Below are 72,089 nucleotides of genomic sequence, written 5' to 3'. Positions count from 1 at the left end.
AGAAAGTTATTGCTAGCAAGATTTTTCCTAATTGTGATGTGACTATAGAAGGTCGGCACTTTTCTGTTGACTTAATTCCCTTTAAGTTAGGAGAATTTGAGGTCATACTAGGAATGGATTGGTTGTCAAACCATGAAGCACAAATAGAATGTAAAAGTAAAAAGGTGAAGTTAAGAACCAAGGAGGGTGAAGAGGTTATATTTAAAGGAAAGAGGCAGGAGAAGAAATTTCTAACGGCTATTGAGGCAAGAAGATTAATACGTCAAGGATGCGAAGTTTATTTGGCTCATGTCGTGGATGTGGAGAAAGAATCTATAAGGATAGAGGATATTCCGGTAGTAAGCGATTTTCCAGATGTATTTCCTGATGAATTGCCTGGACTACCTCCAGACAGAGAGATCGAGTTTACGATTGATTTGGCTCCTGAAACGGAACCAGTGTCAAAAGCTCCCTATCGCATGGCGCCGGTCGAGATGAAAGAATTGGCAGCTCAGTTGCAAGAATTGTTGGACAAAGGAGTGATCCGACCGAGTGTATCCCCGTGGGGCGCACCGGTGTTATTTGTAAAGAAAAAGGATGGAAGTATAAGGTTGTGCATAGATACCGTGAACTGAATAAGTTGACAATCAAGAATAAATACCCTCTACCACGGATCAATGACTTGTTTGACCAGTTAAAAGGAGCTTCGTGTTTCTCCAAGATTGATTTAAGATCTGGGTATCATCAGTTAAAGATCAAAGCGGAAGATATAACCAAGACAGCGTTCCGAACGAGATACGGACACTATGAGTTTTGGTAATGGCATTTGGCTTGACGAATGCGCCAGCTGCATTTATGGATCTTATGAACAGAGTGTTCAAGTAGTATTTGGATAAGTTTATTATTGTGTTTATCGACGATATACTGATTTACTCCAAGACGGAAGAAGATCATAAGGAGCATTTGAGGATTTCCTTGGAAATTCTGCGAAAAGAGAAGCTGTATGCTGAGTTTTTAAAGTGCGAATTTTGGCTAAAGGAAGTGCAATTTCTTGGTCATGTAGTTAATAAAGAAGGAATCAAAGTGGACCCAGCCAAGATAGAAGCTGTAATGAATTGGGAAAGACCCAAGACTCCTACGGAAGTCAGAAGTTTTCTAGGATTAGTCGGATATTACAAGAGATTTGTGCAAGATTTCTCCAAGATTGTCGTTCCGTTAACAAAATTGACGAGAAAGAACGAGAAGTTTGTTTGGACAGAAAGGTGCGAGGAAAATTTTCAAGAATTAAAGAGGAGACTGGTAACCGCCCCAGTGTTGGTATTACCAGACGATAAAGAGGAATTCATGATATTCAGTGATGCTTCATATAAAGGACTTGGATGCGTGTTAATGAAACACGGGAAGGTAATAGCATACGCGTCTAGGTAACTCAAGACGCACGAGCAAAAGTATCCAACGCATGATTTGGAATTAGCAACAATTGTGTTTGCCCTTAAGATTTGGAGACATTATTTGTACGGGAAAAGTGCGAGATTTACACGGATCATAAAAGTTTAAAGTATATCTTTACTCAGAAAGAATTGAATATGCGACAAAGAAGGTGGTTGGAATTGATCAAAGATTATGATTGTGCGATAAACTATCATCCTGGAAAGGCAAATGTGGTAGCTGATGCTTTAAGTCGAAAAGGAAGGTTGAATATGTTAACGTCATCAGAAGGATTGATCAAGGACTTTGAAAAGATGGAAATAGAGGTGCAGACTCCAGAATATGGAGGTGAAGCTATATATGCAATGTTGTTTCAACCCGAGATTTTGGAAAAGATTCGATGCTGTCAAGAGCAAGTGATGAATCGCGAAAAGGATAAGTTGACGGGAGAAGAAATTAAAGCTCAAAAGGATGGAAAAGGGATATACCGTGTTAACTCACGTATTTGGATACCTAATGTCGTGGAACTAAAGCACGAGATTTTGCAAGAAGCGCATAACTCGAGATTTTCAATTCACCCTGGGAGTACGAAGATGTACCAGGATTTAAAATAAAGTTATTGGTGGCCAAACATGAAAAAGGAAATTGCGGAATGGATAAGTAAATGTTACATGTGCCAAAGAGTCAAAGCGGAACATCAAAGGCCAAACGGATTGCTTCAGCCACTGGACATACCCGAATGGAAATGGGAGCATATAGCGATGGATTTCGTGGTAGGATTACCTAAAACCAAGTCAAATCATGATGTGATTTGGGTGGTAATCGATCGGTTGACGAAGTCAGCACATTTCTTGCCAATAAATGAAAGGTTTTCATTGGAAAAGATGGTCAAATTGTATATAGATGAGATTGTGATGCGCCATGGAGTTCCTGTATCTATCATATCGATAGAGACCCAAGGTTTAATTCGAGATTTTGGCGATAATTCCATGATCATTTGGGAATGAAATTGAAAATGAGTACGGCATATCATCCGCAGACAGACGGACAAAGTGAAAGGACAATTTAGACAATTAAAGATATGTTGCGAACCTGTGCAATAGACTTCAAAGGAAATTGGGACGATCATTTGCCCTTAATTGAGTTTTCCTACAACAATAGTTATCACGCGAGTATTGGCATGCCGCCTTATGAAGCGTTGTATGGAAGAAAGTGTAGGTCCCCTACTTATTGGGACGAAGTTGGTGAGCGCAAATTAATTAGCCCAGAGCTAGTTCAACAAACGAAGGAAAAGGTCAAAATAATTCGAAAAAGATTAATTGCAGCTCAAGATCGACAAACAAAGTACGCAAATCAAGAACGTAAAGATGTGCAATTCGAATCTGAAGACAAAGTCTTGTTAAAGATATCTCCTTGGAAAGGTTTAACCCGATTCGGAAAGAAATGAAAGTTGAGTCCTAGGTATATAGGACTATTTGAAGTATTGCGTCAAGTTGGGAAAGTGGCATATGAATTGGCGCTACCTCCGCAAATGCAACATCTACACAATGTAATCCATGTATCTCTTCTGAAGAAGTATAATGCTGATGCGAGCCATGTGATCGAGTTGGAACCAGTTGAAATCCAACCAGATTTGTCCTATGTGGAACAACCAGTTCGAATTTTAGATCGAAAAGAAAGGACGCTTAGAAATAAAGTTATACCTCTAGTTAGAGTGTTATGGAGAAATCCATTAGTCGAAGAATCGACTTGGGAATTAGAAAGCGAAATGAAAGAAAGGTATCCCCATCTATTTGCTTAGATTAGATTCTGGGGACAGAATCCTTTTAAGGAGGGTAGATTGTGACGACTGAGAATTTTTTGACGTAATTAAGTCAATAAAGTATGTGTTATGTGATGTGATTATAATTATGTGACTAAGTGCTGATTAATTGTCTTTTCTGTATATTAGAGTATAGGAGCGTAGATAAAAACGTTCTGATTTAAAGAGTCAGCTTAGAAGTTAAGCTATGGTGTCGGGCCGTGAGGTAGAACGGAACCCGTCCTAATAAGGAGTTAAAGAATATAAAATGTGAATTATGTGTGACTGAATGAAATGAATGTTTAAATAAAGTATTTCATCCTAAGTGACGTGTTGTTTGATAATGATAATGAGAAGCGTAATCGAAACGCTGAGCGTCGGGCCGTCAGGTTGAACGTGACCCGGTATGCGGAGAAAAGAATAAAAGATTAAAGAGGGATAAATTCTATGATCAGACCTGAGTCATTATGTGATTATATATGTGAGATTGTTGTTTGTATGTATGACTATGTGTTCCGTGACATTTTTTATGAATTTAAAAGGGATTATGTGATTTAAATAAAGGTTTAATTAACCTTCGCGCATTTTTATAAAATCATCCGAGAAAGATAAAAACATGGGATTTGTTCTGATATCTTCTTAGTAGTCCCAGAGACTTTTTAAAAATGATGAGTGGATTTATTTGATAGTCTTTGCATTTTTAAATTGATTTTATGTCGAAAATGTTATAATTAAAGCAAGCTTGTGAAATTTATATAAAATTAACCGTCTACTCAAAAATCTATTATGAGTAATGGTTGAAAAGCTAATTTCGAGGCCTACGTATTAAAATTGTCATTTTCAATAATTCTCGACTTCCCGAGAGAGATATATTTTATATTTAAATTTTGTGGCATTTGAGTAAAAAGAAAAGGGACAATGAGCATAAAATTGAATTAGTAGAGTACAAGTTTGCCCTTGTTTTTAGTGGTATATAAACCCACTTCCCTCTTTTTTTCTTTTTCCTCCCGTGCACCCATTTTCCCCTTCTCTTTTTCTTTTCTTTCTCTCTTGAACACTCTCACTCTCTCTCTCGGCTCTCTCCATCTCTCATCTTTCTCACTTGCATGCAACCCTCAAAACTTACTCAAACTCAAAGATATTGCTACCTTTAGTCTTTATCTTTGGTACACTTCTCGATTCCCATTTGCATGTAAGTCTTTGTAAGAGTTTTGTTGATTAATCACTATGGTGGTGTTCAAGGAAAATGATTTCTTGAAACATAACTATAAGAAGTGATTTCAAGAGATTTTTGGGGTCATAAACTCGAGAGGAGACCCGTTATGGGATCTCTCAAGTTCGACCACCACCGGCTATGATCCAAAGGAGAGCCGGTGGAGTTTCTATGATATAATAATTTGATTTTTAAGCGTTGCATGTTATGGTTTCTTGAAAGCTTGAAAAAGGGTTTTGTTTCTTTTGTTGAAACTCGAATGTGTGATTGATAAAATGGTTGCATTGATTGTTTTAGGAAGTAAATGGATGTGTGTAAGTGATTGTTGTTTAGAAAATCAAAAATTAAGATTTGCATGTGAGTTTTAATTCGGCTTTATGCTAATTAGAAAGAGGAATTGGATTTGATGAGTTGATCTTAGTAAACACTAAGCTTATATAGCCTAAAAAGTGATTGCATGTTAGTTTTAAAGAAGATCAAGTTGTGCATGTCAATGTTTAGTCCTTGAGTTGTGAATTTGATTCTTGCCGAATGGAAAATGAGTTTAAAAAGGGATTAGTTTGATAATTAAGTGGATGCATGTTGATTGAATGGATTGATTAAGTTGAAGTCACTAGGTAATGCATGGTTTGGTGTTTAAATGAATGGAATGATCTAGTAAAGGATTAAAACAAGTGGGAAATGTGATATATAACCTTGCATGTCAAAATTGATTCTTGCATGTTTGATTTATGGAAAAAACCTGAATGGGTCTTAGGAGTAAAAAGGTGGAATTAAGTTGGTTTAATGGCTAGTGAGAACTTGATTGCATGATAAAGATTGAGTGGTTTTTATGTTCGAATTTTGATAATTAAAAGAAAGTGTTGATTTCGATTTTTAATGTGTTTATGATTTGGATTTTTGATAAAAAAAAAGGATGAGGTTAAGTGAGTAAATGACTCTTGTGATTTGCATTAGTTATGCATGATTATATGAGATTGAAATTGAATATATGTGGTTGTGTTTTGTATGTATGGTTCGAAGTAAGGAATAAAAGAAAAAGGAAATTAAATCGTTTGTTATTAAGAGCTATAAGTGATAGCTATGGTCGTAAAAGAGTTATACTAGTGTGATTTGAGGAAATAGCTAAGGTTAAGCAAGTACGCTTTGATTGTTAAGTGTATAAGGATATAAAAGTTGCGAGAAAAGGGTTATGCTATATGCTATGTGCTATGTACTTATGTGTATAAGCTATAATCGTATACTCGAGTCAAAGATATAATCGAGTTATCGTATAGAGTGATCGTTCCGGGAATGAGAGTTGAGAAACTTATTGAGATTTTGATTCTTATTGAAGATTCGGAGCGTGAGGGCATTCAGGCTAGGAAAGGAAAGGATATACTAGGTGGCAGTAGTTCAACCTTCAGGAAAGCAAATTCAGGCAAGTAACTCTAATTACTTGTGTAAATGGTTATAAAGAGAATGTTGTTCATACCATATATAGTATTGAACTGTTTAATTACGAAACCCTGATATTGATTTGAGATACCCTGCCTTTGTTCTTGATAAACTGTTATTGATAAGCTTAATGATTCAACCCTTTGATAATCTGTCCTTTCTGTTCAAGTTATCTATTATGCCATGGATTATATTGAACCCTCTGATTATCCTTGTTAACCCTGTTTAATGATACCCTGTTTTCCTGATCACCCTATTGATCCCTAAACAGATGTTGATCCTTCTAACTTAAGTGCCTTGTTATCCTTGATACAAAATCCTTATGAATTGTTCCTTGTTTATCTTTGAATCACTCCCTGAACTTTGTTTCCTCTAAATCTGACTTAAGAATGAGTTTCGACTTGAAAGAGTCCGAATGATTTCATATTCTTGGTAATGATAAAATGAGTTTTAGAAAACCTATTTGTTTTTCCAACTCAAGATTTTCCAAATGAATTCCTGATGGATTGGATTAGGACGTAAGAGGCTAGTGGGACTAGTCCATTCATGGTAAGAGGCTAGCGGGGCTAGTCCAAATTAAGGCTGAAATTATGCCGATTGGTACCTTAAAGACCGGAAGGGAGGTCGGTACGGGTTGATTACCTGTATATAAAGAAATGGAAAGATAAAGTGATCCAATCAAGGGTTCTAATTGGTTATTTAAAAGGGAACTGAAACTTTCTGTTCAGTAAATTGATTCTTGAAAATGAAAATGGTTTTGAAAAGAGTTGATTATGTTAATGTGTATCTTAAAGCTCAAGAACCCTGATTCTTGCATTTGTTGATCATATGATTGATTCCATATAATGAAATATTGTTGCTTTCCTCTATTGAAAGATCTATTCTGATCCTTTAATGATTTGTGATGAATGTCGGCTTTCGTCCTGCATTGACCCTTGTTCATGAAAAGCCCCACATTATCCTTCAAAACCTTTCCTTAACCCAAAAGCTGGAAATCTGCCACCTAGATCAAATAAAGTAGAATGCCCTGAGTTTGGTAAAGCATATTGTGAATTAATATTTTAGAACTGCTGTATAGTTACTTGCTGAGTTTTATACTCATTTGTTTTTGTTTTAATCTAACCATGGTAGTTAAGCAAGAGATGGTCAGGCTTAGGTGCACTGCTCATAACAGCGTACCTGGTGGTCCCTACCGTGTTGAGGGCTTCCGGTTGCCAGAGCAGGTAGTGGTAGTTATGAGTGAGCTCGCGCCTAGAAGGAAATATTTAAAGATACAATGGGTTATCTGTCGGTTCCCAGCCGGAATCGATATTGTTTATTTAATAATATTTTGGGTTTGTAAGTTATATTTTATGATTGATAGTTGTAATCTTGTCTCATACTTTATCATGTTGATCCTGTTAGTAGTTAATCGGGGTTTATGCATATTTAATTACTAGATTAGAGGTGTGTGAGTCCTCATTTCCTAACCCCGAGATTGAGGGCGTCATATATTTAGCAAATACATTTTATGAAATTCAAATTACATGCTGAAAAGTACAAGATTGTCCTGAGCTACAAATTCTAGCATCAACAGCTTTTGTCCTAAGCTAAGAAGCAAGACAAAGCTGGCGGTGAAGAGAAACAGGGAGCAGAAATTATGTCTTCTTCCTACTCTCAACAAAAAGAACAGTGAGACGAATTATTCGCTCCTGCTATCGGAGAGCTTCCAGCCGTTCCTCTTTCAGTCGCTCAAGATGGCGATGGTAGTCCATGTAGAAGGACAAGAAGTCTGTGAGGACCTCTTGGGGATCCGAGTCCCAAATTTCAACAGGAATGGCAGTAACATGCCATTCCTGCTGCCATTCTATCCACCTCATATTAACAGTGAAGGTGTCATAGTTCAGAACTAAGTTGTAATGAACCATGGTTGTGATGAGTGAAAAAGAAATGAGTTGGAGAGTTTGAGAGAAAATGAGAGATGTGTTGGCTGGAATGAGGTGTTGGTTTATATAGCCAATGAAATGCCAAGAGATGCAAGGAAAATTGAATGGGTATAAGTAGAAATAATTCTACCTCGTCTCCCTAGACTGAGGAGAATAATAATAGCCATTGGAAGTGTAAAACATGATTTAATGCGCACAAGAAACAAGTAAAAATTACTGTGCATAGATGTGTACCAGTAACCCAAATTATATTGACTGTTAATATCTCACCCAAACATATTCTGATTTTAAATAAGACTATTTCAGATTTTAACCACAAATAAGTCAAGTAAAGAATCGGAGTTTAATATCAGAACTTAGACTTATATCAGAACTTAACAGTCATCAGAACATGATTTCTTAACTCGAAAAATGAATGCCTATTTCTGTAATTCTTCACACAAATTCTGATTTCGTTTCTTCATAACTTAATCATCAGAACTTCCATCATAACTTGTCCTCAGAATTTATGTAACTGACACTTAAACGTTCATCTAAAACACCATTTATCACCACAGTAATTTTCATCATTCATATGGAGTGTATGTGTGTGCAGTAAGCTAAATATCAGATAAAGATTAAAGTCTAATTCACTTCAGTACATCTTATAAATAAGGCATAACTAAGAACTTTGCTCAAAATCTGTCATGATTCTGAAGTTTACTTTAGAGTGAGTTCATGCATAAGTCCACCTCAACTATTTTGTGCTTATTTTATGCATCTTTTGAAATTCTATTTTACAGTGGCTTCTCAGTGTAAGTGAGTCACGACTGCTTATCAGAATTTATGCAATTATCAGAGTATTTCTCCAGTAATCATAGAGTGTGAAAGGTCACCAAGAAAAATATTTATTTTTGCTTTTATGATGCATATTACCACTTGGGTCTTCCCTTCCACAGTTTTTACTCTAGATCTCAAAGGAGTACCTGATATTTATTCTTTTTCTTTTTATTTTATTTTGATAAGTGAGGCTTATCAGCACTTAGTACATTCATCAGATTTACTAAAATCAGAACTTAACAGATGAGAAGCATTATTATAGTGTTTGACTTAGTAATAAGATAGACAAAGTAAACTTAACTGAGCTCAATATCAGAATTTGCTTGTGTCAATAGATTTCCACATAAACAATTACTTGTAACATGGGATTTGTTAGTATATTAAAGACTACTAGGTTGGCATCTAGCATATTTATCCTCATTGGATTGAATAATCACAGAAACATTCATATCACTATCGGAGTTTAGAAATTCACATTAGACAACAATCAGTACTTAAGCAATTTTCAATTAGGCACAGAATACACAAAGATAGTAATATCTGTAAATACTGATCATAAAGTTTGATGCATCAGAACAAAAGATAAGTAGATTGAGAGAAAGAACCTGAAACCATTCCAAGTTCATTTACCAATCTTGTAAAAGTAGCTTCACACAGTGGTTTGGTGAAGATATCTGCTAGTTGTTGATCTGTTGGAACAAAGTGCAATTCCACTATACCTTCATCCACATGTTCCCTTATGAAGTGGTACCTTATGCTGATGTGCTTTGTCATTGAGTGTTGAACTGGATTACCTGTCATAGCAATAGCACTTTAATTATCACAGAAAATAGGGATTTTAAAATACGTTAACCCATAATCCAGTAACTGATTCTTCATCCAAAGAATCTGTGCACAACAGCTTCCTGCAGCAATGTACTATGCTTCTGCAGTTGATGTGGAAATTGACTTTTGTTTCTTGCTAAACCAAGAAACCAATCTGCCTCCAAGAAATTGGCAGCTTCCATTTGTGCTTTTCCTGTCAATTTTGCAACCTGCAAAATCTGCATCTGAGTAACCTATTAGCTTAAAGTCTGATTCTCTAGGATACCACAATCCCAGATCAGTTGTTCCCTTAAAATACTTGAAAATTCTTTTCACAACTGTTAAGTGAGGTTCTCTTGGATCTGCTTGAAATCTTGCACAAAGACAGGTAGCATACATGATATCAGGTCTACTAGCAGTTAGATAGAGTAGAGAGCTAATCATACCTCTGTAATCAGTAATATCTACTGATTTACCAGTATCCTTATCCAATTTTGTTGCAGTGGCCATGGGAGTGGATGCACTTGAACAATCTTGCATTCCAAATTTCTTCAGTAAATTTCTGGTGTACTTGGTTTGATAAATAAAAGTGCCTTCTTCATTCTGTTTGACTTAAAGGCCCAGAAAATAGCTAAGTTCCCCCATCATACTCATTTGATATCTTGACTGCATTAGTTTGGCAAACTTCTTGCAAAGTCTGTCATTTGTAGAACCAAAGATGATATCATCAACATATATCTGAACCAAAAGTAAGTCCTTTCCATGGTTGAGGTAGAACAGAGTTTTGTCAATAGTTCCTCTGTTAAATCCACTTTCCAGAAAAAACTGAGCTAAAGTCTCATACTATGCTCTTGGAGCTTGCTTAAGGCCATAAAGTGCTTTATCAAGCCTGTAGACATGATTTGGAAATTTGGAATCTACAAAGCCTGGAGGTTGTTCAACATATACTTCCTCTTCCAACTCTCCATTGAGAAAAGCACTTTTCACATCCATTTGAAAGACAGTAAACTTTTTGTGAGCAGCATAAGCTAAAAATATCCTTATGACTTCCAATCTAGCAACTGGTGCAAATGTTTCATCATAATCAATTTTGTTTCTGAACACCCACTTTGTACCAACAACAGATCTGTTCTTTGGTCTTGGCACTAGGGTCCAGACTTTGTTTCTTTCAAATTCATTTAACTCTTCCTGTATTGCTTGCACCCAATCAGCATCTTGAAGAGCTTCTTCCACTTTCTTTGGTTCAGTCTGAGAAAGAAAAGAATTATAGAGACATTCACTTGAAGTAGATGTTCTAGTTCTGACACCTGCATCAGGATTTCCAATAATTAAGTTAGGTGTATGTGATTTAGTCCACTTCCTTACAGATGGAAGGTTTTCTCTAGAACTGGATGCTCCCCCATGATCCATGCTATCTTCATTAACATTTTCTGATGCTCCCCCTGAAACTATGCTCTCTGAGTTGGATCCTTCAGAAATTGAGTTTTCAGAATTATCAGAACTTGGCTTATCAGAACTTGATGAATCAGAACTTGAAGAGCCAGTTGTATGTTCTGATGCTTCTTGAGATGTGGTTGTATCTTCAGTATGCTCCCCCCTGCACAGGTGCATCTTCCTTTGGCGTAGTCACTATAGTTTCAATAACATCAGAGATTAATCCATCATAGTTTGCAGTATCAGGATTTAAGTCTTCATTTTCAAATCTCAGCTGATCATGATCATTGAAATCTTCAAGTTTAGTAATCTTCTTATCATCAAATGAGACATTGATAGATTCCATGACAACCCTTGTTCTTAAATTGTAGACTCTGAAGGCTTTTGTGGAAAGTGGATACCCAATAAAAATTCCTTCATCAGCTTTTAAATCAAATTTGGATAGCTGTTCTGGGTGAGTCTTAAGAACAAAACACTTGCATCCAAATACATGAAAATACTTCAGATTTGGCTTCTTTTTCTTCACCATCTCATATGGTGTCTTTCCATGCTTGTTAATGAGTGTTGCATTCTGAGTAAAACAAGCAGTCTGCACAGCTTCAGCCCAAAAATAGGTTGGTAGCTTTGTTTTATCAAGCATAGTTCGTGCAACTTCAATAAGAGTTCTATTCTTTCTTTCAACAACTCCATTTTGCTGTGGAGTTCTAGGAGCAGAAAATTCCTGCTTGATTCCATGGTCTTTGCAGAACTCTTTCATTGTCAAATTCTTGAACTCAGTGCCATTATCACTTCTTATGATCTTCACAGAATCTTTGACCAATTTATCCAGTTGCTTGACATGATCAATCAAGATAGATGCAGTTTCATTTTTTGTGTGCAAGAAATACACCCATGTGTATCTGGTGAACTCATCCATTATGACCATAGCATATTTCTTCTTTGCTATAGACATGACATTCACTGGACCAAATAGATCTACATGAAGTAGGTGATAAGGCTCAAGAATTGATGATTCAGTCTTGCTCTTGAATGAAGATTTTCTTTGTTTAGCCTTCTGACATGAATCACAAAGGCCATCAGGAGCAAATACTGATTTTGGCAGTCCTCTCACAAGATCTTTCTTGACTAGTTCATTTATATTGTTGAAATTTAAATGAGAGAGTTTCTTGTGCCAATTCTAGCTTTCTTCAATTGATACTCTACTCATCAGACAGATTGCAGAACCATCAGTCCTTGTTGAAAGCTTGGCTTCATAAATGTTACCATGCATGTATCCTTTCAGAACAACTTTGCCTGTAGATTTGCTTACAACTTCACAGTGTTCTTCAAAGAAATCCATATGATAACCTCTGTCACAGATTTGACTAACACTCAGCAGATTGTGCTTAAGTCCTGAGACCAGAGCTACTTCTTTAATGATGACATTCCCAAGATTGATATTTCCATATCCCGGTGTTTTTCCAATGTTGCCATCTCCATAAGAAATATTTGGGTCAGCCTTCTCCACAAAGTCTGATAGCAGGGCTTTATTTCCAGTTATATATCTTGAGCATCCACTATCCAGAACTAGGATGTTTTTCATGTTGCCCTGCAATCACAAAGACCACTAATGATTAGTTTTAAGGACCCAGACTTGCTTGGATCCTTTGGCCTTATTAAGTTTGTTAACATTTGCAGCAGATTTAGCATCAGATTTTATGTTATCATTTTTCTTATCAGTAATTACACTATCAGAATTTGTATCAGAACTTACACTAGAAGGAATAATGTTAACTTTCTTTAAAGAAGGTTTTATTTGATAATAATCATAGTACAAACTATGATATTCCTTACAAGTATAAATGGAATGCCATAAACTACCACAATGAAAACAAGGATTTTGTGGCCTATATCTAACAGACTGACTCTTAACTCCTGACTTTGAAGGTAAGGAGTTTATGTTCTTATTCTTCCTGTAAAAAGAAGCCAGATGGTTAGAACTTCCACAGTTATGACATGTTTTTCTAGGAGCATTAGGAACAGGCTTATAATCATTGCATTTATTTACACCTTCCTTTCCATTCCTATTTTTCCTAGGTGACCTTACCTTGTTTACATTCTTAACTTCTTTCAGCTTATGCTTAAGCTGCTTCTTTGTCATTAAGCCTACGTTTACTTCAGTTGTCTTTTCCTGTTTTAGTTTGTCATAAGTTAATTCCTCTTTAACTTCTGATTTCTCAGTATCAGACTTTACAGCTACAAACTTAACAGGTTTTAGCTTTGGCTTTTGTTTAACAACTATAGGCTTAATTTCTACAGTTCCTTTATCATTCTTATCATCTCTATAACCTAAGCCCTCTTTCCAGTTTCCACTACTTAACAAATTCTGAGTTGTTCTGCCAGAGTTAGTCCAAGTCCTGATAATCTCTCTTTCCTTTTCTAACTCAGTTTTTAGAGATTCATTCATTTTAAGTACTTCATCCCTAACATAGAAAGCATCATCTCTATCTTTCTGAGTTTGATGGAACATGACTAACTCTTTTTCTAAATAATCATTCCTCTTTTTACAAGCAAGATTTTTAGAAATTAATCTTTCACATGTTAAAGTTTGATCTCTATAACTAATGAACATGGTTTTAAGATATCTTCTCAACTCATTAATATCATTAGTATGAAAGGCATAAGTAGTTTGAGGTACCTTTAACTCAGCAGCTTCAGAACTGCTATCAGCATTTGCCATATCAGCATTTGCCATCAAGGCATAGTTCTCCTCACTTTCAGAATCTGAAGTGTCTATCCAGCTTTTCTTCTTTGTGACAAGAGCCTTGCCTTTGTCACTCTTCACTTTCTTGAAATCAGGAGATATGTGGCCTTTCTCACCACAGTTGTAGCATTTGACATTTGTGTAATCTCCTCTGTCAGACTTCCCTCCTTTACCTTCATATTTTTTGAAACTCTTTTTATCAGAACTTGCACCTTTCCTGGAAAACCTCTTTCCCTTTCTGAATTTCCTGTATGCAATCCTTGTGATTCCTTTCACCATAAGAGCACACAACTTCATCATCTCTTCATCAGCATCCATCTCAGGCAAGCTTTCAGTTTTTGAGTCATCATCACTATAAGAACTTGATGACTCAGTATCAGACTTTGTGATGAGCGCTTTTCCCTTGCCTTTCCTTGAGGTAGCTGCCTTGGGGGATTCTTCTTCAGCCTTAAGAGCAACTGTCCTTGACTTTCCTCCTTTCCTCTTGCTTCTTTGTTCCATCTCAAGTTCATGAGTCTTGAGCATCCCATTAATTTCATCAAGATTATAGTTGTCTCTTATAATTGTTGCTTTCAAATTCCAACTTTCAGGAAGAGCTAACAGAAATTTAAGGTTTGAATCTTCAAGATCATACTCCTTATCAACTAGTGACAAACCATTCAAGAGTTTGACAAATCTATCATATAAATCAGTCAATGACTCATTAAGCTTTGACTCAAAGTGTTCATACTCTTGAGTGAGTATTGTCTTCATGTTCTTCTTAATCAAATCAGTTCCCTGGCACCTTATCTCCAAGGCATCCAATATCTCCTTTGCAGTCTTGCAGTTAATTACCCTGTTTGACATTACATTATCAATGGCACTATGTAGCAAGTGTCGTACCTTAGCATCCTTAGCAACTGATGCGATATCTTCAGCAGTGTAATCACTCTTCTCCTTTGGTACAGACTTTGTTGCTTCACCTGCAACTACAACATCGAGTTTTGTTGGCTTGTGAGGTCCTTCATTGATTCTGTAAAGATATTCTGGATCTGTAGTTTCCAGAAACATAGTCATCCTCACCTTCCATATGGGATATTTAGATGGCTTTAGTATGGGAACTCTAATAGCCTTATATCGACTATGGATTTGAGTCTTTGGGGGTTCTTCAGTTTTGGTGGACTTGGTTGGAGTTTCTGCTTCAGACATGATTGTTTTTGGATCTTAAACTGTTTGTGTGTTAACAGATAGGCTCTGATACCACTTGTTAGGTCACACACACTGTAGAAGGGGGTTGAATACAGTGTATAGCACAATCAAATCGAATTCAAAGAATACAAGTAACAGAAAACAAACTTTATTAAACTCTATTACAATGTAGAACTGTCATCTCTCAGTGATGAACAAATATCACGAGAGCTGCTAAGGTTACAATGAATAATGAAAGGCATATGTCATAGCCTATTTGTTTATTCGAGGATTTAACTCAACTCAAATAAGGATGTAACAAGTAAATAGTGGTTCTATCGTCAGAGAGATCTCTCAAAGTAACATATGTCAAAGGATTAAGTACCATTGTTCATCTACAGACTTGATGACTTAATTCACTGGAAGAAGCTCAAGCAATTGATCAAGCCTCAATGATATAAATCAAGATTGTGGATTTAATCAAGTGACAGAGATCTCGTCAGGGTATCAATTAATTACAAGGATTTAGTCTGAAGAAAATCAAGAGTATCAAGGTCAAGGCATGAAGAAATATCACGGAAGTTAGTCACTCATGAACCAGACAGTACATCGAGTGTCAACATTGAAGTGGTGGAATTGACTCGTAATTGACAGTGATTTTCAGAAGAATGGTTGCTGCTCAAGATTGGTATTAATTCTCTATTAATTAATTAAGTCATATAATTTAATTAAGAAAATAAATTAAATCTGCAAAGATTAATTTATTGATTAATTGAATTAATTGGTTAATTAATTCTGAATTAATATTATGCATTTTTCAGAAATGATTTTGGAATAATATTCAAAAAGAAAATCAGCAAAAACAAACTTGAACTGGTATGACAATTGGATTGTCATACCGAAAGTCTTTCCAAGTCTTTCTGGATTGTCCTACCGATAGTTCTACCAGTGAAAAGGATTGTCTTGCTAGTTCATTTTTGATTGTCTTGCCGAATGTCTTGCTGATTCAATTCAAGTGATTTGTTTACTTAAATAAACAAAAGCAGATCATTCCAAGAAGCAGAGCATTGAATATCATACAGAAGAACACAGAACAAAAAGAAAACCTGCAGAGAAATTATTGCAAATTTCACAGATCATTTATTTCTAGTATTTATTGTTAAATCCAATCCACTAGAAATACTTTTCTTGTTCTTGTGTAACTATCTAGCGGATCGAAATCCCTAGAACTTAATCTCAAATCGCTTTTAGCATTTGATCTTTTTATTACAAAAATAGAAAAAGTTCATGTCGAATTTATTCTAGATTTGTAATAATTGATTTGAGATTAATCCCTTGTAAATGATACCGTTGTTGTAACACCTTTCAAGTTTAATAATAGTTTTATTTAACTTGAATTTTGTATCACTTTTTTATTCCGCATTTTATTCGATTAAACGGTAATGTTTGTATTCAACCCCCCTTCTACAAACATATTGAGACCTAACAATTGGTATCAGAGCCTTCTGATTAACGTACATATCAAGATCCTAGACTTTTGTGTTTCTTTCACTCCTTGAATTTTTATTTACTCAAAAATTCATAATGACCACACAAAAAGTTGGAACCGTTAAAATTCCACTATTCGATAAAGAAAATTATGTTATGTGGAAGAAGAAGATGCTATTGTTTTTACAAGTTGCAAATTCCAAATATCTGGAAGTGTTAAAGAAGGGTCCTAAAATTCCGATGGTTATTGAACCAGAGGTAATAGAAAATGATGTGGTGATTACCAAAGCAAGAACTTATGTGAAAGATCCTGAGGATTTTTCTCCTGCTGAAAAAGAAGAAGCCTCCCTGGATGCTAGCCTTCAATTAATTTTAGTAGATTCCCTTGATCCCTTGATGAATAGACATGTGATGAACTGTAAAGATTCCAAACATATCTGGGAAACTATTGAGGTTATTAATGAAGGCACAGAGGAAGTTAGGGAGAACAAGTTAGAAATCCTAACCTCTGAGTATGAATACTTTAAATCCAATCCAGGAGAAGGAATCACTGAAGTGTTTGAGAGGTGCAATGCATTGATCAACAACCTGAACATTAATGGTAAATACTATTCCATCAGGGAGGTCAACAAAAAGTTCCTTTTAACACTGCCAACTCATCTCGAACATAGAATCACTGCCATAAGAGAAGCAAGAGATCTGAGTGAGATTTCTTTGGAAAGGCTCTATGGTGTGTTAAAGACTTATGAGTTGGAGCAGATTCAGCAGAAGGAAGTTTACGGGAAAGGAAGAGTGGTCAGCACGTCTACTGCTCTAGTAGCTGATGAACAACAACAACCACAATATCAACAACAATCTCAACAGTCAGAAAGAATGGTACAGTCTTCCAAGGTTGAAGAAAATGTGATAGTAGCAGAATTTGATCCTCCTACTACAAATCAATCAGGAGATGATTTTTATTCCTTGGAAGAACTGGAGCAATTGGAGGATGAGTCAATGGCCCTGATTATCAAGAGATTCTCAAATGTCAGATTCAAAAGGAATCCCAAGTTCAAGTACAAGTCCAACTACAATAGATTCCAGAAAGGTGGATCTTTATCCTCTAACACCAGCAGTAGTGGGTACAAAACATGGATGGTTGATCGAAGCACCATTCGATGCTTCAACTGCAATGAGTTGGGACACTTTGCCACAGAATGCAGGAAGCCAAAACAAGTTAGGAAGAACTCTTACGATTCTAATCAGATTAGTAAATCTGAAAGGGCTTACCTGGAAAAGGGAAGAAGCTAGGATGATACTGACAGTGAAGATGAAGAAGTTGGGAATCTTGCTCTCATGGCTAGTGATGCAAACACCTCATCGTCAAGAAAAGAGGTAAAATTTACTGATGCTGAATTAGTTTATCATCTAGGAGGTTCCTTAGATTGTGCTCGTCGTGATAATGAATTGTTAAATCAACAAATCAAAGACCTTGAGAAAGAGGTCAATGAATCAAGACTTGTGCACATTAATCAAGATAAATTAAAAGAACAAGTATCTTTTCTAGAGAATAGAGTTGACTGTTATAGACAACTCGAAACTATTCTCAAAGACAAGATCACCGGTCTTGAGGCTAAGGTTAAAGCTTACTTTAATTCTTGTTCGAAGTCCAAAGAGTTTTACAATAAGCAAGTCGTTAATCAAACATCTGGAATAGGTTATGATTACAATGTTGCTATTGGAAAATTAGGCATAAACTCCCCTCCTCATGTCTGTGCTAAAGGCAGGAAAGTACCACATGTGCTTAAGGGTGTTGATGAACCCCTCTATAAAGAATCAATTGCGGAACCATTTGATGAGACCTCATTTATTATTCAAGAAGAAATCCGTACTGAAGATCATGCTAATGAGAAAGCTGTCTCCAAGTCAAGTGTGTTAAAGGTTCCAGTCAAAGTTGTGAAAGCAACTGAGACTAACTCAGACACACATGAGTTGGATAACACAAATGCCATGTCTACCATGCATAAGTTGCCTATTGTTAATCCCTCTCATAAAGCATGTGGTGTTCCTGATTGTATGTCTTGTGCTTTTAATTTGATGTATGCTTATTTTAATGGTAAGCATGTTTCTAATGATAAGACTACTCCTCGTCAGCATGTGAATAATAGGAAGCATGATAGGTCTAAGACTGCTAGTCCTCCTAAAGCTAGAAAGGAGACATTTGTGCCTAAGCCTAAACAGAAATTTGTCAAGGCTGTTCACAAGGTCAAATGTCCAGTCATTGAGAAAGTTGAGAACATTAAAATTAAGAATGTTGTTTTGCCTGATAAAGGCCAATTTTACAAGTATGCCGGACCCAGCCAAGCTTGGGTTCCGAAGAAGGTCTAATCCATTTGTATTGCAGGGCATTAAACAGGTACAACCGGTAGTGTGGATTCTTGACATCGGATCGTCAAGACATATGACCGGAGATAGAGCCCTGCTATCAAATGTGGTTGAGAAAGCTGGCCCAGTGGTTACCTTTGGAGATAACAGCAAAGGTTTAACGGAGGGATATGGCTGTTTGCTAGCTGGAAATGTTATCATTGAAAATGTGTATGTTGTGCAAGGACTTGAACACAATCTGCTTAGCATTAGTCAGTTCTGTGACAACGGCTACAATGTTTTATTCGACAAGCTGAAGTGTCAGATTCTGCACAAGAAAAATGAAAAACCCTCCTTGATGGGAATCCGGAAAGGAAATCTGTTCGTAGCTGACATGAACTCTGGAAGCAATCCTGAAGTCAATTATTTCTATGCAAAGGCATCTTCAGATGAGAGTTGGCTATGACACAAGAGACTTTCTCATCTCAATTTCAAAACAATGAATTCTCTTGTCAAAAGAGAATTGGTCAGAGGTCTGCCTCAGCTGGAATTCTCCCCAGAAGGACTATGTGAGGCTTGCCAGAAAGGAAAGTCAAAGAAAGCAAGTCACAGAGGCACTGACACATCCTCCATAACTAGTGTTATGCAATTATTGCACATGGATTTATTTGGACCAGTTAATGTCCTTTCGATGTCAAAGAAGTGTTACTGTCTTGTGATAGTTGACGACTATTCCAAGTATACGTGGGTCTTATTCCTTCACTCTAAGGATGAAACACCACAAGTTGTGATTGATCATATCATGTTGATCGAGTTAGATTCTAATGTCCCTGTTAGAGCAATAAGGTCAGATAATGGAACAGAATTCAAGAATTCACTTCTCAATGGATTATGTACAGACAAAGAATTTACCAGACAATTTTCAGCTCCTAGAACCCCTCAACAAAATGGAGTGGTAGAAAGGAAGAATCGTACATTGATTGAAGCTGCAAGAACGATGTTAAGTGAATCAGGTCTTCCAATGTACTTTTGGGCTGAAGCTGTCAATACTGCATGTTATACTCAGAATCAAACTCTAATCAACAAAGACTTCATGAAAACTCCTTATGAGATTATGAATGAACAGAAACCTTCTATCAAATACTTTCATGTATTTGGTTCCAGATGCTTCGTGCTCAAGGATGGAGATGATCGTCGTGGTAAATTCGAGGCAAAGGCATATGAGGGTATTTTTGTTGGATATGGAAGAAGATCATACAGATTGTATATCATTGATCAACACAAAGTAACTGAAAGTGTCAATGTTACATTTGATGACACTAAACTCCCTAGTATCCAAACTGAAGATCCGTCTGAGAAACTGAAGTTTGATGATATGTCAGATTCAGAATCAGAACATGGTCCAGAACCTGAGGTTGTTGCTGGTGAAGAACCTGTTAATCATGATGATACTCAAGGTAATGGTGATGGAAACTTTGGCAACAATAGAGATACCACTGCTACTGATGGAGAATCTTCAAGTCAACATGGCAACAACTCAGGGGGAGATACTGAAGGATCAACTAGTAGGACACAACATCCCAATGAATTTCAAGGCGAATCATCAAGATCAAATCTTCCAAGACAGACTGTCTGGAATAAAGCTCATCCTTTTGAGTTGATTATTGGTGATCCAGATGTTAGAGTCAGAACTAGACGTGCTACTCAAAATGAGTGTCTGTTCTCAGAATTTCTTTCTGAGATGGAACCTAAGAAGATTGAGGAAGCACTGACTGATCCAGATTGGGTGATTGCTATGCAAGATGAACTCAATCAGTTTGAACATCAACAAGTCTGGAAATTGGTACCTAGACCTACACACAAGAAAGCTGTTGGTACTCGGTGGGTATTCAGAAATAAACTAGATGAAGATGGTGTGGTTACAAGAAACAAAGCAAAACTGGTAGCTAAAGGGTATTCTCAAGCTGAAGGCATTGATTATGATGAAACCTATGCTCCAGTGGCTAGACTAGAGGCCATCAGGATATTTCTGGCATTTGCAGCATTCTCTAACTTTAAAGTTTATCAAATGGATGTCAAGAGTGCCTTTCTGAATGGAAAGCTGGATGAAGAGGTATTTGTAGAGCAACCTCCTGGTTTTGAAGATCCAGATCATTTGGATTTTGTCTACTTTCTGTTCAAGGCTATCTATGGACTCAAACAGTCTCCGAGAAAATGGTATGACACTCTTTCTGAATTTCTTATTGAAAATAGCTTTATTAGAGGTGTCATAGAAAAAACTCTCTTTTCTAAAAAGCATAAGAATGATACTATATTAGTCCAAGTCTATGTGGATGATATAATATTTGGGTCTACTAATGATAATCTCTGTAAGAGATTTGCTAAGTTAATGCACATCAAATTTGAAATGAGCATGATGGGAGAGCTGAAGTTCTTTCTTGGATTACAAGTAAATCAAAGGTTAGATGGAACTTTTATTTGTAAATCCAAGTATCTCAAAGAACTCCTCAAAAAGTACAATCTAGAGGATTCTGCATCAGCAAGGACTCCGTCAACTACAGCTGTCAAGCTTGGACCATGTGAAAACTCCATTAAGGTAGATGTCATAAGCTACAGAGGTATGATTGGCTCGTTACTCTACCTTACTGCAAATAGACCAGATATTATGTATGCTACATGCTTATGTGCAAGGTTCCAAGCGGATCCTAGAGATATTCATCTCGTTGCTGTTAAACGAATCTTAAGATATCTTAAGGGAACACCAAATCTAGGTATTTGGTACCCTAAAGAATCTGGTTTTAACCTTGTTGGATATACAGATTCAGATTACGCAGGAAGTGTTGTTGATAGGAAAAGCACCTCGGGGAGTTGTCAATTCCTAGGTAGCAGACTAGTCTCATGGTACAGCAAGAAACAGCAAACAGTTTCAAATTCAACGGTCGAGGCTGAATATATTGCTGCTGGAAGCTGCTGTGCTCAGATCTTGTGGATTAGGAATCAGCTACGGGACTATGGCTCTGTATTGAACAAAATACCTATTCTATGTGATAATACAAGTGCAATAGCCATCACCAACAACCCTGTGCAGCATACAAGGACCAAGCACATTGACATCAAGTATCATTTTATTAGAGAGCACGTCATGAATGGTACTGTTGAACTATTTTTTGTTCCAACAGAAGAACAAATAGCAGATATTTTCACTAAACCTCTTGATGAATCCATATTTACCAAATTAGTTGGTAAATTGGGTATGTTGAATAGCTTTAGTGATTAAACGTGTGAATATCTGAAATCTGTTCTTGAGTGAATTTACAAATGAATTTTTCATAAATGAAAAATTCATTTGCAAATTTATTTTATCATTTTCCAAAATTTCTTGCTTATTTCTATGTAATTTTTATTATCTTATCTTATTTATTTACTCAACTTGTTAATTTTAATGTCTCAGAATATTTTATTTTCTCTAAAAATATTTTTCTATGAATTTTATTTGCTAAAATTCAAAAGAAATCTATTTTTGGACTGAAAATATTATTATCTCTGAAATATTTTATTTGTGTAAATATTTTCTGCCATATCTATATTAGTATTTATTGTACTATTCTGTAATTTTGTTTATATATATATGTTCTGTTTTTGTTAAAAACTGTTTGTGTTTGTTTTTGTTAAAAACAGTTTTTTATTTTAATTATTAAATATATATATATATATATTTGTTTGTTTGTGTTAAGTTTATACTTGAATGACAATCGGCAAGACAATTGAAATTGTCTTGCTGAAAGTCATTTCAGTATATTTATATAAATATGTAATTTAGTTTATACTAGAATGACAATCGGCAAGACAATTGAAATTATCTTGCTGAAAGTCATTTCAGTACAAATACATGTTTATTTTTAATTCAGGTTAATTTTATAACTGGCAAGACAATCAGTATGACTATTGATTGTCATGCCTGTAATAAAATTAATATCAGATTTTTTTATGTTTTATTTTGTACTGGTATGACAATCGGTATGACTATCAGATTGTCATACCAGTTATATATTATTACTTTTGTTTTTGTCTACTCATTTGCCCGGTATGACTATCGCTATGACAATCGGTAAGACTATCCCGAATTGTCATACCAATTGTCTACTTAATGTTTTTTCCTGCTTTGTTTTCTAATTCATTCAGTTTTTGTTAAAAATTCCAACAGTCTTTCAATTTTTCTCTCTTATTTCTCTCTCTCTATTCGATCAAACTCAAAACTGCTTCCTTGTCTTCCCTGCTCGAGTTTTTACTCAGCATACAAAAATCATCACTCCTGTGATATATACATACAAGTATATACATACAGAAGTGCTGTCGAATTTTTGTTAAAAAAATCAGTTTGTGTTTGTTTGATTTTGGGTTTTTTATTTTAATTTTGTTTGGTGTCTTGTGCGTTTTTCAAATCTGCTTTTGTGAGTTAAGAACTTTAACGAGATACATTTCTTTCTAAATTTTTTGAATATAATTGATTTAATTCGAATTGTTAAATTAATTTAATTAATTTGAATTTTCTTAATATTACTCTCAAAATTCTGAAAGTGTGTGTCTTATTATTATTTTTAAAATGGCTCTCAATTTCCAAATTGTTTCGCATAATCTTGTTGGTTATTTTAATCCAGATAAATGTGATGTAGAAAAATTTAAGCCGTGGATTAGATTTTTAAATGACCATTCGATTGTTAGCTCTGCTATTAAATCAAATGTGATTTTAAATTTTGATTTGCTCAGACTGATTTGCACAACCTCTACTGTGGCCGATGATTTTAAATCTTTTTCATTCACCGTGGCAAACACACAGTATGTGGTTGATGAAACAGTCGTCAATCGAGCGTTAAATTTTCCTATGGACAATTTCTGTAATTTGCCCTCTGAAAATGATATTTCAAACTTTTTCCATGCTATTCACTATCAGGGGGTGATTAATTTAACCAAGTTGTCTAAATCCAATTTGGTTTCTGAATGGGACATTTTCTTCGATACTCTTTCTAAAGTGTTTGCCAACTGCACTAAATCCAACTTTCACAACATCACTTCCACTCTGCAGTATATTGGTCTTGCGGTTGTTTTCAATCAAAGGATCAATTTTGGCAAACTACTTTTACCCATTCTGTTGAGACGTCTCACTACTGCTTTACGTGATCATTCTACAAATCATAGGGTCTCGTGTTACTATGCTCATTTTCTCATGCTCATAGCAGAACATATTCTCTCACCTGAGCATAAAGCCCTTTTTGCTAACTCCTCAGTAACCGAACCCCCTCCTGTAAGCAAAAAGATTTACACCCGCCAAGACACAACTTTCAAATTCATGCAAGTTCCAGTACTTGTATCTGCTTTCATGGCCACTTATATTCCCTTACCTATCTTCAATCTTCCCGGTCATGAACAGCAAGCTCAACCTCCAGTGGTTCAAACCACCCAGGCTCAAGCATCATATGCTCTTCCTCTACAGGTAATAGTTCCTCAAACTCAACCTATTCCTACTTATGTTGAAAGACCCCCAGTGGTTGATAGGACTGACCATGAAGTTGTAGAATCACAGCTTCAATCCCAGCTCATAGAGCCAAACACAGAGTCACAACCTATCTCAACCTCTCCCCCACTGTCTAAAATGTTGCTTAGAAGGTTAGTAGGAAGTAGTTTGTTAGTGGATGTGAATGAACCCTCAGCTCTGCCTCCACCCAAGAAAATGAGAATATTTATTGAGGCATCTGAAAGCCCATCCTTGTCCTCCCAACAGGACATGGACTTTGAAATGGCCACTGAACAGTTACTAGAAACATTCTCTCAACAGGATGAATCTATTGAAATTCGCCATAGGGCCATGGCATCCTGTACTGAGTCAAGCACAATTCCATTACTCACAATGGAAGCATACAGACCAGTAGATGATACTCAGGACACGGAGCGAGGAGTGCACATTGAGTCGGTCACAGTGCCTGCCATAGTTACGGCAGAAGAGCAGTCACATGCTTCTGAGGGAAAATCTGACTCTCAGCCACCTTTAATAGAGTCATTTTCTCCCCTCCCAAATCCAACACCTCTGGCTCCCTCATGGGATTCTCCACTCACAGATTTATCTGGAGAAAGTGGAGGGCAACTCGGTCAATCTATCCCTGAAGTAATTCAGGCATCTATTTCACATGAAATGATAGGTTTGACTGATGATCGGGACTCGCGAATTCCCATTGCACCACCATTGACCTCTCTTGAAGAGGCTAGGGTGATTTTAAATGCAGGTACAGAAGATCAGCATCAAGAAGACTCCTCACGAGCAATTATATTGAGAGATACACCTGCACGTGAGTTGAGTGAATCAAACAGGAGAGATATTCAGGTGACCGCACACACAGACACAAACACTGAAAATCTGTTAGCTCAAATTGCTGATCTCAAGGAACAACTTGCAAAAAGTCAGGCTGAAGCTCAATCATTCAAAGCACAAGTTGTTGAACGGTCTTCTTCTTCCACCTCTGTCAATAATCAGCTGGCTCTCATCAGGACTGAAATATCAGATTTGAAGACATCTGTTGTACCGAAGCTAAACTCAATCCAGGCATCTCCAACGTTATCAGCTGATGACATTTCAAACTTCTACTCTCTACATACAAGAATGACTTCTCTTGAAGACTTGGTTGAAATGAATCATTCACTGGATTCCTCCAGATTTCTGAAGATAGAGACGGGTATGGAACATCTGAATGAAGGGATGAAGCACTTGTACTTCATGATCAAAAATTCTCACTGTCCTAATGAAGAACAAAGAACTTTCTTTAAAGGGCCGTCTGGTGGAGGCTCAGGCTCGGGAGGTGATGAAGGTCATGGAGGATCTAAGGGAAAGTCTGTAGAGGATTCCTCAACTAAGGGGGAGAAGAAAGGGAGAAGTGAAAATGGAAAAGAAAAAGAGTCGTCTGCTGGAGGCACAGGGAAGCCTGATGATATCTACTATAGTGGAGAACAGGATGACTTTGATATTTGTGACGTTCCCACTGAACCAGTCTTGGAAGATAAAGATGGTTTCTTTGAAGCTGAGGAGGAAAGTGATTTTGGAGAATGGGAAGAGGAAGCTCCAGTGGATCCTCTGTTTGAGAAAGAGTTTTAGCAGCAGCAGTCAGAGATGAAAAGAAAAGAAGCTGAACTCAAAAAGGTATCCCAGATCATTGACATAAGGAAAGACATACAAAGAAGAGAAACTCTTCAAAAGCAACGTCTTCATGACATTAAGGCTCAAGAAAGGAGAAGAGATGTCAGACTGAAGATTGGTGAAAAATGGGATGAAGCTAGGAGAGTACTTGATATGCCTCAGCTGAGCACAAACAATGATAGACAGTTTCTACATCTTCTGGACAAGCTGGAGATCTCTAATCCAAACAATGACATGTACATGAATGCTATAAAGACTGAAGTCTCAAGGATCACAGCTGCCTTTGACAGATCACTAAATGAGATGAGCATATTTGTATATTGTCAGAGCGAAGGATCTTTCAAGGTGTCACTTCATCTGTTTGAGAATCGTTCTTTTTCAGAGATTTGGGTTCTTCTCAATAAAGTCAAAAGAAGCTCAGATTTAAACAAAGTTCTTCAAGAAAGGCTCAAAGAGTTTGCCTGCAGGGCTAGTCCTCAAGTGGTCAACAATCCTCATCAGGTAAGATTCTTTAAGTCTGACTGTCTTCAAATCTGCCAGCTCGATTCACAATCTCTTAAAGACTACTCAGCTAAGCATCTGGTCTGGATGGAACATCACTTAAGAACTGCTGGATATTCATCCATGTTGAAAACTCAAGCAGCTGATCTGATTCAAGCTTATTGTGAAAAGAATATTAAAAGGTACAATCAACTCAAGAATAAGCTAAAGACAGTTGGATTTCAACCAGTCAGGCCAGACATCTTCACTTCAGAAAAGGATCGTGTCTTTGACAAGGAGTTGCTTCAAGATTTGGAAGAAGGTGATGAGTTGGAAAAAAGGTGAAGTCGGAAGAGAAGACAATTGAATTCAATTAGCTCAAAACTCAAATGTAATATGATAAGAGCTTTATGAATCAAGATAGACTAATGTAGTTACATGTTCAGGCTAGAGGAACATCTATCTTGTATTCACTTGTAAATTTCGTTTGGAATCTGGAAAATGTTAAATATAATCCAGAACTTTTCTGCTATTTACTTTGCATTACTGTTTATATCTTTTTCTTATTTGTTAGTTGAGTTATCCTCTAGGTATTTGTTGTTATTGTCTAACTAACAAATAGGGGGAGATTGAAAGGCATATGTCATAGCCTATTTGTTTATTCGAGGATTTAACTCACTCAAATAAGGATGTAACAAGTAAATAGTGGTTCTATCGTCAGAGAGATCTCTCAAAGTAACATATGTCAAAGGATTAAGTACCATTGTTCATCTACAGACTTGATGACTTAATTCACTGGAAGAAGCTCAAGTAATTGATCAAGCCTCAGTGATATAAATCAAGATTGTGGATTTAATCAAGTGACAGAGATCTCGTTAGGGTATCAATTAATTACAAGGATTTAGTCTGAACAAAATCAAGAGTATCAAGGTCAAGGCATGAAGAAACGTCACGGAAGTTAGTCACTCATGAACCAGACAGTACATCGAGTGTCAACATTGAAGTGGTGGAATTGACTCATAATTGACAGTGATTTTCAGAAGAATGGTTGCTGCTCAAGATTGGTATTAATTCTCTATTAATTAATTAAGTCATATAATTTAATTAAGAAAATAAATTAAATCTGCAAAGATTAATTTATTGATTAATTGAATTAATTAGTTAATTAATTCTGAATTAATATTATGCATTTTTCAGAAATGATTTTGGAATAATATTCAAAAAGAAAATCAGCAAAAACAAACTTGAACTGGTATGACAATTGGATTGTCATACCGAAAGTCTTTCCAAGTCTTTCTGGATTGTCCTACCGATAGTTCTACCAGTGAAAAGGATTGTCTTGCTAGTTCATTTTTGATTGTCTTGCCGAATGTCTTGCTGATTCAATTCAAGTGATTTGTTTACTTAAACAAACAGAAGCAGATCATTCCAAGAAGCAGAGCATTGAATATCATACAGAAGAACACAGAACAAAAAGAAAACCTGCAGAGAAATTATTGTAAATTTCACAGATCATTTATTTCTAGTATTTATTGTTAAATCCAATCCACTAGAAATACTTTTCTTGTTCTTGTGTAACTATCTAGTGGATCGAAATCCCTAGAACTTAATCTCAAATCGCTTTTAGCATTTGATCTTTTTATTACAAAAATAGAAAAAGTTCATGCCGAATTTATTCTAGATTTGTAATAATTGATTTGAGATTAATCCCTTGTAAACGATATCGTTGTTGTAACACCTTTCAAGTTTAATAATAGTTTTATTTAACTTGAATTTTGTTTCACTTTTTTATTCCGCATTTTATTCGATTAAACGGTAATGTTTGTATTCAACCCCCCTTCTACTAAACATATTGAGACCTAACTAAATAATATTCTCGATAATGATAACACTTATAGTGTAAACCCTATGTCTGTGTTTATATACTACACAGTTACAAGATAATCGCTAATTGATATGGAATATAATTCTGCTTCCTAAAATATATCAATCAGTTATCTTTTCTTCCAAGTATTCTATTCTTCACAGAATTCCTTCTTCATGCATATCTCTTCTTACGTTTGTCTTGATCTTCTTTCCTTTCAATCAGCCGCCTTCCTTATCAGAAAGTTTCCTTTAAGTCCTGATATTATCTCCTGATAAATATCTCTTGAATCTTAAGTACTGATAACTTAAGTTCTGACTTCAGTATAAGTGCTAATTTCAGTTAAGTACTGATTTGTCCTGTTTAAGTAAGATCTGAAAACTAAACATAAATCAAATTAGACACTGACATTATCAAATATATCTAACACTAAATCATCTCCAATTCAATTGAAGGTTCCTCTAGAAGGAACAACTCCCCTCAAAACCCTAGCTGAAATTGCCTTGGGAGTTGAAGCTAGGAGTACAATTGCCAATGACCCTGTTATAGGGAGAGGCAAGTTCATCACATTATGTGACAGTGCTCTGCAAGGTGCACAAAGGTTTGAGGCTGGTGTACATGACAGTAACCCAGTCAAATCCTCTCCAATTCCAATGGAGGTTCCCACTACATGTGGTGAACAACAAACTGTCAAAACCACAGATTTATCTGTGAATTAAACTGTGACTTCAGTCACAGGTGGTAATCTAGACATTTCTCAACAACCGTCCACATCTCAATCCAGCCAACCACATGTCATGACTCAATGGCTACAAGATATAGAAGCTCATCCTTCTATAGTTGATGACATATTGGTAGATCAAATCTCAGGCTTGGCCAATCTCTCTCAGCAATTGCTCACTTCAGACATGAGGAACCAGGACTATCAAGCTATACTGCTATGCTTCAATGAAGAGGTTGAACAACAGAAGGAGAAGATAGTAGATGAGGCTGAAGAGGATGGCAATGTAGATGCCCGGTTGTCTGATGACCATGTGGCAGAAATGTATGAAGTTTTGGCTAGATTCAGGATGGAGTACATAACTATCATGGAAAGAAATGCTAAATCTCTCACTCCTCCTGAAGTCTATGATGCCATCATGGATGTGCACAAAGCTCAACTCAAGGCTTTCTATCTCTTTCGAAAGGCCCTTGAAGTAAAATTGACTGGTCATGAAGATAAAATCAGGAAGCTGATCAAGGAAAAGATGGATGACATTGTGCCTTCTCAAAAGGACATCAAGAATAAATTCCAGTCTTTCACTGAGCAAATGTCAAGGATGAATCTGGCCTCCATGGAGAAGGAAGTGTCAAATATGAAGAGTTCTTTCAAGGCCCTGTTTGAACAAGTTCAAGCTCATATCACAAATTCAAATGATACTAGGGTCAAGCTAAATCAAATGTATACTGCTAGGTATGAGCCTTCATTTCTTCTCATGGAGGGTGTCAAAAAGCTGTTGATGAACACTTTGGGTCCTTCTCAGCTACAACAGTCTCCACTACCTCTACTCCTCAAATTAAAGAACTTCAAGATCAAATTTCTTCACTTCAAGCGTCCAACTCAGATTTATTTTCACAAGTCAGAGCTCTAACCACATTGGTTGAGAGTCAACAGCATGATATTCAGGCCCTAGTGGAGTCCTATAAGCATTTACAAATGTAGAATACAGTTGCTTTGGGAGCCATTATGGGAAAACTCAACATACCACTGCCAGCATTGCCTGAAGCTGTAAGACCTGAGATTTCTACTCCCCTACTCATGCCTGTCACCAAGACTAAGGGGGAGATAGATGCAAGGCTAGCACAATCAAAACTCAAAAGTCAAGTACAAGGTCTAGAACAAGAGAGGCTCCTTATGGCTGCCCAAGGTCCAGGAATGACACAAGAGTTTGATAATTTGCTCACTGGACTAAGGAACTCTCTCAACAACAACTTCTTCACTTATAAAAAGACCTTGGAAAAGACTATCAATTATATCAGGGTGCTGCAGATCCCAGTCAAGGACCAGTTTTTGGAGAAAAGGATAGTGATCAATCTTAATGATTCTGGTGTAGACAGATGTATGCAAGTCAATATCGATTATCTAATTTCTAGAAGAGCATCTGAGGTGGATATTTTGATTAACAAGGTCAGGATAATCACCAATGAAGAGAAAATGCTACTAGCAGAGTTGAAGAAGGCTCAAGAAGCTGCATTCCCAGAAGCCTATCTACATCCAAGCAAAGAGGTGCACTTATATCTGCTCTACAACCAAGCAACTGAAATATTTCCAAGTACCTAAAAATTGTGTCATGGCCAACAGAAGACTGATAATGGTGCTTGAGTCTGGGCTGAAAAGTAAGAAATTGAAGACTAGTGAAGATGAAGCTATGATCAAGATTCTGAGGAGATACATTGATAACCCTGAAGCCAATTTGCCTAAAACTCAAATCAACAAAGATGACTTGGGTGATGATGAGCAGAAGAAAGATGGTCAAAACCCTTCTAGCTCAAACTCAAGTCAATCTAGCAAGGCAATTGGTGGAAAAAGTGATAGTGAGAAAGAGAAGGAGAAGAAAAGTGGATTTGAGACTCAAAGGAGGAGTGGAAGGAGACAAAGACAAAAGAATGATACCTCACAACCCCTCCAAACCCTAAATATCCAAATACCAATTGCTAAACCTTCACATTCAACCTCATCAAAAACTGCTCAACCTCAAACCTCTAAGTCTAAATATTTCTACAAGCTCACTGCAAACTCTCTCCTCAAAACTCAAATCACTCACAGCCATACTTCTCTGAAAAGACTCAAAACTGTACCTTCATTCAAGCCACCCCATAAAACACACTTCAAAACAATTAATATAGGTCCAAAAGAAGCCAAGGTCAAGAGAAGATTCAGAAGACAAAGAAGAAGACAACTGATAGCTGAATTTCTCAATGATCATGGATTTGGTGAAAAGGCCATCTGGAACATATATGATCAAGATGATTTCCAACCTCTAAATGTTGTTGATTCAGATGAAGACTACTTCCAACAGCTAGCTGAAAGAATGGTCAGAGTTTGGGTTGTTAACATCAAAGAAGTTAGAATCTACTACAGTGATGGGTCCTTTGAACATCTTGGAAATAGACTAATGGATTTTCTCTCAATTATTGAACTGAAAAGGGTGTTAAGCTTGATGAATGGTAAAGATTCAGCCACTAAGGCATGGAGAACAGTATTGGCAGTGTTTGTGGTTAACAGAGAGGAAATGAGAGATGAGCATAGAGCTTTGCTAGTTGAAAAGAGGAGAAAGTATGAGCATGACATTGATGAGTATATTAGAAGATCAGAAGAGTTGAAGGTAGCAGGTAAGAGCAGAATATCAAAGGATGGAAGATTTCTGAATGTAAAAGCTGGCTCTTTGTCAAGATACTGGATAGGGATGTTAGCTAGTTATCCTAAGCCAGATTTTCTGAAACTAATGGATGCTCTAACTGACACCCCCATCCTAGAAGAATTAGAAATACTTGTACAGATTAAGAACATAATTGAGAAAGGATCAGAAAGCTCAGTCTTTACTTAATTATTGTAAACTGTCAAATGTTCAATGTACAAGTGTTATATCAGCTTTTGTATTGTTTTATTTTTATTCTTTAACTTGGGGTTAGTCTTGTTAACATGCATGAATTTGTGATAAGCAATCTTCTCACAAATTGGGGGAGATTGTTGTGCAAGACATGTCTGTATCATAACAAGACTAAGTCATATTGACAACTCTAAGATTAGTTGTATTGTAACCTTAATCTGTAATTTATACTTGTAACACTTAATGTCTGTAAAATGTAAATGGAGCAGACTGGAGCATTTTTCCCTAAACAGTGTCAAGCCTAAGAATTCTATCTGGAAGAAGATCAAGAAAGTCATGCCTCAGAAGAATTATGAAGAAGCTTGGAATTGAATAATTCTGTTTGGTGAAAAACATTCTAAGTCAAGATCTCTACAAGTCAGAGAATTAGTGTTATAGAGAAGTCATTCGAGAACTCAGAAAGACCTATCGAGAACTCAAGAATTGTCTATCGAGAACTCAGGAAATGCTATTGGAGATATCGATAAGTCAGATACCCATTCGAGAACTCAGAGATATCGACAAGTATACATTCATTAGAGAACTTTGAGTTATCGATAAGCCAAAGTTCATTAGAGAACTCTGAGTTATCGATAAACCAAAATTCACTAGAGAACTCAGAGTTGTCGATAAGTCAAGTCAACAATGAAGTTTCAGAGATATCGACAAGCCAACATGCCTATCGAGATGTCGAGTTCTCTACAGCTTAATTGGAGATCTCGGAGTAAAGAAATTTCTCTAAGTACAGAATTGCAGAACAGTTCAATATCCAAGGTTGCAAATCAACAAACAATTCACACAGCTGGATTGACAAGTCTACAAAAAGCAGCTTGAGAGATGTGCAAGATTAATGGTGAAGATTAACTGACAAAGGAGGATCAACCAATACACAGTGGATGAAGATATGTTAATCTAGATATGGAAATCTCACTTTTCCTTTAAATAGAAGTGATTAGTGACAGGTTAGAAAAGTGATTAGCACTTCTTATTGTTCACTGTGTAAACCAAAGTTAACTATCATATAAAGTTAACTGAGGTCCTTTGTTTAAGATAGGACTGAATAGATTAGAAATTGCATTCTCTCTCAAGAAAAGAGCTAAGTTCTAAACCAAGAACTTAGAGATTTTGTAGCAAAACACTGCTTGATTTTTAATATAAAATTAAGTGAGTTTTGAAGATCTTTATTTTACATATTTGCATTGTTATTTATGTTTAACATCTATTCTACAAAATCATTGATAACAACCAACTGCTAAACCCAAAGTCGATCAAAAAGTAAACATTTAAGCTAAAACACATTCACTCCCCCCCCGTGTTGTATTCATATCTAACATACGCGTTTAGATTTGGTGCGGTTGGGAGGTCAAATCACACCAAACCACATATAGCGGTTTTCTTAAATCTCAAATCTCAGTCGCAATTGCGATTATGGTTAATCGCGATTTTTTTTTCACCGCGACTTTGCGGTTGATGCGAATCGACTTACGATTCAACCACCGACTTGTACGATAAATGATAAATAAAATAGTTCAACAGAATATACCTACCATATACCTACCAAATCTGAGAATTTTATAAAATTAAAATTTTCTACATGTATTTACTGTAAATTGTAAAACACATCGAGTAGTATACTACAACAAAATAAAAAGATAGTACTCCAAAGCACAACACCGCAAATGCCCAAACTTTTTATTCTAAAACTTTTATATACAATGTTTATATATATATATATATATAAACACTATTATATTAAAAAACAAAATATTAAAAGTTTTGTTGTTTATCCTATGATCACTCGATCTAGAGCCGGTAGAAATTTCAGATTAAATTGTTAGGAACCGTTAGATCAAATCATGAAAATTGTTATATTAGAAGGTGCAAGGTTCGAATCTCACAAATAAAATATTTCAATTATATATATAACGGTTTGCGGTTGCGCTTCGAATTTTGCGATTATTTAAAAATTAAATCCGCAATCAATTCAGGGATTTGTGACTTTCAATTTGCATTCGATTCATATTTTGCGATTAATATAACCAGCGGTGCGATTACGAGCGATACGATTACGAACGGTGCGAGTAAATGGTGCTATCTAGCGAATTATCTGTACAACACTAAAAGAATAATTGCATCACTTAGCTACTCTCAACTCAACTTAGCTACTCACAAGCAGTGTTCCAGAAATCGGCGTACTAGCCGATAAATCGGCCGAAATATCGGATGAACTCAAGTTGCCGATATTATTTTCCCAAATCGCCGCACTATACGTATAGTTGATATCGGACAAATTTCAGGATCAAAAATCGGCAAAGTCGGACATTGGGTCAAGTACTATACATACAAAAAAATTCACAAAGCACAACAGATTCTTTCTACTTGATTGTTTCTGTTGTGAACGAGGAGAAGGGAAATACTTCGGTCAATAAATCATGAACTCCCGATGAATAATATGAATACGAAGAAGAATAAGAGGGAAGGGATGGAAAGGGAGGATGGAGGAGGGAGGTGGAAAATTTAGAAGTAGAGAAGGAAAAGCTTCAAACGGAAACCGATGGTAACACGACGAATGAAAAAGAAAGGGAGGAGGGAGAGACCGGAAAAGATCACTGTAAATGGAGAAGTTCAAGAATTATATATTTTTTTTATTTATTATTGATGTACACATGTAATCATGCTGCAGTACTCGGTACTAGTGCTAATTTCTACTCCATGTGAAGTAGTACAACACTACAAGTAATAGTACAACTCTTTTAACAATTACATGGGTTGTCACCAAACTAGGTTCATGGACCATATAGCTAAATGGCCCAACCATAATTTAATGTATCAAGGTTTGATCCATCATATATTTAATATATATATATATATATATATATATTTAAAAATAATATTAAAATATATCCGATTTTATAATCCGATAAATCTCCGATTTCCAATAAATCGCAAATCGGTAGCTGAACCGATTTAGTCCGATTAGCGATTTCTATAACCATGCTCACAAGTCACAACTCATGTTAAAGTTGATTAGGTTATTTAGAGGCCGTTGATATAGAATTTCAAGGATTTTAGAAGAGTGGAGATCATTTTTCCAAAATTTAATTTTTTTACTTCATTCCTGTTAAGTATAGCAAATATTTGGATTCACCACTAATTAGCCGAGCCTTAAAAAAATAATTATGTTTTAGACTATCATGAATATTAAAATAATTTTTTCTCAGACTTGACTACACTAAATTTTAATAATAATTTAAATTAGCAGTTGATGAATGCCATATGATTTTTAAAACCTCTTCAAATTATTTGAAGGTCTTTGGTAAATGAAGAAAATTTTGTTTCGGAAAAGAGACAATATTAATACCCTTAAAACGGAACAAGCCACCAGCACATCTCGGCTTGTCAACGGATCGGGTTTGGATCGCATTTAAGTAAATCCATATCCAAATTCATTTAATCTTTTCGGATCGGATCGCGTCTCGGATAAATTATAACTCAATCCATATCCGTCCCATTAGGATTTTTGGATTTCGGATCGGAGCTTCAATCCTTTAGATCTAAATATATAAAATTTCTTAAATTAAATTATTCTTGTTACATGCTGATTTCTAAAAATGAAAATGAAAAATATTTGAAAATTAAAACTATCTAATATTTCAAATATGCAATGACATAGTCACCAGACCCATCAATTACGGTATTTGGTGGGAGTTAGAACTCTAAAACTCAATTATTATTTAGAATTTAAAAGGGTTATTAGATTATCGAATAATTTATGATATTAAATATTTATTTTATTTATTAATTACGTAATTTAATTGCACAATAATTTTGTAAGTTTTTTTTAATTACCAAAAGTTACGAAAAATAACTTTAAGAAAATTAAAATACTTGTAAAATTAAGTATATAATGTGTGTAAAATCAATTAATCATTTAATGAAAAAAATCTCTCGAAATGTCAACTTATCACACGAGGAACATCGAAAATGAACGAACAAAGAAAAATATTTGTAAAAATAAAGTGTATAAAGCTAAAAATGTGAGGAAAAATCCTGATATCATCTTTTTTGTCGGGAGAATAACATTAAAAAAAGAACGAACGAAGAAAATATGAAATGAACGAAGAAAATATGAAATGATATCAAAGACTTGTGTCATTGAATTTCAATTTATTTATTTTTGCATATTGAAACGAGTCAATCGAAAGTTATGAATTTTAAAATATAGCACTGATATATTTAGCAAAAAAAATATATATATAGCACCGATATAGTAACATCACACAAATTTGCACATAGATTCGGTTTTGAGGATTCTGTAGCGAAATTGAATTATTAGTAAATTGATTATGTAAAATTTACTTTTCTACGGTTAAATATAGATATATTCTGAAAGTTGCATAACCGACAAATATATGAAAACATTTGAATATTTTATGTATGAGGTTCAATATATAAATTGCAAGGAAGAGATATTAAGGAATTTAAATTTAATGAAAATTTTGTATTTAGAAACTTAAAATATTTAAATATATAGATTTTGTTATATATATAATATATGTCAGATCGGGTTTTTAACGGATCGGATTACGTAAAATCCATATCCGCTTTTTACTGGATAGGATCCTTATCGGATCGGATTTTTAGCGGATCGGACATTTTTTTATACAATTCATATCCATTTATCAAGCTCCGGATCGAATCGAATCGGACCGGATCCCCGCTCCATTGACAAGCCTAAGTACATCAGATATTTTGGCTCTAACCAGTAAGTGCTTGCAGCCTTGAACATTAGAACCAAAAAACCAATCCAGCAAAACTGAGCAGCATCCTTAGAAACCAGCCCATAACAAATAACAAATTAATATTAAAAAACCCGACATATATTTAAGATTTTAATCAAATTTTACCCAGCCGCTAAGAAAACCACTGAAATCAAAATTTACCTGTAAATGATGTGCACAAAATATACATAGATATATATAGAAGATTTAAATTTGTAAACATATCGTGAAATATATTATTAAAATGATACATTACTGAGATGTTTAGGATTATAATTTGTAAACATATCATGAAAAGAAATGTTGAAACTTAATATATTTCTTTTTTCTAATTTATTTGTAATTAATTTTTTACATTTTGAAATGACCAAAAACTATCATGCCAAGCGCGGGCATATATACTGAAGTCCTTAATTTAGTTAAAAGAAAGCAATTCTAAAGAAGATATATAAATTATTAAATTAATTATTTTTCACAGATTGTATTGTTTCATTTGTCTTAAACAGTAAATCCTTGAGATGAAAAGTTTTTTGAACTAAAATCTGTACAAGCATATTTTCTGGTTTGCTTCCTACGTACTCCATATTGGAGTCTTCTAAGTTCTATCTATGCGATAAAGATTCTGAGAATTACGGCCACTACTAATCTCTGTGGAATGTTAACAAGGGCAGCCCACGAGTCCAATTTATAATCTACCTACGTACACAAGGTCGTTGTAAAATTTAAGACTTTGTCCCAGTAATATTCAAAAGCAATAGCAAGTAATATTCAAAAGCAATAGCAACAAATATATAATAAAACAAGATTAGTTTTCACCTTTTCAAAATAAGTTATTTTTCTTAGATGACCAATTACCAAATATCAGAACGGATTAAATATCAAAGTGGTCACTCAACTGAAGGTCATATATCAGTTTAATCATCAAACTTAACGGGATATCATTTGGATCACTAAAGTAATAATAAATATCAAACGGATACCTCAAAATATGTGCTCGAGAATTAAAATTTATTTTATGGAGTTCTAAACATTTTTTTAAAATCTTATTACTAACCAAATGAAAAGTTATGAATTCATAGTATTTTAGATGATTTTTTAAGATTTTTAAAAATTTATCTACTAATTATTTTTATTTAAATAAAGCAAATGACTACAAAATTAAAAATAAATAGTAAATAAATTTTAAAAAATCTTATTATATTATAGAAATTACTAGAATTCATACATTTTCATTTGATTGTAATAGGATTCAAGAAAATTATACAGAACTCCATAAAATAAATTTTAATTTTCGAGCGCATATTTTGAGGTATATGTATGATATTTATTATGACTTTAGTGATTCAAATGATACCCCGTTAACTTTTGATGATTAAACTGATATATGACGTTCAGTTGAGTGACCACTTTGATATTTAACCCATATCAGAACTAATTAGACCAGAAGAGAAAGCAAGACAAAATGCCGAGGAACCACGTATTGACCATTATGAATGTTAAGTTGACCCGACAATTTTGGACATGACACGACTTACACGACACGAAACGATACAAAAAATTTCGTGTTTGTATTTACATTTTTGGTACACGACACTGAAAGTACACGAATACGAAAGTACACGGTCGAGATTTAGTGTCGGTTTTGTATTTAACCTTCGAGTATACGACACGACACGGAGTATACGACATAAATAAATATTATAATTTTAATATTTCTTATATATATGTAGAATTATAATAAACGTATGCATATTTATTTTTAAAATATTATTTGATTTCATTATATTATATAGAATTGAGATCTAAATATATGTTTTTCATATATTTTATAATTTTTCTACCTAAAAATCTTATATTTTAATTTATATTAATATTATATTTAATGTATATTAATATCCAATTAACACGACATACACGACACGAAACGAAAGTACACGATTACGAATGTACACGAACACTAAACATGTCGGTTTTGTGTTTGGTATTCAAGTACACGAAACACGAAAATACACGACACGAAAGTATACGACACGAACGAACTGTCAGGTCTAATGTTAAGTAATAAGTTATTTTAAGAAATCAGTTACTCTAAAATTTTAAAGTGGTAAAGAATGCCTATTTCCAAGATTTTATATTCGTACATTTCCCCCTCACTCGAGAGCGCATTTATAACACCAGAGTCCCACACCGAGAATATTTTAGACTTCTGTTAAGTTTATAAGGTAGAGTACTACTACGTATTGTACAACAAATCATGATCTTTTGGGGGAATGTGATGGGTTAGTCGTTATCCAAGCTGGCTGCATTTGGGACAGTAGGCTTCGGTTTATTTTGGAATCAGAATCAGGACTTGACCCGGTTGTTAAAAAGGACTCGGAATTTTACCCGGGTTGTCACATATGGTATCAGAGCCTGACTCTCGAAAGCTTGATGCGTCAAGTTGCCGGAGGTGGGGACACGAAAGCTGGTGGTATTATCCTGCAATAGACAGAGATCCGGAGGCGTGGACACGAAGTCATCCAGTATTATCCCACAATGGCTAGAGAGGCAAAGATCTGGACATATGGGTTGTCTGTTCTAGCCTCTATGGGCTGTCTGTTCTGGCCTGACAAGGAGGTCAGGAGTTTAAGTGGGAGTGTTTGTAACATCCCAGTCCCACACCGAGAAAATTTGGGACCTTTGTTAAGTTTATAAGGCTGATTACTACTACTAATTGCACCAAAAAATCATGATCTTTTGGAAACCGGTGGTATGCTAGTCGTTATCCTAAGTTAGCTGCATTTATGATAATAGGCTTCAGCTTATTTTGTACTCAGAAACAGTACTTGACCCGGCTTTCGAAAAAGACTCGGATGGGTTGTCCACCATTAATGGATCGATAAGTGGATGGCTGGCACCCATATTTGGGTTTCGTGTCTATAATAAATTATGAGAATATTGATGTGTTGTTGTTTGAGCTTCTGATAGCACGTTAAGAAACTAGTTAAAATTTTATGGTGTATACTAGAAAATGCTCTTTTTCACGATTTTATATTATAACCATGAATAACTCAACAAATCAAAAATTCAAAATATGTGTAATGAAGAAATTGTATAGAAGTTGAGGTAAGCAGCAAATCCTCGTACATTATGGACGAAAAGTATTTTAGTCTGAACATATTCAATGTACTCGAGCAACCATGCTCAAAAAAGTACATTTTATATGTATTTGAATTTAACAAGAATCAGGGTACCATTATTTCAAACGTGTTAACATTTGTTATATATACAGATCCCAGGAAGAGAGTAAGGTACATCAAATTACAGATAGCCATACACATTAACATATACTTGAAAAGAAAGAGCACGTACAAGTTTAATAGTGAAGAGGAACAATGAGTTGCGAGAAGAGTAAGATAATAATATTCGGAGGAACTGGATATTTGGGCACGTACATGGTCAAGGCAAGTGCTTTCAGCTGGTCATCCTACGTATGTTTATGTTCGCCCTGTGAAACCTCATCATCATCATCATCCTTCCAAGCTTCAGCTCCTTGAGGATTTTGAATCCATGGGAGTTACCATTTTTCAGGTATATATATTTGGTTCTCATTCATCTAATGGAACTTATACGATAGTTAAATTTTGACATTCGCCCATGTCATCTCACCTATATTACATTATTCAGCACAGTAAAATTTTCTTATACACTTAATTAACTCATGTATGATATCTATACTATCTATATTAAAGACGAAATATTGAAAGTATATGAACATATATATGACGTGCAGGGAGAATTGGATGAACATGAAAAGCTCGTGGAGGTGCTCCGTCAAGTTGATATTGTTATTGTAACGTTCGGAGTGCCTTTGGTCATTGAACAACTCAAAATTATAAGAGCCATGAAAGAAGCTGGCAACATTAAGGTAAATATTAATAATAACTTGCTAATTTGTTACATTAATAAATTTACTATTTTTTTAAAGACAAGTACTAATTACTATAAAAAAAATGATCTGTGTGTGGTTCCAGAGATTTATCCCTTCAGAATTTGGAAATGAGGTGGATAGAATTAGTCCACTTCCACCATTTCAAGCATGTTGTGACAAGAAGAAGCTCATCAGAAGAGCAGCTGAACAATCTGGAATACCGTATACTTTTGTTTCTGCTAATTCATTTGGAGCTTATTTTGTTAACTTTTTGCTTCATCCTCACGATGAAAAGCTGAAAAAAGTTACCATCTATGGAACTGGTGAAGCCAAGTGTAAGTTCCTATTCCTTCACATTTATGTGTAAACAAACGATCGGTTATTAATAGTCCACCTGATCATTCCCACTCTAAACGCTAGCTATTTCCTGATTGTTAATGTAGTTGGATGCAACTACGAAAAAGACATAGCAGCATATACTGTGAAAGCTGCAATCGATCCACGAGCAGAAAACGGTTTAATTATCTACAGGCTACCCAAAAATGTAATCACGCAGTTAGATTTGATTTCACGCTGGGAGAAAAAAACTGGACGTGCCATGGAAAAGACCTACGTTCCCGAGAAAGAAATGGTCAAGCTCTCACAATGTAAGATACTACGTAAATCAATAGGATCTGAATTAATCTGTTGTGGCATTTATTATAATTAGTTATCGGAAACTGACTAAGAATATGTCAAATTGATCTCCAGCATTGCCCTTTCCGGAAGCCGTGGGAACTGCTGTGTTTCATAGCATCTTGGTAAAGGGTGAGCAGATGAACTATGAACTGAAAGAGGATGACTTGGACGCCGTGGAGCTTTATCCTGACTACAACTACACAACCGTTGATCAACTTCTTGATATCTTTATGGTTGATCCACCTAAGCCTGGCATTGCTGCTTTTGAGTAGTTAATATAATCCATTTCTTCTATATTTCTTTCTTTTTCTAATAAGCAGAATTCGAATCTTCATATATAGGTCCGATTCTTTAATTCTCTTCAATGCTTTTTGTAATAATAAACTATAGTGATACTAGTCGGGTTCTATCTCCTTCTGATTCAGATACTTCTTGTCAACACTGGTGTTAGTTTACATGTAACTATTGAATTCATATAATTTGAATAAAAGTAGAAAAGCTGTTTTACTTGCGTTGTTAGATCATTACTTCTAGTGGACCGCAGAGATAGCGAGTGATAATGGTTGAAATAGTAATAAGAGTTTATTTGATTTCGGGAGCATCTTATATTCTGGTTTTAGTTTCGTAAGTGCATTTTATAATTGGGATGTTGGATTGCCGTGCACATTACATGTCGTCAAGCGTACTAGTTATATTGGGGCTATTGGGGAATATAATTCGTGTTAATGAATTGGATTTAGATCAGATAAATCTAAATCAATATTTATATTCATTTATTTTTTTGGATTGGGATCCAGATCGGATCGGTCCTGAATTTTTTATAGAACGATCTATATACGCATCCGTTCATGTCACGGATTTCAGATTGGATATCCGCTTCATTTATATATATATATATATATATATATATTTAACGTAACTTATTACAAGAGATATTATAATTGGAAACATACCAAAAATTAAACATAACATTGAATTGTAGATTATTTTGATTCGAACACTGAAAAAATTGATGTATCGAAATGGAATTGTTATGTGAATTGAGATTGTAGATGATATTATAATATAGACTAGACTTGTCAATTGGTCGGATTTGGATCGGATTTGACTAAATCCATATCCATATTCAATTAAATTTGTTGGATCGGATTCGGATCGGATCTTTTTCAGATTTTTAATAACATAATCCATATCCAAATCCATTAGGATTTGGATTATCGGATCGGGCCTCCAGATCCATTAAAATTTTTTGATATGAATACTATTAATTTTAATAAGATTCAATAATAAAATAATACTAATCACACAAAACTATGTTATACCCATAGATATTGTGAAAATTAAAAATATTTGAAAATATCTGAAAAGATTTTAGTTTAAAATAATTAAGAAATAAATAATAAGAACATCATAATTTAATTTGAGAAAAATATGAAAAATAACACAAAATTTTAATATAAGAGAATAATAGTTTGTATAAAAGTACAATAAAATAAATTTAAAAATAAGAATATGTATACATATAAAAGTAAATTATAATGATTTAATATAGTTAAATATTATTCATATATATATAATTTATTTATATATATATATATATATATAATTTCAGTAGTTCGGATCGGGTCTTTATCGGATCGGATGAGTGAAAATTCATATCCACTTCTTAATGGATCAGATCCTTAGCGGATTGAATTATTATCGCATCGGTTTTATTTTGTATACAATCCATATTCATCTATTAAGACTCAGGTCGGACCGGATCAGACCTCCGATCAATTGAAAAGCCAAGACTGGACTTCAGAGACTATATCGAATGAAGTACGGACAATGGACCTTGACCGAAAATAAGAATTCTAAATTAAAAATTGTAAAAAATATATATTTATAAAATATATATAATGTATATAAATTAATAAATATATGAACGGGATCGGGTTACTAACGGATCAGATCGGCCTAAATCTATATTTGTTTCTATTTATAATCATATTTTTCTTATCAGGTCGGATCCCAGATCGGATTTTAGTAGATTAATTCATATCCGCTAAAAGTCAAACCAAACCGCGAAGAGCGATTTAGAAAATCGTCATCCGCAACCGCATTTGTGGTAGTGTTAATCGCGTCAATTGCGGTTGTGACTTTGCGATTTGTTGTAAAAGACATGCATGTACTTTAACAAGACTAAGACAATGTGTCATCCCTAAGTAAGTTGTATTGTTATCTAAATTTGTATTTTGTACTTGTAACACTTAAAGTCTATAAAAATGCAAAGGAGCAGACTAGAGTCTTTTTCCTAAAACAGTATCAAGCCTAAGGATTCTATCTGGAAGAAGATCAAGAAGATCATGCCTCAGAAGAATTTTGAAGAAGCTTGGAGTTGAATAAATCTGTTTGGAGAAAAATATTCAAAGTCAAGATCTCTACAAGTCACAGATTTAATGTTATAGAGAAGTCATTCGAGAACTTCAGAGAGTAACGACGGATGAGCAATATCTACTCGATGGATGAGCAATATCTACTCGACGGATGAGCTATATATCTACTCGATGGATGAGAAACATCTACTCGATGGATGAGAAATATCTACTCGACGGATGAGCTATATATCTACTCGACGGATGAGCAATATCCACCGGGAGTGAAGAAGTCAGGAAAGCTACTCAAGAACTTAAGAAGATATCGACAAGCCAATTTTAAAGAACTGAAGATTGGAGATATCGACAAGTCATTCCTTCACTAGAGAACTCAGAGTTATCGATAAGTCATAGTAAAGATATGAAGACTAGAAATCTCGACAAGCTGAAGACCTCTACAAGTCAAACTCAATATGGAGTGCTAGCGATCTCGATAAGCCTATGTACTTATCGAGATGTCAAGTGTGCTACTAATTCAAACTGGAGATCTCGAGGTACAGTCTCGAAGTACAAAATTGCATATCAGTTCAATATCCAAGATAAACAATCAAAAAACAATCCAACAGCTGGATTGAAAAGTATACAAAAAACAGCTTGAAGAGTGTGCAAGATCAATGGCAAAGATTAACTGACAAAGGAAGATTAAAGTAAACACGGGATGCTAAAGATATGTTAAGCTAGAAATGGAAGATCTGCTTTTCTATAAATAGAAATGACAAGTGACAGTTTAGAAAAGCTAATAGCATGTTTATTATCCACTGTGTAAATCAGCAGTTAACTGAGTTATAAAGTTAACACTGGTCCTCTAATTAGAAGGAACAATTTAGATCAAATCTTTTGTATCACTCTCAAGAAGAAGCTGAGCTCTTTAACATAAAAGAGCTTAGAAATTTTGTAGCAAAACAGTCTTAATTTTTAATATAAAAATTAAGTGAGTTTTGAAGATTTGTGTTCTTTATTTTATGCAAGTTTAATTTCTGCATGAACACTTTTTTATACAAGATTTAATTTACTTTATTCAACCATTAACTTTCAAGAAAAGCCTAAAATCAGAAAAACACATTCACCCCCCCTATGTGTGTGATTCATTACCTAACAAGTGGTATCAGAGAAAAATCTGAAAGTAAACAGATTCAAGATCTTGGAAGAATGAATACACAGAAAATCAGTAGCATCAAAATTCCTACATTTGACAAAGTTAACTACACTCTTTGGAAAAAAATGATGCTGTTTATCAAGATGGCCAATCCATTATATATTCAGATTCTCAAGAATGGACCCTTCATTTCTATGGTGAGAGTTGAGGAATCTACAGATGGAGACATGGTCATACCATCTCATTATGCTCCTAAAGATCCAGATGAGTATTCTGACCCTGAAAAGGAGAAAGTCTCCCTGGACAGCAGCTTACAATTGATATTGATTGAGTCACTTGATAATGTGATGTACAACAATATTGTTGACTGTGACACTGTCAAGCAAATATGGGAGAAGATTGAAATACTCTGTGAAGAAATTGAGGAGTTTAGATCTAATCAAAGAAGGATACTGATTTCACAGTATAATGGTTTCATGGCTAAGCCTAAGGAAAGCATTACTGATATGTTTGAAAGATTTAATAAGCTGATAAATGACTTGTAGCTTCATGACAAATACTATGAAGCTGAAGAGGTGAATCTAAAGTCCTTGCTTACTCTCCCTGACCATTTGGAACAGAAAATCTCAGCAATCAGGGAAGGGAGAGACTTGAGCAGAATAATTCTGGAAGTTCTATATGGAATTCTCAAAATATATGAACTAGAGATGATTCAAATGAAATCGTTGAGGTCTGGTCAATGACATGTTGTGGATGACTCAAGTGCTTTAATTATAAATGAAAGCCACTCATTCAATGATGAACTAAGATCCCAAACTTCAGTTGCCTCAACAAGTGAGCAGAGAACAAATGATTCACAAGAGCAAGTCATACTGGAGTTGGAAAAGGATGAGTTCTACACTCTTGAAGAACTGGATGAGCTAGATCAGTCAATGGCCTATCTAGCTAGAAAATTCTCTAACATTAGAGTAAATAAGCCAAGGTACTTCAGAAATAAAGGACAATTCTTCAACAAAGACAACAACTGGAAAGAGAAAGGGAAGTACAATTCTGACAACAAGAGTGGTTATAAAACTGGATCTGTTGACAGAACTAATATAAGGTGCTTTAATTGTGATGAACTAGGCCACTTTGCTACAGAATGCAGGAAACCTAAGAAGGTGAAGAAAGACAAAGCTTATCTTGAACTGGAAGCAAAGTATGAAACTCTTCTGAAAAAGCAACAGAGCAAAGCTTACATTACGAAGGGAAAGAGTTGGGATGATTCAGATAATGATGAAGATGAGGAAGTTGGAAACTATGCTCTAATGGCTTTGGAGCAAGGTGAATCATCCTCATCAAAAGCACATAAACCAACTCTTACTATTGATTTAAACGTGAATCAATACAAGAAAATTATTGAAAAGATGAGCACAGAAATGTTTCACATTCACACAAGCATGGTTGCTGCTAATGAAGAAGTTAGCAGATTAACAAAGTTAAATAAGAAGCTCGAGAGTGAGAATCAAGAAACTGAATTATTGCTAGTTGAGCTTGAAGCTTTAAAACAAGAAAATGCTTATCTCAAGAACAAGCTCAAGTGTGAAAATGAAATTGAAGTAGTGTTAAGGGAGAAGCTAGAAAAGAATGAAATAAAGATAAAATCTTTCAGAAATGCATCTGAACTGGTCGAACAGTATCATGAGAAGAATAAGACATGTGCAAACATTGCTATTGTCCTTGACTATGATGACATGAGTGATAAAAAGAAAACTGTAGGTGACAAAGGGAAAGCCAAGAAGACTGAGAATGCTCCAACCTTTTTGAAAGAGGTTAATGCACCTATATTCAAAGCATGTGTAGTCAACTTCAGTGAAGAAGAATTGAGTATCAAGCAAGAAATTGCTAATAAAGATAAAGAGAAGAAAATTATAGAATAAGTTCAATCTTCCAATACTGAAGAGAAACTCATGAACAAATAAAGTCTCAAGACTCCTGTTCAAGAAACCAAAACTGAAGATGCAAGAAAGAGAAAGAAAAATAGAAATGGGAAAATAAGGATAAACAAAAGCCATAATTTTGCTTATGTTACAAATGCTCCTAGAAAGAAGTGTAAAAAATGTGGCTCTTCAAATCATCTAACTCACCTTTGTAAAAAGGTTGTTAACAAGCCAGCTGAAGGAACTTGCAAATACAATGAAGCAAATTCTAATGGTCCCTATTCATTTTGTGTCAAGTTTGACTGTATTTCTTGCAACATGAAGGTAATGAAGAGTTGCCACAAACTGAGAGTAGACCTTAAAGAATCAAGAAATGAGTCTATATCAGAAGGAAAACATGCACAACAATCACTGAATTCTGTTTCATCTAAAATTACTCATTCTACCTCTACTGAACAAGTTACCAAGAAGAAACTACCCAACACTGCTTGGGTTTCCAAACACACTTAACACTCATTGTGTGCAGGGCTAGTGAAGAAAGTCATCTAGATCATAGACAGTGGATGTTCCAGGCATATGACTGGTGGTAGAGCCCTGCTATCACAGTTTGAGGAGAAAGCTGACCCATTGGTGACCTTTGGAGACAACAGCAAAGGATTCAAAATGGGATATGGCAAAATTATTCTGAAAATGTTGTCTTTAAATAATGTAGCACTGGTAGCTGATCTTGAAGTAAATCTTTTCAGAATTAGCATATTGTAGACAATAGTCTCAAGTCATATTCAACAAGAAGAATGCACTGTTATCAGCATGAAAACCAGTGAAGTTGCTCTGAAGGGAGCAAAGAAAGGAAGCTTGTTTGTTGAAGATTTTAACTCAACAAATAAGGATGGTATTTGTTGCTCAAGTTGAAGTTTGTGAGGTCTGTCAGACTAAGAAAATGAAGAAACTACTCAACAAGAGAATCATGGAAATAGAAGCTCATCTCATACACTCGAGTTTGATTGAACAACCTCAGGGGGAGTAAGAGGATCTTCAGATACTGGAAGGAAGCTCAGCCTGGGACCATGGTATCCCAAGGGAATCAATTATGGAGCTGTTGGACTCACAAATACAGATTTTGCTGGATGGAAGGTTGACAAAAAGAGTTCCAGTGGAAGGTGTCAACTTTGTCTTTCAAAGACCTATATCCTGATATTACATTAAGCTTATTTTTGTACCAACAGAAAAACAAGTAGCTGACATTTTTACTTAACCTTTGGATGAAACAACTTTCACTAGATTTGTAAGTGAAATTGTAACGCTTAATTTTTCGTCCTAAGGCAAGAACTCAGCTAATGTTTTGCAGCAGATTAATCTCCAGTAAATTAAAATTAATTTGATTAAATTGGAAATTAACTGAAATATGAATTATAAATATTTTAGAAATCTCTGCATATTTATTTTTCAAATTCAATTAACTTGGAATTTTTCAAATTCTGAGTAAACTGCCTGGTTCATTTATATTCTTAATATGTAAAATTAACACAAGGCAGAATTACAAAAACTAAAAGTATTTAGAGAACCGAGTTCTCGATAAGTATAAATTGACTTCTCGACAAGTCATTTTAGGACTTCTCGAGTGAGTCCTCGATAAGTCAATTTACTGACTTCTCGAGTGACTTCTCGATAGGTTTAAAATGACTTATCGATAAGTCCTTGTAGAGTTCTCTAATAGTGTTCATTCACAGAGTTCTCTAAAAGTATAATTCTTGACTTATCAAAAACTCAGAACTGAGATAATTTAAATTAAATTTTATTTTGAATTTATTCAAGTAAAAGTTAGAATTAGTTCAGTCCAATTTTTGGACAAACTGGGTATTTATTTCACATTTCGATAAGTCAAGTTTGAGTTCACTATAAGAGTAATTTAAAATGACTTCTCGATATGTACTTCACTTCTATAAATGACTTCTCGATAGACAAACTCCAAATGTCTATTTTTGAGTTCTCGACAAGTCATCTTCTTTGACTATAAATACCTAGACTTCTCGATACATACTATTACTCACAGCTTTCGAGACCTAGAGTGACCTAGCTTTCAATCCAAAACCGTTTTCTCTCTCGTTTTTCATTCCTTCTCAGAAATTTCTCTTACCCATTCATTCTCATCAATCAACAATGGCCCAAAATGTTGCTAGAACATTTATCCCAGAGAAATGAACCAATTATCTTGCTTTCATTGATGCAAACCAAGATCCTGATAGTTTCAAGGGGTTTGTGAAGATGCTATCTGAATCCTATCTTGCAGGTGCTTTGACTGCAAATCCAGTACTGTATCTAGACGTGCTGCATGAATTCTGGACTACAGCGGTAGTGAGAACTGATGTTAACAATAACTCTCTTTCTTTGGTGGTGAATGCACAATTGGAGGCCAACGAATAGAATTCAATGACCAAGATGTGAATAGAGCCTTGAGGCTGGCAACTGAGAATCTGGTGGAGGTACCAACTCCTGATGAGCTGACTGAGTTCATGGACTTCATCAATTATGGTGGGAGAATGAACCTGTCAAGCTTAAATCGAACCAATATAAGGAAGGAGTGGTCATTCATCTTTGATTATGTAGTAAGGGCCTTTACTTGTAGAAAAACAGGATATGACAATATCTTAAGTGTTGTACAAAAGCTGGTGTATTCAATTGCCCACAATAGACACCTGAATGTTGGTTTGCTAATCCTGGAAGAACTTGTAACCAGGCTGGTTATGCCTCTAACAGCTAGAGGTAAGGAAATTTTCTTTCCTAGATTTATTATCTTCACTTTAAATAATAAAGTAGCTAACATACACCTACTGAATGGTATAGATAGTACTAAAATAGGCAACTGTAAGCAAGTGTCCAAAATAATATTTGGCTCACTTACTACAAAGAATAAGGTGAATGTGAGTCTGAAAATCACTTCATTTATGTTGGAGAGATTTAGGACTTATCCTTATCCTATGCCTGGCATGAGATCCAATGCACAATCTAGTACAGCTATGATTTCTGAACCTGTGGAAGTACAAACACAGGATTACCAACAAGGATCTTCCCATGCTACAACCATTCTTTCACAACCTTTAGAAACTAGGAAACCAACTACCTCATCTTCCCAAAAAGGCGAGGTCAGTAAAAAGAAGAGAAAGGGGATAAGTCTAGCTGTGATAACTGAGAGTGGTGAGGAGAGAGCTGAAAAAGAACCACCTCTGGTCAAAAAATCCAAAAGGAATAAAAAAAATGAGATGACCACTTTATCCTCCTCTACATCCTCCCAACAGGATACAGTTGTAAAAATAACCAGGAGTGAGTCTACACAGCCTGTACAAGAAGCAATTCAAGTGTATGGTAGGAGAAATAAGGAAGGCACAGATTGTGAGAGCACATCTCTTGAAACTCCCTCATCTATTCAGGGGGAGCTGCCAACACTCACAACTGATCAACAATCTCTTCTATCTAATATTTCTTCTATTCCAATTCCACTTGAATTCATTTCTCAAGTGCACCAAAAATCAAGTGACTTAGCTCAAGAAGCTTTGCTCACCACCCAGAGACCTCATTTAGATGGTGAGAGGCTACATGTTGGGGTAGACCTTGATGACACCATCACAAACATGGGGGATTCATCAGTCTTTACTGAAGACCCCATGGATATCTCTAATGCACCTTCATGTGCAAAACAGTCTTCACAGACCGAAAGGTTTGAGGAAAGTACTCCTGAGGGGGAGCTATCTAAATCCACTCCAATTCAATTGGCGGTTCCTTATGAAGGAACAACTTCCCTCATAACCCTAGCAGAAATTGCCTCTGCAGTTGAAGCTAGAAGTACACTTGCCCATGATCCTGTCATGGGGGAGGCAAGCATAACACATTCAAGTGCCAGTGTGTTACAAGACACACAAGGGTTTGAGGCTGGTGCACATGACAGTAACCCAGTCAAATCCCCTCCAATTCAATTGGAGGTTCCGACTACAAGTGGAGGATAACACACTGTCAAAATCACAGAGCAATCGGTGAGTCAAACTGTGATCTCAGTCACAGGAGTTTCTGATGAACCATCCACCTCTCAACCTCAACAACCTCACATACTCTCTCAGTGGCTACAAGAATCTGCCTCTCAACCAACCTCTGTAGATGATCTACTAGTAGAGCAGATATCTCGACTGGCCAACATCTCACAGCATCTTCTAACTTCAGACATGAGCAACCAAGACTATCAAGTTATCATGCTTGCTTATAATGAAGAGGTTGAGGAGCAAAAAGAGAAAATTGTCAATGATGCTGAGCCAGATGGGAATGTGGATGCATGGCTGTCTGATGACTTTGCCTTAGAGATGAATCAAGTTCTGGCCAGATTTCGAGAAGAATATGTTACTATTCTGAGCAGTAATGCAAGAAACTTGAATCCAGAAGCTGTTTATGATACCATTACAGATGTATACAAAGCTCAGCTCAAAGCATTTCATCTGTTTGGTAAGGCTCTTGAAATCAAACTTACTGGCCATGAAGACAGAATCAGGAAACTGGTAAATGAGAAAATGGACAAGATCATACCATCTTAAGAGCAGATCTCTTCTAAATTCAAACATTTTTCTGAGCAAATGACCAGGATGGATCTTGCCTCCATTGAGAAGGAAGTCAAAAATCTCAAACAATCATTCACTAATCTCCATGAAATGATCCAGAACCAATTTACTCATTCAAATGAGACCAAGGTTCAACTGGATTAACTTCACCAGAGTAGATTTAAGCCCTCAGCTTTGCTAATGGAAGGGATCAAAGAGGCTATAGAAGAACACTTTGGAACATCTAGAAGCTCTTATCAGCCTGGATCCACTTCAACAAATCTGCAAATTCAGTCTCTACAGGGTCAAGTCACAGCATTACAAAACTCCAACTCCTCTCTCACTGCACAAGTTGAGGCTTTGACATCTCTTGTCAAAAGCCAAAAATAGATATCCAAACTCTGCGGATTCCCATAAGCATCTTCAAATGCAGAATTCTATAGCTTTAGGATCCATCATGGGTAAACTCAACATACCACTCCCTTCTTTGCTTGAACAAGTAAGGTCTGAAATCCCTACTCCCCTTCTTATGCCTGTCAACAAGACTAAGGGGGAGATAGAGGCTAGGTTGACACAATCAAGGTCATCTCAACATCAAGTTTAGGGTGCTGGAAAGAAAACTAAAGAAGTTAATCTTGACAAAGAGAGGTTGGCACAATCAAGGTCATCTCAACATCAAGTTCAGGGTGCTGGAAAGAAAACTAAAGAAGTTGATCTTGACAAAGAGAGACTTATTAGGTCTGTTGAAGGGCCTAGTTTGAGCAGAGAGTTTGAAGAACTACTCAATGCCTTAAAAGCTTCTCTCAACAACAATCACTTCACATATAAAAAGGCCCTGAAAAAGACAATCAATTTCATAAGAGTGATCAAAGTCAACAAGGACAACTTTCTGGAAGACAGGTTAGTGGTTAATGCAAATGACTCAGGGACAGACAGATGTACAGGTGTCCCTCAATTGCCTTATCTCAAGGAGGGCATCTGAGTTAGAAATCTTTATCAGCAAAGTTAGAGTTATAACTCGTGAAGATACCAAGCTACTAACTGCACTGAAAGATGCTCATGTAGCTGCTTTTCCTGAAGCATATCTTCAGCCAAGTAAGGGTATAGCATATATTTATCCAATCAACTAAACAATTCAGATTTTTCAATATACCTAAACAATGTGTCAGGAGCAATGAGAAGCTTATCATGATCCTAGGAACTAGCTTAAAAGCTAAAAAAATAAGAACCATGATGATTTGGAAATGATAAAGCTACTGAGGAGATATCTGGACAATGCAGAAGTCAACTTGCCCAAAACTCAGTTTAACAATGATGACTTGGATGATACTGAGCACAAGAAGAGTGATCAGAATCCTTTGGCTCAAATCTGAGTCAGTCTAGTAAGCCATCTGGTAGCAAGGGTGGAGAGAAGAAGAAGGAGGATGACAAGAATGATGAAGAGAAAAAGAGAAGAGGGGAGAAGAAGAGCAGAAAACCTCATGATGATTCAGGAACTCAAACAACCTTAAAAATCCAAATACAACCACCTCAAACCTTAGCTCAACCCACAACATCAACTATCTCTAACATCAAACCTTCCCAAACATCTAAGCCAAAATTTATTTATAGACAAACTGCCAACTCCTTCCTAAAAATTCCAATCACCTCAAGCCTCACAAATCTCAAGAAAATAATAACCCTACCTTTAGCCAAACCTTCACTAAAATTCAAGCTCAAATCTGTTGGGAGAAAGCCTAAGAAAGTCAAGCCTGTAAAAGAAGTGGAAGTGACTGAAAGGGCCATCTATAATTGCTTTAAAGAATCTGACTTTCTACCTCTAAATTGGTGCACCTCAGATGAAGACCATTTCCAACATCCAGCCGAGGAAATTGTTAAAATCTGGGTTGTATCCCTGAGAGAAGTTAGAGTCTATTTTAAGGATGGTACATTCACTCTTTTAAACAAAAACTTAATGGATTCTTTGACTCCTGCAGAAATTAAGAGAGTGTTAAGTTTGTTAAAAGGCAATGACACTGTTACAAGGACTTGGAGATCATCTTTGGCTGAATGGTTGATTGAAAGGGAGGAAACAAAAAAAGAGATAAGGTGGAAGCTGAAGTAAGAAGAAGGAAACACGATGAAGAAATAGATATGTTTATAAAAAGATCAGAAGAGTTGAAAGCAAAAGGAATGAGCAGAATTTTTAAAGATGGTAGATTTCTAAACATCAAAGTTGGTGGATTCTCAAGATTCAGCTTAGACTATCTGGACCAGGGTTACCCTAAGGCAGCAAGGCAAAAACTTGTGGAAGCTCTAAGTGGAACACTCATCATAGAAGAACTTGAAATTCTCGATCACTTAAAGGATAAACTTATAGAAGAAGCAGATGTAAAAACTGTCTTTACCTGATTCTTGTAACCTTGGAACCTGATGAATCTTATGTTGTACAAGCTGTAATTCTATCAAGCTTTATGTTTTAATTTTATCTTCCATCAGTTTTAAACTTGGGGTTAGTCTTGTTAACAGGTATGAATTTGTGTGAAGCAATCTTCTCACAAATTGGGGGATATTGTTGTAAAGGACATGCCTGTACTTTAACAAGACTAAGACAATTTGTCAACCCTAAGTAAGTTGTATTGTTATCTAAATTTGTATTTTGTACTTTTAACACTTAAAGTCTGTAAAAATGCAAAGGAGCAGACTAGAGTCTTTTTCCTAAAATAGTATCAAGCCTAAGGATTCTATCTGGAAGAAGATCAAGAAGATCATGCTTCATAAGAATTTTGAAAAAACTTGGAGTTGAATAAATCTTTTTGGAGAAAAATATTCTAAGTCAAGATCTCTACAAGTCACATATTTAAAGTTATAGAGAAGTCATTCAAGAACTCCAGAGAGTACCGACGGATGAGCAATATCTACTCGACGGATGAACAATATCTACTCGACGGATGAGCTATATATCTACTCGATGGATGAGCAACATCTACTCGATGGATGAGCAATATCTACTCGACGGATGAGCTATATATCTACTCGACGGATGAGCAATATCCACCGGGAGTGAAGAAGTCGGGAAAGCTACTCGAGAACTCAAGAAGATATCGACAAGCCAATTTTAAAGAACTGAAGATTGGAGATATCGACAAGTCATTCCTTCACTTGAGAACTCAGAGTTATCGATAAGTCATAGTGAAGATATGAAGATTAGAAATCTCGACAAGGTGAAGACCTCTACAAGTAGAACTCGATATGGAGTGCTAGAGATCTCGATAAGCCTATGTACTTATCGAGATGTCAAGTGTGCTACTAATTCAAACTGGAGATCTCGAGGTACAGTCTCAAGGTACAGAATTGCAGATCAATTCAATATCCAAGATAAACAACCAACAAACAATCCAACAGCTGGATTGACAACTCTACAAAAAGCAGCTTGAAGAGTGTGCAAGATCAATGGCAAAGATTAACTAACAGAGGAAGATTAAAGTAAACACGGGATACTAAAGATATGCTAAGCCAGAAATGGAAGATCTGCTTTTCTATAAATAGAAATGACAAGTGACAGTTTAGAAAAACTAATCGCATGTTTATTATCCGCTGTGTAAACCAGCAGTTAACTGAGTTATAAAGTTAACACTGGTCCTCTAGTTAGAAGGAACAATTTAGATCAAATATCTTGTATCACTCTCAAGAAGAAGCTGAGCTCTTTAACATCAAGAAGCTTAGAAATTTTATAGCAAAACAGTCTTAATTTTTAATATAAAAATTAAGTGAGTTTTGAAGATTTGTGTTCTTTATTTTATGCAAGTTTAATTTCTGCATGAACACTTTTCTATACAAGATTTAATTTATTTTGTTCAACCATTAACTTTCAAGAAAAGTTTAAAATCAGAAAAACTCATTCACCCCCCTCTGTGTGTAATTCATTACCTAACATGATTATTACGGATCAGTTGGCGGTTCAACTAATTATTATAAAATAATTAATAATTTACAAAACAAAATTTAAAATATTAATAAATTTAAATTTAAGTTTCTTGATAAGTTTACGTTAAAAAATAAATACAAACTATCTGACTAATAACTAATACAGATTTACTAAAAGTAAAATTTATGCACGATGAAAACTTCAAATAAATAGGTTCTTAAAATTTGAGACTGAAGCGGGGATAAGTATTGGACGACTAATTGGCTTCGGCAAGGGGCCTTTGAAGTTTGACAATTAGGTCTTAACAAAGGTATATTATTATTTGAATATTAGAAAATAACTTTTTTTTTTAAAAAAAAGTGTTCACTTATCAATTTAAATGATATCAAGTATATTTTAGAAATTATATTTTATTATAAATATATGTAGCAGTCTGCTATTACAGTTGCGTTTTTGCGATTTATAAAATTTTAATATCGCATCCAAACTGCGAATAAGCGATTATTGAAATTTAAATCCGCAACCAATCTGCGTTTTGCGATTACCGCATGTGCGGTATGGTTGTGAGCGGTTGAGCTATTCAATGCGGTTGAGAAATTCGTGTGTACACCCCTGATTGACAGACTTACCCATGTGTTAGAGTTAACTTAGTATTAATTTTTTGTGGCCCCACTAAAATAAATAAATAATCTTATATAATTATTCATATTTCATATTATATTTTAATTTACATCTTAATTTTCTATCTTTTTATGTATATATAGTTTGTACACATTTATTTTTTAACAATTTATTCAATCCCACGTTAAATATATAAACATCTAAACATTAAAATAATAAATTACTAATATTTTTTATTAATATTTTAAAACATCGAAAGTACACGAAATAATAAATTTATTAATATATTTTTTAATATATATATATATATATTCATTTATATAAATATACACATTACTTTAATATTATATGTATATATACATAAAATTCATAAATATACATATTACTTTAATATTATATTATATACATAAAATTCATATATATTTATAAAAATATATCCAAAAATATATCCTTATATGTAAATATATATATATGGGGTGAGTTCTATGGAGTCCACCTTTTTATCGGAGTCCTCGGAGTCCATCTACGTTCTGCAAATAAAATATATTGTAAAACGTGTTATTTTGCAAAACATGTTACACAAATAGCATAACTTCAACAAAATCATGCAAATCTCATATATTTACGGTACAATATGTATGTTCTGCAATATGTTCTGCAACATGAACATATATGTTCTGCAAACTAAACATGTTTTGTAGAATATATATTTTTGCAATGTTCTGCTTGTAAAATGTATGCAATCTACAAGATTTTTGATAGAATAGTGATGTTTGTCGAAAAATAATATGTTTTGCAATATTTTAAGCTATATTTTACTTGCTGAACATATATGGACTCCGAGGACTCCAATTAAAGGTGGACTCCATAGAACTTTACTCTCTATATATATGTAAAATTATATCCAACTATATGATATTTTATATATTTATTAATTTATTTATTTTTATACACGAAATTTACACGAAACGAATATAAAATGATGAATCACGGATATATGTTTATCTTTAAGTACATGAATGCTAAATATATCGGGGAGAATATGTGTTTGTCCTTCACTACATGGAAAACGGAAAACTGAAAACGAAAGGACACCACGCAAAAGTTTACGAACGACAGCTCTACTTAAAATACGACATGCCCGCTCTAGTTAAACTATTATAGAGGTGTATTGGATGATTTGACATGTGATTTAGGCATTTATTTGTCAGCAGGTAAAATCACATCTAATAGTGAATTGCCGGCCTCTATATACAGTCAATTAATCAGTGGCTTTTAGATTCTTATAGGGCTTTTAACGGACTCGCAACTCATTGTCAAAAGCTCTCTGAGTTTAAAATTTGATCGATTATTTTTTTAATTAATCACTATCAAATTCCTCATTGATTTGAATTTTGGTAATTAATATCCCGGAGTCAAGAGACCCCATCTTTTTGCATGTTTTTTTAGGTTGCTATATTTGACTCGACATTCTTCATTTCAATTAAGATATTGATTGCAAATGAAGGAGAAAATATATAAATTAATATTTATTTATACTATTTTGTCTTCTACTTCTTTTATTCTTTCTCTAAAAACTCGGGAGCATAATTTTATAGCTGCATTGAATATTTTGGATTATTTAAATTTATGTCAAGTTAATGCATGATGTGGTAAACGAATTGGTAATATTGAAAAACTGTCTTAGAGTTCTTTTTTAGCCAAAATACGGGATCTATTAATTGATTTTTTTAAAAAATATTTTAGGATATGCATGTATGTAATTATGTGCAGCAAAGCAACATTCTGCTATCCCTAATTGTTTCTAGTAAATCCATGTATGACCGCTCTTGGCTGACAAGGAATATCCAGAAAGACAAAAAGACTTTGTATATATGTAGTACAGAGGTTTCGCCAACTGTGTACTGTGAATTAACTGATCTATAGAAAATATACGAGCATGTCCAAGGTGCAGCTTGATGATGGTGTTCTACATACAAAATCGGCCATGCGCCGAACTTGGTTCAACCGTTTATTTGCAGCTACGTATTTAATATCTATTTTTGCTTTAATATTTCATCACTGTCATAACATTGTTAGTTCTACTGATCATAGGACTACCAGGAAAACCACTATAATTATGTTAGTAGCCGATTTGGTTCTGGCATTTATGTGGTTTACTAGGCAAGCCTTTCGCATGTCTCCTGTCCGTCGCGAGGTTTTTCCTGAAAACCTGACAGTCGATGAGAGTGAATATCCAGCGCTGGATGTGTTCGTGTGCACTGCTGATCCATACAAGGAGCCACCAATTGGCGTGGTGAATACCGTGTTGTCGTTGATGGCTTATGATTATCCTACGGATAAACTTTCAGTTTATGTATCGGATGATGGAGGATCACAGCTCACACTGTTTGCTCTGATGGAAGCTGCTGAGTTTGCTAAACATTGGCTCCCATACTGTAACAAGCACAGCTTGCTTGATAGGGCCCCTGAAGCATATTTTGCATCACAGACTAATTTCAGCCCTGCTAAACATGATCAAATTAAGGTACTTTTCTTATCACTTTTAGTGCTCAGGCTTTTAAATTCAAACTTCTTAGCTGCTAGAGAAATTAATATTCTCTTACATAAAAAATAAAGATTATGACTAACCTTTAAATCACTGAACTTCTGAAACAACCAATTTGAAAGTTGTGTTTTTTCTTTTAAGTCAACCTTATATTGTGACGAAATAGAACAAATATAATTGTACATCTAAATCTTTGGAGGGACTAAAATTAATTGGGGATGGTCGAAGGTTATGTACCAAAGGATGAAAATGAGGATCAATAACGTGGTCCAAAGAGGGAGCATCGATGGATATGTGACAGACAAAGAAGCTCACAGAGTTTTTGCCCTATGGCAAAATACTCCTGTTTTTACTCTGCGAAGTCATCCTTCCGTTGTTCAGGTCTCATTATTTTTACTTGATCACAGTTTTGTACAAAACCCTCTTCAAAATTTGGGCATCAATAAATGGTCGCTTTAAATCAAACACGAAAAAAACCTTGCAGGTGGTAATGGAGGGTGCCACTGAAAAGCATAATGGTCACCAAATGCCAAATCTTGTGTATGTTTCCAGAGAAAAGACCAAGTCTACGTTTCACAATTACAAAGCTGGTGCACTTAACGTTCTGGTAATAGTAGATATAAATTTTATAATCGGATAAACCATTGATGTAAACATTAAATTAATCTTTATTTCTGTTTTCATGCTTTTATAAGCTTCGAGTTTCAGCGACAATGACAAATGCCCCTATAGTCTTAACGCAAGATTGTGACATGTTCTCGAATGATCCAAAGACACCACTTCGTGTTCTGTGTTATTTTACTGATCCTAAAATGGACCCAAATTTGGCACTGGTCCAGTTCCCGCAAACTTTCCATGGGATTAACAAGGATGACATATATAGTGCTGAAGTTAGAGATGTTGTTCTCCATAATTGTTATGGATACGATGGTATACTTGGACCTACGTACATGGGCTCTGGGGCCTTCTTTCGTAGAAATGTACTGTTTGGAAGTCCAGGATCACATATACCTCTGCAAACTTCAGACACTATAAACAAGTCCATAAGCTCTGTGGAAGTTATGACAATGGCACGCCACGTTGCAGGTTGTAACTTTGAGGCTCAAAGCAAGTGGGGATCAGAGGTTAGACTTTTTGGTACTTACTTTACTAACACTTATAGCCTCATCTATCACAGATGATCACCTTCTTTAGTACTGCTTCATTTTCCCTCCCAGCTGCCATGATATCCTAGAAAAATATCAATTATTGTCTACTTATTGCAGATAGGATTTAGGTATGGCTCCTTGGTGGAGGATTATAACACAGGCTACAGAATCCAATGCCAAGGATGGAGCTCTGTATTCTGTAATCCAAAAAGACCTGCATTCTTAGGGAGTTCTCCGATAACACTCCATGATGTGCTCAATCAAAGCAAAAGGTGGTCCTTGGGTCTTCTTGATGTCACATTTTCAAAATATAATCCGCTTCTCTTTGGTTTGCGGTCCATTAACCCTCTCCAAGCCTTCTGCTTTGGTCACTATGCATTTTGGCCCATTTGGTCCATTCCACTTATTGTATACTCCTTCTTTCCTCAGCTTGCTCTTATTAATTCTTCACATGCTATTTTCCCAAAGGTATGCTTTACTAAACTACTACTAGAGTCTATATATGTTTAGCCTAGTAGTTGGATTTAATTTTGTGCTTTATTTATAATTTCAGGTGACAGATCCATGGTTATTCATGTATGTCTTCCTTTTCCTCGGAGCCTATGCACAAGATCTTATCGAATATTTAACATTTGGATCAACAGCCAAAAGGTGGTGGAACAATCAGAGAGTGTGGATGATGAGATCACTTTCAAGCTTTCCGTTTGCATTAATTGAATATATACAAGAGCTTTGTGGATTGTCGTCATTCGGGTACAATGTAACTAGCAAGGTGCTTGATAGGGAACAAAGCGAAAGGAATGCAAAATGTATCTTTGAATTCGGAGAGCCATCTCCTCTTTTTGTTCCAATAACCATGGCAGCCATAATCAACTTGTGGGCGCTTCTACATGGGATGAAACAAGTAGTTATGGGGAATGAAAGCTTTGAAGATGTGTTTGTGCAGATATTTTTATCTGGTTTTGGAGTGCTTAATTGTTGGCCCATATATGAAGCTATGGTTTTGAGGAAGGATAAAGGAAAGATGCCATTGAAGATTACTCTAGTATCAACTTTTCTTGCTTGGCTTGTTTACCTAGGATCATCAATCATTTTTTGATACTTCTACTTTTCTTGTGTGTGTGTCGATTCTCTTCTTTAGGCTTCAATAAATATCCTTTGGTTTGATTCCTGCATCTGGAAAGATCATTTCAGAAATGTCGTGGTCTAATTCTTGACATATATGTGACTCAAATTTGTTTCTTATTCTATTTTTTTTAAGTTTATCTACAATACATCTGCTAATTTAAACATAACTGATTAAAGGAAACTTGAAAGTTTTAAATCTGACCAACTGGTAGTGCTTGCGCTCAGCTAGAAAACGAGAGTCAAACATCTGATTGTAGAATTATTATGCAACATTTGATTTGAAATCACTATAAGAGGCTAATGACATTCTGATTCATGCTAATATCTCGGTGATGAATACTGCAGGAGAAATAGCAACTAAGTTAATATAAAGATTCTATCATAATTATTTCACGGATTTACAATATAAATGACATATATAAAGAATCGGGGTCGAAGATCGAGAAGGGAAAACATTAATTCTTGTCCCCACCTCGAACCCCGATATTATTATAAAACTTCCCCATTTTCTTTTCCCATCCGGGATGGCTATCCCAGAAAAATTACCCGAATATCTAATCGAAACGGAATAAAAATCGGATCGAAATCGGGCAAGACGTAAATTATTCAAGGAAAATATATCGGGAATTCATATTTTATATACGAAAATTTAAATTCAATTGCACACACAATAATCACTCCACTTTCTTTATTTCCTAACAAAGGTTAAAACTCCACTTTCTTTATTATGATTTAAAATTGAATTAGAATGATTAGCCAAAAATCTAGATTAAAATTGAAAACGGATAACTTGTAATTTAATAAATAGGGTTTTGTAGCCTTATCTATATATATCATATTTATTGATCATCTTTATATTAAAATTCATTAGATTTTTTTCCACCAAATATCAGCAATCTTATAAAATTTATTGTTAATTCATCGTTAGTCACGATTTGTTGATTCTAGAATTACGTCCGGTTCGGAACGCTCGGTCCGAATTACAGCCCCAATTCTTAACTTTTCGGAAAGATATTTTTGTTTCCTACAACTTTCTGTGTTTTGTGTTTTTTAAGAAGACGTCATTTACAGGGTTAAAAAGTGTAAATTCGAATCTGATCAGGAATTGAATCGTGGAGATGTTCGAGATTTGAGATGTATCGTTTTTATGGTTACCAAGGATTCAATATGTGTTTCTAATGTGAATTCTTGATTTGTGTAACTGAGCTAAGTGACTATTCGTTACTCTGTATTACTGTGTAACATATTTTATGTTGTCTACTTACATGTTTTTAATGTTTAGTAAGTAACTATTCGTTACTCCGTATATATCGTGTAACGTGCTCTGTTATAGAAATCGGCCGATTTTTCAAAAATCGTCGATAAATCGCTCAAAAATCGGTCAAAAATATTTATCCCATTTGTCCGATTTTCAATAAATCGTCGATTAATCATCCGATTTTTTAAAAAATCGTCCGATAAATCATAAATCAGTACCTCAACCGAATAGTTCCGATTTCCGAAATCTGTAACACTGGTAACATGCCATATTATGCGTGATTACATCATCTCCAATATTTATTTAGTTATCTTAAGTGTTATGTCGATATGTGATTAATAAGATAAGAACAGAATTTTCAAAATCTGTAATGACTGGGATTTCCGTAATATATTGTATGTGAATATAATATAATATAATATAATATAATTTTGTAGCTTATGTGCAATTTTTGTGAAACGGTAAAAGAGTAAGTAAAAATATCTTGTTCCATTTTGATGAGTTAGTAAAAGGTCTAAGTTATGACTTGAAAGAGTGATCCAAACAATTGTCGTCGGGCCGTTAGATGAGACGTGACCCGTTAGGTAAAAAGTGGATTTAACAAAAAGATTGAGAATAAGGAATAAGTGATTTATGTTAAGTTATGAAGGATATCGAGTTCTCTGTGTATCTGTGTTATATGGATTCGAATTTGCAAAGGTTATATTGTTATTTGAATTACCGAATATTTGGTATAAGCGTAATCAGCTATAAACAGGGAATTTATATGTAAAGGTGTATGAATACAAGTTGTGGTTGATGTTATTATGTGAATATATGTTATTTGATATGTACGTGTGTAAATCTAACACTAGTGAGATTTTAAATATTTTTAAAAGGGTTTATTTGGTAAAAATAAGGATTATCTGATCCTTATATATTTTATAAAATTATTAGAGTATGATCAAAGTGTAAAATTTGTTTTATTATCTCTAAAATGGTCCTAGAGACTTTTAAAAATGAGGGTTGCTTTTATTTTGATATTCTGATATTTTAAAATAATTTTTCCAGAGTTATTTATATTATCTGTGATTTATTTGTAAAATTCATAGAAAATAAATTATTCGCTCAAAAATTATTTTAAAAATAGGGGAAGAGAGCTAATTTCATATTCTTTATTTTAAAAATAAGAGTTGTGTCATTTTCAGATTATACAAAATAGTTTTATATTATTTAATAGCTTTTAATTATTTGATGTATCAAAGAATTAGTAAAAGAAAAATGGAAAAGGGAAAATTCATATTTTTAATTATGATATACCCAAACTACCCCTCCACCATACCTTATATATTCCTCCCTCCTTTTTTCCCCCGTGTTCTTTCAGTCTCTCTTGAACTCTCTCTTCTCTCTCGACTCTCAATACTCTCTCTCGCTAATCTCTCTCGTTTCTTGATCTTTTTCCGACCTGAGACCATGGCTGAGTCTCGTTTCACCTCTAGTTTCTTGATTGGGACTTGTATGTCATTTTCGTGTTGATTAATTTTAAAAATCTGTAAACCTTCTTCGAGTACAACCTCAAATTTGAAGGTGTTGGATTCATTTTTGATGAAAATGAGATATGTTAATGTTGGTTCTTAGAAAATTGGTGGTTTTCGTGTAGGAAACCCTCGATTCGAGGGCACCACCGAGAATCTCCGCTATCGGCTATGAACTCTGGTGCGTCGGTGGTGAGCTGTGATTCTATGACTGAGCTTTAACGATTTAAATCCATTTATTTAAGTGATTGCATGCTAGTGTAAATGAAATTCAGAATTTGTAATTTTTGAATCTCTATTTTTTTGGTTCGAATTATGTGTTAAATTCTATTTTTCGATTTGATTTTATGAATGTTAGTTCGAATCTTTATAATGATGATATGTGATTAGTCGAATGTGTTTATGATAATGATTTCAGAATTTAAGAGTCGAATAATCGTTTAATTCGGTTGTCATTCGAGTTTTGAAATAATCGGGTATGAATATGTGATTGTTGTGATATATGAGGTGAATTATATTTGCATGTATAAGGTGTGGTTTTGATTGTGGAAGCCGATTGCTAAGACTTATATTGGGTTTTAAAGAAAACGAGAATCGAGTCCATGAATTCGAGTCTTGTGTTATAGTTTTGATTCGATATGTTAAGCCGTTAGTTTGGTGAACGTATGAAGTGAATTGCATGTTACGTTTTATAAGTACAAGTGAATAAATGGTCGGTCGAATGATAATGGTTTAAATAGAAGTGGTTAAATATTATGTAATAGGAATTGATTGGATTGTGGTTGATTGTTGTTGTTGAGAAAAGGGTTAGAGTATTTACGAATACGTCATGCCCGATTTTCGAGAGAAATTATAGATATGTATAAGGATTACAGTCGATAAGTTTTCAATAAGATCTGTTTATAGATAAAGTGTGTCAGATTATGTGAATACGTGATTACTTGTTATGTGTAAAGTGAATGAATAGTCGAGGGTATTAAGTATATAAAGGTGGTTACCTATTATGCGTAATGTGTGATGTAAATATAATAGGAAAAGAAGATAATGCGATTGTGGTAAAAAGTTAGACGCTCTGAGAAATGTCGGGAATTGATAAGGTTACTAATTAGGGTTCATTTTGTATTGTAGACTCGGAAAGCGAAGTCGTTCGATCTAGGAAAGTAAAAGAGGTTTTACGTGGCAGTAACTCAAACCCCGTGAAAACGGAAAAATTTGTGAGGCAAGTAACTCTGCCCTGTTATTGTGATTTGATCATAGAGAATTGTTTATGATATGCATTGATAAAGTAAAGGGTCTCCCTAATACTTTTATTGAAACGTGTTGATAAACCCTAATATTAGTTCGTTTGTTTCAAGTACATTTAACATGTTCCTATTTCTTGTTATCCTTACGATTCTTTGACACTACGTAACTTGATAAATCTTTCTTACTCGATACCTTGTTAACCTAGATCCTTATAATAGTAAACTTGTGCCTTGTTAACATACCGTTCCTTAAAATTACCTTGATAATAGCTTTGATAATACATATGCGTAATGATAGATCATTTCTCTAACTTACGTTCCTTTCGTTTCCAATTGCTTATTTCTCTTGAATTCTTTAATTGAATCTAAGAATGATTTTCGACATGAAAGAGTCCAAATGATTTCAAAGGCTGGTAATGTTAAACAAGAATTTGGTTTAAAACTTATATATTTCCAATATAGAGGTTTTAAATGAATTCCTAAAGATTAGATAGAGACGTAAGAGGCTAGCGGGGCTAGCCTAGTCATATAAGAGTCTAGTGGGGCTAGTCCAACATTATGGCCCGAAATAATACCATAGGTACCATAATGACCGGATGGAGGTCAGTACGGGTTGATCATCCGTATTATAAATAAAAGATGGATAATCCAATAAAGGGTTCTATATTGTTTAAATGAAAGTAAAAGATTTTTAATTGTGTGATAAGCACTATTCGTTGCATTTTAATTTGAAATTAAATGATATTGATTGAGCTTCTTAAAGTTGTGAGAACCCTGCCATTTGATCTTGAAAATTGAATATACCGAGCTTCAATGCCTTGAACCCCTATCTTGAAATCATTTCCTAGATATTGCTAAGATACTGCCACCTAGTTTATTGAGAATAAGAATGTCGTTATTGTTTTGGTATTTAGAGCTGTTTATTAGTTACTTGCTGAGCATTTTAGCTCATTTATTTGTGTTGATCTAACATTGACAGTTAAGCAAGAAGGTCAGACTTAGGCACGTCGCTCGTAAGAGTGTTCCTGGCGGTCCTTTCACTACCGTCAGATTTCAGGTGCCAGATCAGGTAGATGCAGTATGAGAAAACGACGTTAGTTAGTAGGGAATGTAATACCTGGTTCAGAATACTTTTGGGTTATTTGGCGATTCCAAGTCGGAATCGTATTTTGGAATTATTTATAAAAGGGTTGTAAATATTATATTTTCTGAATGGTAGTTGTAATCTTGTCTCATACTTTATCCTGTTTAGATCCTTGTAGCTTTCGGGGTTTATTTTAATTCTGTTGTTATATTACAGTTAGTATATTAGTGGTGTGGGTCCTCATTCCTAAACCCGAGTTTGAGGGTATCACAGAATCCCTCAGTTTTAGTCGCGAATCGAATCATAAAATCCGGTCACTGGATATTTAAGATATAAAAGTAATTTGCACACGTTTCGGAACACATATTCCCTTATTGAGTTTGTCTTAACGAGGGCCTAAATTGTCCCTTATTGAATATCGAATCATCGAATTATAGAGTCATATCGCTGGCATAGTGCGATCATGATTTGTAACCGTGGGATTTTAAAATAAAATTTTGATTATAAGGTTTATTTATCAATTAAGAGAATTTTGATTGTATGAATTATAGTATATGAGTGCATCTCTTCGATATATCGTGTGCATCTTTGTACTAGATGTTATCGAATATATGTATGATTCTGTGTAATCTGTTTATGTGTCCAAAATGTGTTTTTGAAAAAGAATAAATATTATTTTGAGTGGTTGGACGGTAGTTGCTTGATAGGTTTCGCAACACATTATTTTATTATTTCCAGGTTCAGTTTAAGATCAAGTTAGATAATTGGAGGTCAAGAACTTAAAATTTAAGTAGATTGACTTTTAGACTTCCGCTTTTAGCTTCATATTTGTAATTGTCACTTTTGTAATAGAATTTTGGACTAGCAAATTGCATTGTATTTTAGTTTGATTTAGAATTAATATCCCGAAAAGTCGTGTTGTTACACTAATAAAATATTATTGTAATATATCATTTCAACAATCTATTTTGTTTATCATTGTTTTGTAGTTAAATTAATTTGCACATGAATTGGTTCATGATTATGATAATAATTGTTATTAGGGTTTATCTTAGGTCAATTTAGGCGATTTAGAGTGTTCAAAATGAACCAAACCGAAATTAACGATTTTTTCTAAATCTTAATTTGAAACCAAACTGTTATATTTAAAAATAAACTAACCAATCTATTTAAAACGGTTCGATTCGCTTTTAGTTTAAATCACTTTTTATACGTAAAACAAAGTTATTGACTAAATTAAACTTTAACTTGAAAAATAAGAATGGAAATTTAAAATATATTTTTATTTCAATTATATTTAAAAAGGATATAAAAGATATATAAAAGAAAAAACCTTGATTAAAAATAAGGAAGAAAATTAGAAAAATATGATCCGTATACTTTTATTAAAATAAAAAAAAAAGATGAAAACATAATACATATATAAAAATTAATATCTTAAAATAAAATATATATTAATAATTTTTGTAAAAATCTTTTTGATGATATCTTTTATAGATTTGAGATTTTACATATTTTGTAGATTATTTTTTTTCTTATTATTAATAGTACATACTCATATATGTATATTAATACTTTAATCTACACATTCGCTTCGTTTTAGTTATTTTGGTTGATTTGGAGGTAAAAAATCGAAACCAACCTGAATTGATTCATTTTTTAAAATAACAAAACGTAATCAAACAATTCCGTTAATAAACCGAATAATTCGGTTTGAACAGTTTGATTGGCCGATTTTGATCGGTTTGGAGAATTTTTTTATCAGCCCCAGGTTTTATGGCACCGATTTGATAATTAATCTTTCCTAGTTGAACAAAATTTAAAATTAAGAAAATGTTATAAAATCAGGGATTTGGTATTTTGTATCGAGAAGATGATGCACCCTCTTTCTTTGTACCATGAAGGTGCACCCTTCGTGTATGGCTCAAATAATATATTGCCATTTTGCTCCTTGAATTTAGGGAATTAATTGAGAGAAATGCTATATGATTTCAGTAAGAAAATTATAAGCTTTGCTGACGTATTTTTTTTGCAAGTTTTGATAAAAGAATCTCTTATTAGACGAGACCAAATTGTGAGATGTCTATGATAAGAGGCCTCAATGATATGCCAAAAATGAATAAGTGGATGTAAGTTGAATTTTAATTTGTATTTTGAAAGTTTTGTTTTCATTATTAACGCATGTTCTCGTTGTAAAAATTTGGAGCAAGTATATTTCAATACCGGGGTTGGAAGTACTCAAATATGAGATTATTTTCTAAATAAATTATAATACCACGATAAATAGAGAATTATAGTTAATCTTGTTCTCGATTACAATAAAAATGATTTATATAGCTAACAATCAAAAAATAAAAAAATTATTATAAAAAATTATTCAATTATTATTTTTTTATATGTTAATAATTTGCATGTGCATAATAAAAGGACTATTGATTTAATATTTTAATAGTAAGTATTCTAGTTTGACGAATGTAATCGGTTATGGGTTGATTTTCTTAGGGTTTGATAATTAGTTCAGTGTACTAGTATATTGGGTCTGTCGCTTAGAATTAGATAAATAACAGTGGTTGTTCGCAGACCGAACTATTCACGAATAAGCTCAAATTTGGCTTTTTAATTATTACGTGCTGATTCTCAATGATCAGGAGGAGCTCAGGATATGACTGTTTTGGATGTCATCAGGATTTGATGTGCTATCAGGATTTGATGCATCATCAGTATTTGAAGAACATCAGCATCTGAAAATATTCTATTGTGAAGATTAAGTCTGTTCCTTATTTTGAGGGATGGATATCTATTTGTTCTGAGTGATAGGGCTGTTAGTCGCTAAATACGCGCTAATAATCCACGCAAGTATACGCGTTCGCAAGTAATATAGAATTATTTCTAGTTCGTTCCCACAGAGACTGACTTTGGTTAACTAATTAATTTATACACTTATGCAACAATGATATGTCTATTATCCAATGCTAAGACGAATAACAATTTGGGTTTTTGATTATAACTAAGAATTAAACTAACAATTATAACTAAGAGAATAAGAATGGTTGAATTAATATATATAACAAATATGGGATTCTAACTTCATTAAATACTTCATTCAATAGCTTTATTGTTCTTAACCTTAGCATGCAATGGTCATGACACTAATCAGATAATATGAAACTGATAAACGCCAACTTTCGTTGCATGAATACCATACTACCAGACATCCATAAAATAGATAGAAGCTGAATAGATATCAATTATATTGAGACCCTATATGTTTATAGAATTTGACAACATAATGATTTAATGCATAAGTTATCTATCGTGATTATATAGGGCAAGTAAGATGGTTAAAATTACCTACGAATTATGCATAACAATAACACATGAACCTATACTAGCATGGAAAGTTCTAAATCCTTAAATTCACTGTCATTTTCTTAAAGATTAACACGCTATCTTATAAGTTCGCGATGCTCATAAGATGAATAAGCACAACCAATACTAGGTTATCATACAATCACCAGACACTAAGGTATCGAAACAAATTAACTAAAGAAATCCATAAATAAATCCGCTAGAACCCCACGATAACGATTAGCCCATAATCGCACTCATCATCAACGTAGGTTCCGATGAAAGCATGGTATAATAAACATAGTATTTATACTGAATAAATAATAAACCAAGTACAAAACAAGAGTAAGGTTCACGAATAAGAAAACTAGCATCCAAGTTATAACTTAGAACAAAGATTCACAAGTAACAACAAGATCTTCTTCGTCTTTGTTGAATCGTGCTAACACGGTCTTCTTACGGCTCTCCTTGTGCTCTGGTATATCCATCTCCCTAGAAAACATCCTTTATTTAAGTATATATAGCAGCCCATGCAAGATAGAAGTCCTCCATTTGTAAATCAATTAGAATCAGGATTCTGGAATCCCGACCCGGCACGGTCGTGCCGCGCGCGCGGGCTTTCTGGACAAATGGGCGCGCGGCCGCGCCTTGATTCTGGAAAAACTTCTGAATTTCTTTAATTTCTGCTGCAATCGAGTTGGCTTCCAGAGATTTATTCTTTGGACATCATCCTAACACCATATTAGCATCAAAATAATGCTAATTCACCTGAATCTTAGAATAATGTCTGAAATGCAAAAACACTAGAAAACACATTAAAATACCAACAACTTGAGTACATTTATACCAATTCAAATCTTTACGAAGCGTAATAAAGTGTCATAAATGCCACTCAACATACCCCAAAACTTGAATCGATGTTTGTCCTCAAGCATAAATAGACTCAAAGAACAAGAAATAAAAATGCATGAATGCAACTAAATGAATGCAACGATCTTCAATAGAATAACTAAACCAATCAACAAGCAACATCTCAACAAATGCAGTTATTCGCATAAGATCAATAAAACCTCATAAATCAATCTACAAACCAGAGACGTGCGTGTGTTCAACTGCTTACAGATATACTATCGCCACTAGATCAATAATCATGACTCACTATTCATCAAAGCAATCACAAGATTATAAACATAATAAAAGCTAGACTCAAAATAACTTATAACACTTCAATTCTTATATTGGAGTTTTATATGGATTCATGCTTTCATTTAAACAAAACAACACACTTACACTTATTTGATCGTGCAATGAGTGAGGTCCACAAAAGACTTATACAATAGTACCCATGTAGCAAGCGTTAGGTTAGCGGATCCCAGACTATAAAAGCCTTAGGTCACTAGGCACAAAGTCCCCTAAGAACTTAATAACTCGAGTACTAAAGAGCCCACTCGTGATCAATTATACATAACACTTATTTACTTTTTTTTTCTCTTTTTTTCTTTTTTTCACAATTTTTGGACGAGTGTGCTTCACTCCATCTCGTTCAACCCTAGAATACTCATATAAATATGAGCCGACTACTATCCATTTGACACCTAGCCATCATAACTAGCAATGAAATCCAATTTTTCTCCAATTTCTAAAATCCATGTTAATTATTATTAAGAAAATATCTTAAATTATAAATATAAACAAGTGATTAAACCTCAACAACAAATAAACCATGACCATGATCTAGTACTTTAACAACCTATAAGACTTAGTGAAATACAATTGTCTCTAGCATGCAAATCAATTCGATAAGACTTAACATCACTAAATACGACATCACTATACTAGCATCAGTATCAAATCAATCGTAAAAATTATCTAACGGATCATGTTATTATGCAAATGCATGAATAATATGAACAAACTACTATAAAAACTACCAAAAAATAAAAAAAACTACATGGCAAAAATGCAACTATATAAACTAAACTATTATAAATATGCAAACTATATGAGACTCATACAAACATATTCCTTTAACTCTTACCCCCAAACTTAAAATATTCACTGTCCTCAGTGAAGGTAATAGTAAGGAATCTGGCATACCTAATCCGAATCAGGATCCTCACCCTCAACGGGTGGAGTGTCAGGTGTGTCCGGAGGTGGATACACTGAGTCCTCACCAAATACTGGCCACTGGATGTCAACCCCAGTGGATCTGAAAGTTGTCCCAAGTGCCTGGGTGAGATCACGTGCAAACCGACTCTGGATGTCATACATCGCATCCATCCTCCTAGCTAGACGCCTATATTGCGTCATGCTCATACCAGCTCCAACATCAACTCTTTCCTCCTCCTCATGAGTCTGCTCCGACGGACCAGCCTCCTCTCCTAACTGAGATCTCCAAGTAGTCCTGCTTGTCTGGGTGGCCCCAACACTGGCCTCCCACTGGGTAGATGGTCAAAAGTATAACCAAGCCCCTTCAGATCAGGCTTGCCTCCATCCCACTCTTGCATCGTAGCCAAAGTAGTACTGTCAATAGGAGCACTTGGGATCTGCAACTACTCATGTGCTGGCCAATGAACACTAACTGCCACGCATATGGTATAGACCCCGTGGTACTCCCCCTCAAAAACTTCTGAATACCCTGATAAATTACTATCCCAAGATCCACATAATCGCCCTGAAGAATGTCCCATAACAGCTTTGCACGCTCCACAGTAATCTCATGCACATGCGAAGATGGCATGATGTTAGCACAAATAAACGCGTTTCATGCACGGACAAGCCTGTTCATACTGGAAGCCGGGAACGTAGAGTACTCAGTAATGCCCCTCTTGATCTTTCAGTGTGTGTCAGGCATGCATAGTGTAGATACTAGAGGCTAAGTATAGTATGTTAGAGGAAAATTAGAAAATGAGAGAAAAACTCTTAAAGCCTGGATTGTGTCAGGAAAAAAAGGTTCATGAGATGATTTCTAAGAAAAACTAGAAAGAATGTCTTGGTTATGTAGATGGAGTTAAGGATATTGACACAGAAAATAAAACTACCCTTAAGACTCCTGTTAAGTTTATCTCCTCAGAAGCTAATGAACCTAAATCTATCTTTGAAAAGGGTTCAACCTCAACATCCCAAGATAAGTCAGTAAGTGATAAATCTCAAAGAAAGGAAAACAAGGAA

At 34.8% G+C, this 72,089-nt stretch overlaps 2 protein-coding genes across 2 annotated transcripts; both read left to right on the top strand.

Annotated features, from left to right (window-relative positions):
• Positions 1-39,745: 39,745 nt before the first annotated feature.
• Positions 39,746-41,613, top strand: LOC141710725 (isoeugenol synthase 1-like). Its single transcript, XM_074513261.1, is given in 6 exon segments — positions 39,746-39,967; positions 39,969-40,088; positions 40,291-40,425; positions 40,532-40,763; positions 40,872-41,075; positions 41,179-41,613. Coding segments are annotated over 6 exon segments (966 nt in total). The 5' UTR covers positions 39,746-39,892; the 3' UTR covers positions 41,379-41,613.
• Positions 41,614-57,585: 15,972 nt separating this feature from the next.
• Positions 57,586-59,375, top strand: LOC141714243 (cellulose synthase-like protein G3). The gene is made up of 4 exons (XM_074517775.1): positions 57,586-58,173; positions 58,423-58,575; positions 58,679-58,801; positions 58,890-59,375. The coding sequence occupies exons 1-4, from the start codon at positions 57,586-57,588 to the stop codon at positions 59,373-59,375; spliced, it is 1,350 nt and encodes a 449-aa protein (XP_074373876.1).
• The last annotated feature ends 12,714 nt before the right edge of the window (positions 59,376-72,089 follow it).

The sequence above is a fragment of the Apium graveolens genome, chromosome 3 (assembly GCF_009905375.1).
Source record: "Apium graveolens cultivar Ventura chromosome 3, ASM990537v1, whole genome shotgun sequence".
NCBI lineage: Eukaryota > Viridiplantae > Streptophyta > Magnoliopsida > Apiales > Apiaceae > Apium > Apium graveolens.
This window is presented reverse-complemented; position numbering and strand designations above follow the sequence as displayed.

Bases quoted from the DNA above. Each gene is read 5' to 3' on its own strand.
- LOC141714243 (XM_074517775.1), top strand. From the start codon at position 57,586: ATGTCCAAGGTGCAGCTTGATGATGGTGTTCTACATACAAAATCGGCC. The intron at 58,174-58,422 runs GTACTTTTCTTA...GGATGGTCGAAG, and splicing joins CTAAACATGATCAAATTAAG to GTTATGTACCAAAGGATGAA. The intron at 58,576-58,678 runs GTCTCATTATTT...AAAACCTTGCAG, and splicing joins GTCATCCTTCCGTTGTTCAG to GTGGTAATGGAGGGTGCCAC.